Source organism: Bactrocera tryoni, chromosome 1 (assembly GCF_016617805.1).
Source record: "Bactrocera tryoni isolate S06 chromosome 1, CSIRO_BtryS06_freeze2, whole genome shotgun sequence".
NCBI classification, from domain to species: Eukaryota; Metazoa; Arthropoda; class Insecta; order Diptera; family Tephritidae; genus Bactrocera; species Bactrocera tryoni.
This window is the reverse complement of record NC_052499.1, coordinates 55,356,705-55,420,647: the sequence shown is the minus strand read 5'-3', so window position 1 is coordinate 55,420,647 and position 63,943 is coordinate 55,356,705. Positions and strand designations below refer to the sequence as shown.

At 33.6% G+C, this 63,943-nt stretch overlaps 2 protein-coding genes across 5 annotated transcripts; one reads left to right on the top strand and one right to left on the bottom strand.

The window, feature by feature from the left end:
- Window positions 1-3,601: 3,601 nt before the first annotated feature.
- Window positions 3,602-34,423, bottom strand: LOC120782879 (carbonic anhydrase 2). 2 transcript variants are annotated; one of them, XM_040115425.1, is made up of 5 exons: window positions 34,085-34,423; window positions 10,055-10,129; window positions 4,804-4,962; window positions 4,245-4,702; window positions 3,602-4,178 (listed from the first exon to the last, which is right to left on the bottom strand). In XM_040115425.1, the coding sequence occupies exons 1-5, from the start codon at window positions 34,110-34,112 to the stop codon at window positions 3,984-3,986; spliced, it is 915 nt and encodes a 304-aa protein (XP_039971359.1). In that variant the 5' UTR covers window positions 34,113-34,423; the 3' UTR covers window positions 3,602-3,983. The 2 variants fall into 2 exon arrangements, with proteins under 2 accessions (XP_039971359.1, XP_039971360.1); XM_040115426.1 differs by lacking the exon at window positions 34,085-34,423 and adding an exon at window positions 10,284-10,545.
- Window positions 34,424-45,850: 11,427 nt separating this feature from the next.
- Window positions 45,851-56,448, top strand: LOC120775088 (synaptic functional regulator FMR1). Of its 3 annotated transcripts, none has more exons than XM_040105099.1 (13): window positions 45,851-45,949; window positions 46,847-47,270; window positions 49,457-49,506; window positions 50,775-51,092; window positions 51,200-51,365; window positions 51,441-51,508; window positions 52,510-52,807; window positions 52,872-53,021; window positions 53,097-53,316; window positions 53,379-53,504; window positions 53,602-53,703; window positions 53,770-53,844; window positions 55,430-56,448. In XM_040105099.1, exons 2-13 carry the CDS (start codon window positions 47,220-47,222, stop codon window positions 55,861-55,863), a joined length of 2,058 nt encoding a protein of 685 aa, XP_039961033.1. In that variant the 5' UTR covers window positions 45,851-45,949; window positions 46,847-47,219; the 3' UTR covers window positions 55,864-56,448. The 3 variants fall into 3 exon arrangements, with proteins under 3 accessions (XP_039961033.1, XP_039961024.1, XP_039961042.1); XM_040105090.1 differs by lacking the exon at window positions 45,851-45,949 and adding an exon at window positions 46,130-46,275; XM_040105108.1 differs by lacking the exon at window positions 45,851-45,949 and adding an exon at window positions 46,130-46,275 and having other exon boundaries at window positions 52,890-53,021; window positions 55,430-55,863.
- The last annotated feature ends 7,495 nt before the right edge of the window (window positions 56,449-63,943 follow it).

Sequence of the window (63,943 nt, the reverse complement as noted above, 5' to 3'; positions counted from 1 at the left end):
CTTGTACAAAAAATTCTTTCTTTCACACAACTTAGTGTAAACTTACCTTCTTATGTCCCTGGAAAGTCTACCAAATGAAGAAATATTTCCGCACTGTACTTTGTTAGAATTTAATATACTACTGTGGGCAAGAAATAGTAAGACTTTTTTATTTTAAATTTGTCCCGAACATCCATCCGTCAAAATATATATTTTTTTTTAGTTGAAAGGACTGTGACATCTGTGCCAAATGTCACAACAAAACAACCATTATAGCAGAATCAGCGAATTCCGCTCCTCCCTTCCTCAGTTGCCGCCCGTAGCGAGCAAAATGTGTTAAAAGTTGAGCCCGTAGAAATCAGCCATCTATTTTTGTTTTCATTTGAACAATGTTGCCATTGCTCAATACGAATATATAGTTTTGTACACAGATGTAAGTTTTCACCTTATCCTACAGACAAGTGAAACCACGACTGTTTCCAAAATCACTAAGTTTTTTCGAAAAACTCTGTCGTGTTTACATCTGTGAAACAATGCTTTCTGATATAGGATATCGTGAAACGCATTATTAATGGCGATTAGTCTTGGATCTACACTTACGATCCGGAAAAAGATCATCAATCAAGCGAATATCGTGGCAAAGGTGAGCCGAAGGCGAAAAAACCACGTCAAAACAGGTCAGAACTCATGGTTATGTTGACAGTTTTCTTCGATTATCGAGGTGTGGTGTACTCCGAATTCCTTCCGACAGGCCAAACTGTCATCAAGGAATACTATTTAAGTATTATGTGTCGTTTGCCCGAAGGTATTCGAAAAAATCAGCCGCAATTATGAGCCAAATACTCCTGGTTTTTGCACCACGATATGGCACCGACGCTCTTTCATGGTAAAAATAAAATTACGTTTTTTCTGAATTTATTTCTTAAATTTGGATTGAGTAATTTTATTCGGACCTTTTGTGCATTATTGAGCTCACTTTTCACACTATAGGGTAATTTTTTCATGCAGAAATATTGAAGCATAAGCCGGTGCTCCGTTTTTATTTTCGCAAAAATAAATCTCAGCCTCCACGGGTACTTTCCCCTTACCTACACTCTTCACAAAATCAAACTGTTGTATTCTAACATCGAGCCCACTAAGTTTTATATTGTCATTTTACCCAAATTATTATTATTGAATTATTTATTTATAATAAAAAAATAATTAATCATAATATTAACTCAAAAATAAATAAATTTGTATAATTGTTTTTTTGCTTAAAAAAATTAAAACTAATCCACTAAGCTTCAAATATTCAAATGCTTCATGAACATATCATATGACGTGGCTTGAAGTGACATCACATCGCAAGCTCAGACGATATCACATCATCTTGTGTCAAACAATTCGATTTTAGGTGATCGCTTTGCATTTATTAACAATGAAACTTCTTAGTGAGACGCCAAATTTGTATTATGCTTTTAGGCGGCGGAATTATAGAGCATATCGCCTAAACGTACACGGGCAAATAGCGTTAAAGCACCAACATTTTGTGGAAATACAAGCATAAGCAAGAGTTGCAACATCAATGATGCATTTGAGGCAAATGTGTATGGGAAATGTCTTTTTAAGGTGATTATAAAGAAACATTTTACATATTATTTCTTTAACTTTCATTCCCTTTTTAGTAGATAAAAATAGCATTTCCACAGCTTTAGCTTCGACTCTTATCCCACCTTTTCTATGATACATTTGTACCTAAGCTTTCCGGTGTCTAAGATATAATGTGTGTTACTTATTTTAGTGGTTGTTTACTCTTATGTTTATCCCAATGATCGGCATGGTGAGACGCATCCCTTTCGCTATTTCCAATTGTATTTTTCTGGATAGCTTGAATATGTATGAATGAAATTAGGTAAGAATACTAGAATTATATGATCGTCGAAACGCTACTAAAATTCGATTTTTGGGATAGCCCTAGGCTCTTTCAGCGATTTTAATCCATGTTGTAAAACGTCGTCCCTTTAAGGTTCTCTTATTTTTGGAAATAACAACAAGTCACACGAACCCTTGCCTGGCGAATATGGGGGCTTCGGCATCGTTGCAGTATTCCTTATGTAGATTGGTCATCATATGTTACTTACGATTTTTTCGAACAACAGTGTCGCATTAACGTCTGTGAAACAATGCTTTCCGACAACCAGGATGTTATGAATTTATTATTACTGGCGATGACTTTTGGATCTTTGCTTACGAAAACAAACGATCAATCGGCCGCATATCGCGGCAAAGGTGAGAGAATCACGTCAAATCAAGTCAAAAATCAAGATTATGTTGAAAGTTCGATTATTCAGGAGTGGTGCTCTCCAAATTTCTTCCGAGGGGCCAGACTGTCAACAAGGAATACTATTTGAGTGTTAAGCGTCGTTTGCGCGAAGCTATTCGTAAAAATAGGCCGTTTTTATGAGCCGAAAACTCTTGCACAAATGTATTGTCGCCAATGGGGTTTACTCTGAGGGGACGATTAGCTACTATGTTTTACTCATAGTATCTCAAAAACTTATTTGTCGATATTTGATTATGAATAATGCATAATATCGATAATACTGATGAGTCGACGTTGCAAGTTTTCGAGAGAAAAGTTCTGCGAAAGATTTATGGTCCGCGCGTTGGCCACGACGAATATCGCATTCGATGCTCGATAGTTCAGCGAATTAAAAGACAGCGGCTACGCTGGCTAGGTCATGTTGTCCGAATAGACGAAAACACTCTAGCTCTGAAAGTATTCGACGCAGTATCCGCCGGGGGGAGCAGAGGAAGAAAAAGACCTCCACTCCGTTGGAAGGACCAGGTGGCGCCACGTAGCGAAAAGAAGAAAGACTGACGCGCTGTTATTAACTCGGCTATGATCGCGTAAGCGGTGTCTACGCCAATTAAGAAGAAGAAGAATGCATAATATCGGTTCTTACATTCCACCAAGTCTTAACCCTTATAGTGCCGGCGAAATAGAGGTACCTATGCGAAAAAACCGCCCGAATTTCACAGTTTTACAAGGGTTCGGAAAAAGCCTTGCAAAAAACCAAACGAGAAACAATATTTAGATGCACTAAAGGGGTTAAGTACCCAATCGGGGCATCTTGATATTATTGAGTAACTTTAAAGTTAATATCTGGATTATCTCCTAAGCTTGGCTAACGCTGAGCTCTTCTCCCTCAGCAACTGTCAATATCTTTGAAGTACACGGGGTGATGTAAAAAAATGTTATCAGAAGTGAGTGCTAGACATTTTTTGGAATACTACGTGATAGATCCGCTCATATACTCATCTCAACACTTCCTTTTTTACTCTGGGAGATCAAGTCCGAAATAGTAATAAAATAGCAATGCAGATTTATAATGGAACTTGAACTCAAACCAAGTTCTATCATATCTCGTGAATCAGCCATTGAACCTAACCTAATATTTTTATGACGTCGATGAGTTCAGTTAAGTATCGACATAAGATATCTGAAAACTAAGCTTAAATCAAAACCAAAAAAAATTAATTTCCGACTTAAATTAAAAAAAAAAATAATAATTGTAAATATTTACTTAACACTTTCATAATGATATATAATTTTTTGAGAATTTTTTAAAACAACACCTTCCATCAACATCAACATTGCTTTAGTTTTTATTTGACTAGGACAACGATTTTACACACATAATTAACATATAGACATATACATACATAAATACATAGTAGTTGTATGTAACAATGAGATGCCACCCGAACTTAAACATAATAACGCGTAAACATACAGATATCAACATTTAAAAGCTAAGTTAGTGAGTTTTGACACAGTTTTGAAATTGGAAAATTTCTAAGCAATTAATATTAAATTAAACAAAAATATTTTGTTCATTGTCACTTTGTTGCAGTTTCAATTATGGCCAATCATAAAAAATATAGCACAAATTTCTGTACATTTGTACACAAATCTCAATTCCATCGTTTACCAACACTGGACTAAACGAGATGGCGCTTTACAGTAATTTCGCTGCGATCAGCATTAAGAACAGGGTGCCCAATGAGAGCTGTAGGGGACTAGCCGCATCTGATACGCTCTTATCCACCGGCAACACCACTATCACAGGGCGATTATTGGCCTTTTGCAAATCACGATAGTTATTCTTCAACGTTATTTTTTCCTCATTTTGGATCTGCTTGAAATTGTCAACCTGAGTCCAAACAAATAAATACAAAAATTATAAAAATATAACACCATTCAACACAAAAGAACGCACCTGCTCCAAAGTGACTGGGAATGTTTCGCTGAGCACGATCCAGGTCACCGCCTCGGCGCAGGTGGGAGTAGTCAGAGAACCCGCATAAGTCATATAACCGTTGAGTTTCGGGAAGAGTTGACGCACAACAAAAGGATTCTTCATGCGCACGGGTTCGTTGATTTTGTCGAAATCCTTCACATCATCCAAGTATTCGACGATTTGGTCGATAGCTTCGTTACGCTCGTTCGAGACATGATAGAGTACAGCTATAACGGCTAGACCGTCCTTGAAATTCGACGCCATGGTCACATTGGCATAACGCTTGTTGCGACTCACTATATGCGCCTCGAGTGGGTAACGCACGTTGTTGATGGTGTGCTCGGACCACCAATGCAAGTGCACTTGCTCGACAACATATTCGTCAATTAATGGACCGCCTTCCACCTCCATTTCATTGTTAAAGTTCGCCAGTTGAACTGTGTATCAGAAATATTAGATTCGAGGCATTTATAAAATTGATTATTATAATCGAAAATTATTCTAATTAATGATTAATTAAAGCAAATTTTCTACTCACTGGAATGTCCGTTATTCACGACTGTCACACCGCTCTGTTTATCTTCGAAGTTGTCAAGTTTGAGTTCGTCAAACACACCCTTCAATGATTTCGTTATGCTCAGATCGATTGGACTTTGAAGAGTGCCGGTATCACAAATGCCACCCCAGCTTGGAAAAGCTGATTTAATAAATTCGGAAAAGAAAACAGAAAAATATGCAAATAATTATTTTTGTAGAGATTAGAATATAATCGTTTCAAAAATTAACAGCGCAAATACATAAGAAGTGTAATACTTTTAGAGAAACGTTTGAGTTTGTCATTTTTAAAGCTTAGGGAAGCTTAAAGAATCTTAATGAATTTTTATTGAAGAGGCATTTTACTAAATAAATAAAAAAAATTATGTAAATGTACAGAATTCAATGTATTTTATTAATTCTCGATTTCTTAAAAAAAAAATTGATTTCCCTTATCCGGTAGGTGATCACCTGAAAGACCTCCGCAAAAGGTGTCAGGCGCTGATAAAAATTTTTCTGCTTAATATTATCTCAAACTCAAAAACCAAACAAAACAGTATTATTACAATAAATGAGTATAGAGCTTACCGGACATAGTCGTAGGACCACCCAAAAAATTTAATGTTTAATCAAATGGCATCTTCCCAAGAAGATCTTTTGTAAAAAAAAATTATGTACACTTTAGATTGAACCTCTCTCTCTGTCTGACCTCTTTGATCATTATCTGACAAATATCTGTAGGAAGTTCGTGTGAAAGTTTCATGTCTGGCAGTCTAGCCGTTTCGAAAAATTTTTCATACAGACTTAAAAATGGCATTTCGAGGAAAAGGCTAAGTTATAAAATCTTAAAAATTCGGCCATAACTCCAAAACTATTTGCCGGATAAACTTTGAATTTTTGAAGATTTTTTTCAAATATATTCGATGTATAGTACATACATACATATTGCAGAAAAATTCGATTTTTTTAAATTCATTTGAGATTATATTATCTATTATTGATTATGCTTGTTGTTTGTTCGATTCGCCACTCGTCAAGTTTAGGGAACTAATTACAATCTAATCTACAATGCAATCGTAATGATGAATATGTCCAATTGTCAACATTTTTGAGTTTTCAGCTGTCACAAAGCCTGGCTACAATTAGGGATTGTTGTTTAGTTATTGTAAGTAATTAAGAAGTAATTACAGATAAGGCTACAAAAACTCCCAATGAAAATTTAGTATCTATCGGAAATTACGGAAGATAAAATAACAATTAGTTAATTTTCTGAAGTGAATAACAATTTTACATTTTTTGGTAATTTTTTTTAAGTTTATTTTTATACTATTCCAACATGTTGCCAAAGAGTATAATAGTTTTGTTCACCTAACATTTGTAAGCATTACCTAAAACTAAGCGAGATAGATATAACACACATATATAAATAATTATGTTGACTAGTTATGGTCCGGGTGACTGTATGGCTGTCCATTCGACCGTCCATGCAAGCTGTAACTTGAGTGAAAATTGAGATATCTTGATGAAACTTGGTGCATTCTATTCATGTGCATTCTATTCATATAGTAAAAAAATAGTACGAGTTCGAAGTTGAACATAGTCGAACCACTGCCACGCCCACAAATTACCATTAACCGAAAACACGTAAAGTGACATAACTAAGCACCAAATTAAGATATAAAGCTGTAATTTGGCACAGAGAAACGCGGTTGCAAAGGTCACTTGTGGGCAAAAAATGTTTGAAAAAGTGGGCGTGACCACGCTCTTTAATAAGTTTAATGTACATATCTCTTAAATCACTAAAGCCACAACAACCAAATTTGTTAAGCCCAAATATTAAGATAATTATAAGAACTTCTACCGACAGTGTGAACATTGATTAAATCGGTTGATAACCCCGTATAACGGTAATTTTAAAAACCTAAACAAGAAAAAACGTTAACTAACCGAAGCTGATATACCCTTCACAAGTGCATTTCTTTTAGTAACTATGTGTTCAGTTTATATGGAAGCTATATGCTATAGTAATCCGATCTCAACAATTTATTCGGAGATCACATAGTTGCTTTAGAAAATAATCCATACCAAATTTCGTGAATATATCTTGTCAAATGCAAAAGTTTTCCATACAAGAACTTTTTTCCGATCGTTCAGGTTGTATGGCAGCTATATGTTATAGTTAACCGATCTGAACAATATCTTCGGAGATTACATTATTGCCCTAAAAAATAACTTGTGCCAACTTTTGTGAAGATACATTGTCAAATGTGAAAGCTTTCCATACAAGAACTTGAAAGTTCTTAGTTAAAAGTTCCACTTTTAAGTGATAATATTTTGGATTCATGATTTCTTTAAAGTTTGCCATCTTATGACCAAACAAGTAAGTATTTTAGTTGCGATTCGAGCTATTGCTTGCGATATAATAGTCAGCCACATTCTTCACTCGACTACCCTCGTAAGTGCATACAGTGGATTTTTAGATTGGCAGAAGCATATATGTATTAAGAAAGAAAAGCTCTCAAATATAAGTATGGGCTAATTAATATTAATATACTACAAAGCTATGTATGCCGTAGCATGTGTAGTGTGTCCACTACGCTTAACTAATTCTTCAATTACCCACAATTCATGTGAAATAGCGCACACATTTAGACTCAGTCTAGCTTTTTTACGCTCAGATTAGCATTTTAAATTGCATGAATTGCGCCAAAAATTTAGCTAACCACTAAGGCACTTTATGCGCTGGAAGACAGGTGATGGACTGAGCGTCTCCTACGGGTGTCATTGCCCGACATTCGGCCACAACAACAATAGCGATGAATAAAAAATAATAAAAACACTTTCTCAAATTGCGCGAATTAAGCAAAGAAACGAAGACACAAGTGGAAGCGCAAGGGCACTTTATTTTCATTTGCATATACATATACATACATACGAATACAAATGTTTATACATACATATTTACATATGTGGAAATTAATATATATGCGCTAATTTTGCAATTATACGCTTGACAATAGCTGCCCAGTCTATATAATAACAGTAAAAATTTAGAATGACCATTTCGCTGCCACTAGTCTCCCGGAGTATCCCATACAAATATACTTCAGTATGTAGTTACATATGTATGTATGTCTCTGGTATAATGAGGGGTGGAGCAATTTAGCAATTTACGCGCCAAACCCCAGAATGCCACAAATTATAGGAATTTAAAGTGGCTAAAGCATGCATTGCACGGTGACAATGGAATTAGCGATCAAATGTGGGCTAATGCTAGCATACAAACAGACATGAAAATATATTAGGGTTTTCCTTAATAATTTTAAAAAATATATCGAATTTTAATATTGTTTTTAGAAAACATTTGAAAGAACAGCTTGTTCTATAAATATTCAAATAATTAATTTTTTTACTTTCGTCCAATACCAGAAACTATCAAGTTTTTTGTAATTGTTGTGCTAAGAGCATTATTTTCTGAGTTTTATCAAATAATATTAAGCATTTCTGAAAAATTAAATTTTTGCTTTGAATTATAAAAAAATTGTATGAATGCTATATCTTTAATGGATGGTAACATGAGGGTTAGCTTAATGTTTCGGGATTAGAGAATAAAAACAAATATTAATTATTATATATATCACATGGCGATATTGTTTCATCAGTTTGTTTATAATTTGTAGTTTCGGAAACAACATTTGGACGACATTCACGAAATTGGTCTAGAAGTCTTCGAGCTCGATTGAATTCAGCATACCAATCGATAAGCATTGGTCCTTAATGGGGCTTCATCGCCAAAAATTGTATTAAGTTCATCGATGCTTTGTTGTCGAGTTAATTTATATCGAAAATAGTAAAAAATAAACGCGCGAAAATGTTGCCAATTTGAATCCTCTTTTCGGTCGAGATGAATATTTTAAGTTCCGACAAATGAAAAAAAATACCGTTTGCAAATTTCAAAACGATATCTTAAAAACTGAGGGACTGGATTCAACATATATACAGACCAGACAGACGGACAGACGGATTTCATTATTAAATACTCTTCGACGACCAAAATTAATTATAGGAAAACGCTGCTAATCACTAGGAAAATAATGTAATGATTTTTTCAGGAGAGGTGTATGAAGATTCAAGCTAGCATAATATAACGGGTGATCCAAGTAGAGGTACTTTTCAAAATAGCTTTTTTTTGACAGATCAAGCTTGAGTCGTGTCAAGCTGTCATGTTATTTTTGTTAAGTACTGAAAAGATTGAAGAGCTATATTTCATCTAGAAAAAAACAAGGGCTTGGTGTGCTTTGCTGTTGGAATCATTGATCGATATTTCTTAAAAAATGATGCCGGTGAGAACGTAACCGTCAATGGTGACCTTTATCGCGAGGTGATAACCGACTATTTGATGCCTGAAATTGAAGCTTGTGATCGTGGCGACATTTGGTTTGAACAAGACGGCGCCACTTCCCACACATCGCATCAACAAATAGATTTATCGAGAGAATACTTCGGTGAGCAGCTACTTTTCCCGTTTTGGGCCAGTCGATTAGTCATCAAGATCTTAGATTTTTCCAGTGGCGACATAAAAAGTCTAAAGTCTATGCGGACAATCCCGCTTCGATTCAGGACTTGGAGCAAATCATCACTCGTGTCGTTCGCCAGTTACCACTCGAAATACTCGAACGAGTCATCGAAAATTGGACTCAACGGATGGACTATATGAAACGTAGCTGCGGTCAATATTTGAAAAAGATAATCTTCAAAAAATAAATATCAATATTCAATTCTTTCAAATGATAATAAATATTTCCCATTAAATTTGAAGTTTCTATGTTTCGGTGTTTTTTCTTTGAAAAAATAGGCGACTTCGAAATGGATCACCCTTTATGTATATTTCATACAAGTTTTGAAGTATTCAAAGGCGAAATTGGAATTACGTCACTGTGTGACATACTGCCACCTAGTTTCGACTTCAGCTGCAGAAAATTTCAGTAAAAAAACTCATTTCTTTACTTAAGGGTCACCCTAATACATAAAGATACTCTAAATTGACATACTTGGTGCGATTGCAACTCAAAAAGCTTTTGTATTATTTATATTATTACACAAAGACCAATCACACATTCTATTCAAATTAATATAATTTTCGGTACAAAAATAATTTTCGGTACACTTGACTACAACTCAACAAGTGCGTCAAATTTTGTGGACACTTACGTGAATTAAGCTATTTATATAAATTGAATTTATGCCACAATTACCTTCGTCTAAATCCCGGTTGGGATAGCTCCAATGTGAGGCGTCTGTGCGCTGCAGACCCAAGAGTAGAAGAAGCGCTGCAAATAGAGAATTAAATAATTTAAAAATATTATCAAAATATTCAACTAATTTTTTTGCACGGAAATGCCATTGTGCTTCCTAAAGCACACAAAAAATGCGAAAAAAAAATTATGGAGACATCATGAAATGCACTGGCATTGCAGAAATTACCTAAAAATATACGAAGCATTCAGCGATTTTTCACCTTTCATAATTCGCCCGAAAATTCGTTTTAATTGCCGGTAATAAAAACTTTGCCAAATTCTCAAAATAAAAACATAAACAAGTATGTATGTAAGTATGTCTGTGCACGTCGCCGCCCTTTCGAGTTTCATAAGCGTTTTCGTGTTGATTTGAAGCGCGCCGATGTTTGAAAGCGTGTGCCACTTCCGCGTCACGACGACACGCTAACAACGTCAGTCAGCTATGTAGCTAGCTGAGCAGCGAGCAAGTGAATGATCAACTCTTGCCAAAATGAACAGCGTGCAACAAGTGATACACATTTGTGCGACGAAAGTCGCGTTCCAGGGTGAACGGCGTGGTTTAAAAGAAATACTTAACAAATCAAAGCTTTTCTTGATATTTTTGATATTTTTGAGCCTTAGCTTGCGTTATTACAAAAACAGAAACCATCAATATGAAGGGGCCAGAAAACATTTTCAAACAAGTTTTTACAGCATACGCCTTTTTTCAATTCATGTTAATCCGATAGTAGTACTGTTAATAATAAATGTGAACATTTCTGAAATTTTTGGCTTGTTGAACTACTTGTATAAAGCAGTTTAATCAACACATGATCAAATTTGACCCGGACTGTACGAAATTTTTCATTACCATTTTTACGAACGACCATTGAAATCAAAAAATTTCAGAAATTTTTGCCTTGTGGAAATTAATTATAAGATGATCAAATTTGACCCGGACTGGCTTAAATTTTTTTTTACAAATTGAACATTGAAATCAAAAAATTTCAGAAATTTTTGCCTTGTGAAACTCTAATAGTAGTTTAATTATCACATGATCAATTATCATGATCATGGTTTAAATTTTTTTACCATTTTTACGAAAGAAGAAACATTTAACAACGAGTTTGCTTGAAGTTTTTTGATTCCAATGGAATCACGCCTACAGAATAGTTGAAAATGTTGAGGAAGTGTTTTGAGGAGTATACTTGTGTGGTGTACTTGTGTGGTGTATTTGTGTGGATAACATCGAAAAAGTTAAAGAAACAAGGCTTGAAATCGTCGTGTTGGCATCTGAGAAAGGTCAGATAATCAAAAACATCTCTTATGGAACGACTAAGCCATTTTGGTTAATATTTAGAATATGACGCGTGTCATTTCTAGGCGTCTATCAAATGACTTCAATCCTTTGCTAAAATGACGTCGAGTAGAGGTCGCAAAATAGATGCTTTTTAAAGTAGTTAAGGATCCATCATTACTGATCAGGAGACTTGGTTTTATGAATATAGCGCCGAAACTGTCCAAACGAAAGCCATCAAAACCAAGATCTTTAACAAGATTATCGAAGTATTTGAGTTATCGAATCGAAATCATGCACATATCGGCACTATAGGTGAATTTTTTTATACTTCCATACATATTTTTTATTTGTGATGTTTATTATAGATTTTGTGTAACGGAAGTTACAAGTTTTGATCAGTTTGAGTCAAATTTGATCGATGATGTTACGAAACTGTTTGATTGACGATAGACTTCGGATTGACTGGTTAAAAAAACGAAAAAAAAACTTATAAAATACCCATAGCCTGGGTCCTAAGAGCTGAATTGTGTGGACGTACTGTCGGTTTCTACGAAACGCCTAATAGAAAGTATTTATAAAGTTCGCGCTTCATTCATCGCTTCTACACATATGAATCATTCTCTCGAAAACTTGGTGTCGTAACAGAAACGGATTTACGTTCGAAGTATTAAAAGTTTTCCGTTTCTTGAGATAAACGTTTACCTGTTTCAAACAAAGTCAGAAATATATCCTGAGGTCATACAGATGTATGTATGTTGCTCCTGCTGTCTTACATCTCGACAAAACGCTAAATTGTTTATCCGGAAATATGACAGATCAACCACATCTCGACGAATTAAGCCACAGCCAACCTATTTGCTAAAGCACTTGAAAGGAAATGGAGAATACGAAGGTAGACTTAGCTCCATTTACTTCTTTTTGAAATTCACCTCACCAAAAAGCTAGTCGGTCTTCGGAAGTTCATTTAGATTGCTTAAAATTTTACAGCGTCAACTGAGCACAGAAATAATTTTCAATACAAAGATAATCTTCAATTTCTGTGGAATTCCCCTTGAAAAGTGGCAGCGAATTCACTACAGTAGATCATTGATAATTCTACCAACAATAAGAAAAATAAATTTTATACACTTTTTTAATTTTTTACCCTCTATTAGTAGTACCTTCTCAAAATGAAATCATCCAAACATTTAATGAATGCAAGAATAATTTTATTATGCAACTTATTTTCATGTTAGCGAAGCCTTATCGTGATTTTACTGTACATACATATAATGTGTACGTGTGCATGCTGGTGCCAATTTGCCACCGGTCTTCACTAAAATTAGACGCCTGCTAGCGCGCAACCTTGCACTTGATAGTCCCGATTCAGACACGAATCCAAGTGGCGCGCCGATGTCTACCATTTAGATTTATTAATTTGCTATTGTTGTTGCATGCAACAGCTGCCACTTGGCGCGTACGTGCAATTTGTTGCTGTTGCTTTTGTCTACGTGCCACACACCGCTTGGCGGGATATTTTGCATCACAAGCGTCCGCTAACTCAATGGAATGAGCAATATAAAATTACAAAAAAAAAGTAATTAAAATTATTTATTATTGTTATTAGCAAAAGCAAAATGTAGACGTTGTAATGATTTAAATGTTCCAAAATGCACTTGAGTGTTGGAGTCTTGGTGGCGCGGAATTTGTGCTTACTTTGCCAAGGAAAATTTTCGTGCGCAAAATTTGTTTGATCTTTCGAACATAAACCTTTTACGTGGAAAAATTTAGCACAACACTAATTCAAATACTTGAAAATTACTGAAATTTTAAAATATTTTTAAAAATCTGTAAAAATTTATTTCAAAGAAGAAACTTACAGTCAAGTAGTGAGAGCGGCAGACTTTTTCTTTAGCGATGGCTATAAATACGACATTATATACCTGGCTGTTGGCTTCGCTAGAAAGCAATCGGTGTTAACACCACCACAAAGCCAAACTGATCCCAAGACCACGGAAAACTGTACGATCGTTTGGCCGGAATTTGAAACACCAGAAAGCCGAACTTGAAGACACTGCTGGGTGTTTTTTGCATTGTCCCAAGACCACGGAAAACTTTACGATCATCTGGCCGGAATTTGAAATTTAAAAAATATAAACGCAAACTTAATCCTGCTGTAAGATGAGGCATTGTATCGAGTGATTCAAGTAGGGGTACTTTTTTCAATAAAGGCTTGTGCAAGGACTGAAACCGCTCGACTTTCCCAAGCAACATCGCTTCGCTCTATGAGCTCTTGAAAAATTCCAAGAAGATCCGACGTTTTCAAGCCAAATTAAGTTCAGCGATGAGGCCCATTTCTGGCTCAATGTGTATGTAAACAGCAAAATTGCCGCATTTGAGACGAAGAGCAACCAAAAGAGATTCAAGAGCGACGATTTCATCCAGCAAAAACAACGCTTTGGTGTGTTTGGTGACCGGTGGATTCATCGGTTCATATTTCTTCAAAAATTACGCCGGTGAAAACTTAACCGTCGTGACAACGGACTATTTTATGACTGAAGCTCGTGATCGTGGCGACATTTGTATTTATTGAGAGAACACGATTGACCACGAAGATCATGTGATATCACACCGTTTGACATTTTCCTGTGAGGATATGTAAAGTCTAAAGTCTATGGGGACGTAACGGTTCGACCATCTGAGACATAGCTGCGGCCAACATTTGAAAGAGATAATCTTCAAAAAATAAATTCCAAAGAATATTTTTTTCCTATTGATAATAAGCACTCCCCATTAAATTTTAAGTCTCTGTGTTCTTTCTTTAAAAACGTAGGGAACCTCGAAATGGATCACTCTTTATATATCGATCATATTAATGTCAAGAATTATTCGATATGATCTCGGTCGGTGAACACGGTCGGTTTCGTCGGTCAGCTGGTCTTCTTCTGACAACTTGAAGAAAAATTAGGCTCAATAAAAGGCGGCTTCATTGGCTTGCGGTCAACTGCCATTAAAGTATCCATTTTACAGATGAAAAAATTTTGCCGTTGAAGAAGTTTTTAATCACCATAAAAACTACACAAAAAACTTTCAAAGATGCATTAAATGTTATTCCAAGGGTTACCTTACCACCATTCAGCTGCTGCAATATTCTGTTACAACACGCAATGCAAAAAACACCCAGCAGTGTCTTCAAATCATTGTTCCTGATTTCAAAGCTTCAGACGGCTTGACTGTCTGGAAGTCCAAAGTTAAATCCATTGGACTACAATTTGTGCTCAAGGCTGGAAAATATGGGCTGTCGAATGACAGAGTGATATACTTAAGAAGAGTTAAAAAAATCTTGCCTTAGTTAATACCAATAACACAGTGTGATTTTTGTCTTGGCCTAATCTTGTAACAGAACTTATGGCAGAACTAAGTACATACGAGTACTACACGAACATAGAATAATAATAACTCACATTTTCATTCAAATTTACCCATACACATTCATTTTCCCTATTTCAAGTAAATATACTATAGCTAAAACTATTAAAATAAAAAAAATTTTAGCAATTCTAATTTCCCCAGCAATTTTCTCAATGACATTGCACTTGCAGTGACAAAAATTCACTTGATAAGTAAATAAAATGACTTTGGGTATTTCGCTTGTCATCATGCTGTCAAAATCTAAAAACGTGACAGCTTAATTGAGCGGCTAACACATTGCCACTGGCAGCAGACAAATGGGTAGGCTAAAACTAAACGATGCGTTGATCTTGAAATTTGTGAAAATTCTCAAATATATACATATGTATGTGCTATATATGTATTATGTAAATGTAGGGTTATTAGATAGTGTACAAATTATGACCGCAAGAATGAACGTAGAAAAAGAAAATAAAATAAAAAATACCGCGATTTTGGTAAAAATTAGATATGTATATATAAATGATATATTCGAAAAAGTAAGCTCTATGAGGCAGACACTGTTAAAGTTCTATACAAAGTTTCAAAATTTATATAAACTATTTCTCAATTTTCTTTTTAATAATTTTTCTAACTTTTAAGAACGAATTTCAAACAATTAAGAGAAATTTCGAAGGTTAAGTGTAGAAAGTTATTACCAAATTGACACGCAAGTCGAAAATTTTGTTGCAAACCCCAAATCCACAACGCGAATCTCAAAAAGTGGCATTTTTCAAAAGTCTTATTGTTAAATTATAATTTTGTAAAAAGTCACATATTTTTGGAAGAGAACTACTTTGGGTACTTAAATAAAATCAATCTAACGGAACATAACGGAATGCCGTCACACTCACACTGCTAAAAATACTAACATACTGAAACTAAACTTATTTTTGCGCATTTTATGATTATGTATACAGGTTGTGTAATATGTATGTATATAAGAAAAAGTTAGAAAGTGGCCACCTGTTTAAAGATTTCAAAAGAAAATATTTGATACCATATAATAAAGACTCAATATGTTTATAAAACTAAATATGTTTAGGAAAGTTTAAAGTTGAAAATATTTTTGAAGAGAGTTGCCACCTATTTAAAAATTAATTTGTAAGATTGGTATATTACAGTAATAAGGGTTCAAAACTAAAAGAGATTTAAAAAAAATAAATATGTTGAAAATATTTGTGAGGAGAGTTGCCACCTATTTAAAAAATAAATTTGTAAGATTAGCACATTATTGTAATATTTTTGTTATAGAATTGAAGTGTATCACATTTTGTGAATATTTAGAGGTTTAAAATATAAAGAAAAGTGAGAAAGTAGCCACCTGTTCGAAGATTTCCAAAGAAATGAAATGAAAATGAATGAATTTGAAAATATTTCTGAGGAGAGTTGCCGCCTTTTTAAATTTAATAATGATAAGTTTTTTATAACATTTTTTGTTTATATCGAGGTTTACATGTATGAAACAGTTAGAAAGTGGCCACCTGTTTCTAAATTTCAAAAGAATCAAATTATAAAATACAACTAAACACTACAAAACACTTATGAAACACAATACATATGTTTTGGAAAATTTAAAGTTACAAATATTTGCCTGAAGAGTTGCCACCTATTTAAATATAAAGTTGATAAGTTGAGCATATTATTATAATATGTGTATGAAATTTAATTTTTTTTACATATGTATGTATGTTTATTATTTCAAGATTTAAATGTATGAAGCAGTTAGAAAGTTGCCACCTGTTTCTAAATTTCATAGGGAAAAAAATTATAACTTGTAAATAAACGCTACAACACACTTATGAAACAAAATGCATATGTTTTGGAAAATTTAAATTTGAAAATATTTCCGAGGAGAGTTGCCACCTATTTCAAAACGAAATTGATAAGTTTATCAAATTATTATAATATGGGTATCAAGCATTTTTTTTGATTATTTAGAGGTTTAAATGTGCGAAACAGTTAGAAAGTTGCCACCTGTTTCTAAATTTCATAGGAATATAAATTACAACATATGTATAAATAAACGCTACACCCCACTTGTGAAACAAAATAAATATGTATGTATGTTTTAGAAATTTTAAAGCTGAAAATATTTCTGATGAGAGTTGCCACCTCGTTAAAATTACATTATAAGCTGAGCTTTCTGCGATAATAGCGGTTTAAAACTAAAGGAGATTTTGGAAAAAAAGCTTTTGAAAATATTTTTAAATGACAACACTGCTTAGAAATTATTCAAAAAAACATAATTATGCAATATTGCTATCAAATGCTCTGATTAGCAAAGCAATTGCATCAGCAGTTTGTGCATAGATCTACAGTTATCACAAAGCAATTATATTATTTTTAGAATTTGATAATCAAAATAATTTCATATTTTAAATATGTTTTATTATATATTAACGACGCATGCGAAGAAGCTTCATTGCTATCGCTCATAGTTCCACGCCCACAGATTTTTGTTGTTGTTCTTTTTTAAAATTAGCTATCAATGTGTGTGGCTTTCGCCAGAACTGATTTATTTCTTTCTTTATTTGTTTCGGTCAAATTCGAAATTTTAGTGCTTTTTGCCATTAGCGACCAAAATATTGAACATAAATGATAGAGCTTTTTGCTGACGATCGCTGGCGTCCATTTCTAATGAAACTATTTATGTTTTATGTGCCCAGACGTCAGACGACTGATACTAAATATAATATATTTATATTTTCAAAAATACCTTGCATTTTTTAGCACTCATACATGCACGTACATATGTATGTATGTATATAAATACATGCAAACATATTTTGATGAGCCCACAAACGTCACCTTGCTCGATTGGCCAACTGCCCAACAGCTTGTGGTTTGACAATACCGAAAGAAAAGAACGAAAAAGATCAGCGCAACCCTAAAGTAATGCAAAGTGGAATTAATAATTGTGGGGAGCAACCTACACAACCGCAAATAAGTGGAATAATAATGCCTTTTTAAATGCCACAAGTAGCAGCAGAGATCTTCATTACACATATGTATGTACATAGATGTGTTTGTAGTATTTCCACATAAGCTGCATGTCATATAAATTTGAATAACTGTAAATATGTGTGCACATAAATTAAGTATGTATGGCTGTGTATGTGTGTTTACATATTTGCAAACTGGCGTCTGGTTATCGCTCGTGGCGGCCAACAATTCGACATGGATTGGAACCATATGAATTTGAGGCATCAGCGCCTTTGACTTTTTTTGTGACTTTACGACATTGAAAGAAGTGCTGCAAGTCGTTAAATGTTTTTTCTTCGCATTATAGACGTGCTTACATAAATTCCTTGAATCCGCATTATTTAATACTTGATTATGTTTGTGTGTAAGTGTGCGTGTTGTGTGCACTTATGCTTTCGGCATTTAGCGACTTATCGGAATTCTCGAAAATAAACAAAGGCGTCAAAAACAAGAAGAAGTTTTGCTATAAGCAGCAACACATGCTGATGTTGATGGACAAATTGGATTTCGAAAGGGATTTGTTTATTTTGCGTCAGCAATTTGCAAATATGTTACAGAAGTTAATTATCCACGCAAAGTTCATAGTTTTTTCATTGAATTGATTTTTCATCAAATGCAGATGTTCATCATAAACAAAATTGTCTGATGTTGCGAGATGATATCTGCAACTATTTAGAGTGAAAAGTAAATTTTTGAATTTAAATTTGATGGCCTCTAATAAATAACATCAAAATTGAACACGCTCAAACCGAATATACGGATAAGGGTATAACTTCTATATGTACATATGTTTATGAAGCGAAATGTTTGTCTGATAATTTTTAAATTAAATAACGGTTCCGGATGCGGAATCTCGGAAATATTTTAGAGGAAGAAGAGGGAGTCCACTTTAAAACGAACACAAGTTTTGAATTTGACAAAACGTTCAGTGAAAGTCGTGAAATCGAAAACATGCTTAATGAGAGTCGTGAAATTTAGAATGTTCCCATAGTTTATTGCTTTAAAAATGACATACTCAAATTTCAAATCAATATCTCAAATGGTTTTTGAGTTACAGTCATTTCAAGATTGGCCGCCCTGTTCAATCAGCTCCATTAGTTAATCTTTGAGTGCGTCTTTCTGCTGCCCGAGATAGCATACATATGTATATATCATCAGATCATTATTCAATGACCTATTGGTTTTTTGATCTTTGGAAGATCCAGTGGAAGACATGTAAAAATATTCCCTGAAAACTTCAAAACAATCGAAACAGGAGTGTTTTTTTTTAATTTTGATGGTAAAATCGACGGTTTTTTAGGCTGTAACACTAGATGTGCTCCTTACTGACGATAACACCGAAATAGTTAAAGAAACAGTGATCAACGGACAAACGTCGTGCTGGCAGCAGAGAGATAGCAGAGGAACTTAATAACTATCTCCTGCGGATCTACTTAACACATTTTGGTTAATGTTTAAGTTATGAAGCGTGTCTTTACTAAACTCGTACCGAAAGGCTTGAAATTTTTGCAAAAACGATCTCGAGTAAAACGCATCAATACTGGTGACGGGATTTATAGTAGGTTTACGAATAAATCGAAGACACGACAATTCGCAGAAGCCACTGAAGGCCATCCCAGCCGAGGCCTATTACAATTGTACGAAAAATTGTATTAAACGTGCCAGCTTGTATTGGCTTAGTAGTCTATTTTGAAGGCTTCGATTTGATCGATAATAAATATTCGTATTAAATACTTATTTTTGTCTTTTATCAGTCCCTGTCCTATTTGACTAGATAGCAAGTCTGTAAAATGAAAGTAAACTGAAAATTCATGCTGAGAGGTTGCAATTACAAGACTAAACTTAATGCATCTTTCACCATCATAAAATCGTGTGAAACCTGAGTTATTGCTGAAAGAGATGAAACTTCTGTCAAACTAATCATGATAAGCGCGAAAAAACTATGACCATAACTCTTGGAGAACCCACCGAGATGATCTAGTGACTAATGCCCAGAGCATACTGAAATTATGATGGGAACACTTCTCCAGGCAGTTGAATGGCAATGAAAGCATGACACCTGGAGATGAAAAACTCGATTTCTCAAACTACAACAATGGAGCAGACATTTCATTGCCCGACCATGAAGAAGTTCGAATAGCCATAACCCGTCTGAAGAACAACAAAGCGGCGGGGGCCGATGGATTGCCGGACGAGCTATTCAAATACGGCGGCGAAGAACTGATAAGCAGCATCCATCACCACCTTTGTAGAATATGGTCGGACGACACCATGCCCGACGATTGGAATTTAAGTGTATTCTGACCAATTCACAAAAAAGTGACCCCACAATTTGCGTCAACTACCGTGGAATAAGCCTCCTCAACTTCGCATATAAGGTTCTATCGAGCGTACTGTGTGAAAGCAAAAAGCCCACCATCAACAAACTGACTAGTCCTTATCAGTGTGGCTTCATGCCTGGAAAATCAACAACAGACCAGATATTCACCATGAGCCAAATCTTGGAAAAGATCCGCGAAAAGAGAATCGACACACACCACCTCTTCGTCGATTTCGAAGCTGCTCTTGACAGCACGAAAAGGAGCTGCCTTTATGCCGCTATGTATGAATTTGGTATCCTCGCAAAACTAACACGGCTGTGTAAACTGAGGTTGAGCAATACCAGGATCGGGAAGAACCTCTCCAAGCCGTTCGATACCAAACAATCTTTCAGACAAGGTGACTACTCCTTATCATGGGACTTCTTCAAACTACTCCTGGAGAAAATAATTCGAGCTGCAGATCTGAATAGGGAAGGTGCAATTCTACAAGAGTGCTCGCCTTATTAGACTTTAACACAACAACAACTTCTCTCTTGACTCTCCAAAAAGCTCAAGAGAAAAATCTTTAAGGCTCTTTAAACGTGACCTTAGCCAAAGTAGCATACAAATTATGTATGTCACTCATCTCTTTCGATTATAACCTTGAAAATTTATTTATATTCCTAAGAATAAAAAATATTTATAAATGCATACGCATATAAATAAGCAAGCGATTATTATATTATGGTGAGTTACTGAGAAAATTGCGGCAAAAATGACTTATCGGTCTATAAATGTATGAATATATGTTTTACTTATTTTATTTTATACTCATATATGTAGTTGTTTTTAACTTGCACTTTCCATACATTTTTAGAAATGTTAAGCTTTTGATGACATAATCAAAAAATGTAGCGGTTTCAGATTAATACTTTTATGTTGTGTGGATCAGCGGCATTTTTAGGAATTTGCTATGACCAAATGTTTTTTCCAGCTATTTGAATTAGAATATAAATTTACAAGTAATACTTAAATGAACTTTCGAATTATTATTAGCATTTTTGGAGGTCAGACTATGGGATTACACTGGCGAAGTGAGGAAAATTTTTTCGAAACAGCTGGATCGTTGGATTTGAATTTTTCAGATGGCGTTCTCATATAATTTATTAAGGGAATACAGGTTTTTGATAATAATTGTAATTTTTTAAGCAACTTTGTCCTGGAAAATTTTTCACAAAAACCGACTTTTTGTTGCGAAATTGCCATTTTGTAAAAATAACAGTTTTAACCAATTGTTCGATCATTATCTGTATTCATCTACAACTACATATATATTATTTAGGTTTTTCGATTTCATATTATTTTTAGTAGAAACATTTTTCTCATTGCTGGACAATGTTTTTTCGGTGATCCTCCAGTAGATTGGCTGCGAGAACAAGGAAATCCAAATTTTGAAAAATGAAGTGGCGATTGCTAAGGCACTTGAAATGCTATAAAAGCATAATGGTTTTACATATTTATTTATTAAATTAAAGATCTCTTAAAATATACACAAACGCGTTTTTTCGAAATTGGAAATGACTATAATGCTTAATAGAAACATATTTTGATTGTTTCGAAGTTCACGACAAAACGTCGACTCTTAACGATTTTTCGAAAGATGTGGGAAAATATTAGACTTTTTGGTTAGATATTCTTGTGAGCATAAATTCTTGTTAAAATTTTGTAGATATAGTAGATTTCTCGAAATATTACTTTTATTCCAAATTTCAGTACATCTCAATCGTGAAGAAAAAAATTATCATTTAAAGGGTAAAAGCTTAATGAACCAGTGTTATTACAAAATATGAAAAAAATTCTCTCTTCTTGCAATGCTTCGTAGATTAATAAACTCTCGTGTGACACCTTAACTTTCATGCGCTTAACTATGTTATATACGATATGATTTTCGGGGTTTTTCGATCAATGCTGAACTATTCATAAGCAATGATTCAGCCACATTTTTTTTTCAAATTAGTCATTTACTACAGGGGATGCACACATTTTACGCGAAGGTGAAGGTAACACTCTCAAACTTTTCTTTTTTGTCATATCAATATTTTTCTGTTATTGTAGCCTCAAATAGCACAGCATAAAGTGATGTGGTGTTGGCGAGAAAATGACGGGTGCGAAATTTCAGATGGATATCTCAGACCCTGAGGGACTAACATAGTTCCCGTATATACAGACAGACAAACGGACAAGGTTAAGCCGCTAAAATTATACATATATACTCATAATTTAACAGGGTCTCCGACGTTTCTGGCTGTTACAAACATAGTGGTAAACTTAAAATACCCTGTTCAGTGTACAAAAATATGTGATTAAGTCTGTTACAATCTAAAAATATATGAAAAGTACATATATATGGGTGATCCAAGCAGAGTTACTTCTTTCAATGGCCTTTTTTTTGACAGATCACGCGGAAGTCGTGTTAAGATGTCATGTTATTTTTGTTCACTATTATTTGGCATTTCATCATGATAAGACTTTCGCCTGAACAACGTTTACAAATCGATTAACTTTATTACGAAAATTCACCTTCTGTAAAGAATGTGTTTCGCGCAATTCGCTCAACTTATGATCAATATAATCGGGCCACTAAGTGTACTATTCGCAACACCTTCATCTATCTTGAGACCCAGTATTCATTATTTGATAATATTCGATCTAATAGAAGAATTGAAGAAAATATAGCAGCCGTAGCATAGGGTGTACACAAAGACCGTGGAGAATCGATTCGCAGCAATTCAGACTTACGTATGAAACGATTTGGTGCATTTTATGTCGAGATCTAAAATTGAAGGCATACAAAATACAGTTTGTCCAACCACTGAAGCCGCTCGACCTTCCCAAGCGACATCGTTTTGCTCTATGAGCTCTTGAAAAGTTTCACGAAGATCCGACGTTTTCGGGCCAAATTTTATTCAGCGATGACGCCCATTTCTGACTCAATGGATATGTAAGCAACTAAAATTGCCGCTTTTGGTACAAAGAGCAACCTGAAAAGGTTCAAGAGCTATGATTTCATCCAGCGAAACAACGTCTGATGTGGTTTGTAGGCCGGTGGAATCATCGGGATATGTAAAACCTAAAATCTTTGCGGAGAATCTCGCTTCGATTCTCGCTTTAGAGCAAAACATCACGGGTGTCATTCGCCAGTTATCAGTCGAAATATTGGAACGAGTAATCGAAAATTGGACTCAGCGAATGAACCATCTAAGACGTAGCCGCGACCAATATTTGAAAGAGATAATCTTCAAAACATAAATGCCAAAGAATGTTCTTTCGAATAATAATAAACATTTCTCATTTAGTTTGAAGTTTCTGTGTTTTTTCTTTAAAAAAGTAGGCAACCTCGAAATGGATCACCCTTCATAAAGCATGACAAATGATATTTCTTAAACTAAATTATATTTTTAATATATTTAAGCATGCCTGTTAATTTCTATGTTCGTATGATACAATTAGATACGCTTATCTTATGCATACCATTTCATACCATCAATATCGACTAGACTTATCATCCACTTGGTAGACGGGAAACTCCCTGATAAGTGCCTATAACATATTTTAGATATCTTAACATAACATACACACTTTTATGTGTAATGTTCTTTATGCTATGCTCTATTATTTGATTTATTTGAGTTAAACATTTCACTTTCTGTTCGAAATCAAGCACTTGAACTAATTAATCATTCAACGGCTTTCTACGCCAGCTCGCTTATCAACATACGCTAAAATTTACATATGTAGACACATACATATATTAACATGTGTCTGTACATATGTATAAGCAAATTTTACAGTAGTGATAACATATTTATAGAAACAAAACAATGTGATCAATCAAAATTTACTACCTCTTTTCAGCCATAATTCAATTCAGATTGGCAAGCGATAAATATTGCCAAAGAGCCATGTTATATAGCCACGATTTCACACTCAATTGCCCGCGCATAAATCACTTGATTTATGGTGTGAAAATCAGGTATTAGTGGTAGATAATCGTTAAGGCACATGAATTAAATTTTAGTTGTTGTTCCACCAACAACTCGCCAGTGTATATAAATTAACGGTGTCAAATTAATTAATTGACGGCAAATTTTACAAATTAACAATGACAATTAGTGTGCCACTGTGGAAAAATATTTATGGAAAATGTTTTGTAATACAACGCGGGTGATAACAAGCTGTCAGCTGGCACATACTTATCCACTGACAAAAGAGGTTTTACTTTACTTTCGACCATTATTATGCAGCGTCATATATCGTAGTAAAATTTTGTAGATTAGCGCTTAGGTGCTGTTGTTGTCATAGCGAATCCACTCATTATTGGCTAATTAACATTACAGGCATAGTGATGAATTCTTAGCGTTAATTAAATTATAGAAATTTCCATTCGATTGTAATAACGCTGGGATGACAAGCGATAGGTGTAGTCTCATATATGGATATATGTATGTGTGCGTAAACATAACTTCCGCATGGCTTCTGCAAGTATTTTGAACTTTGCCTAAGCGAAAAGCGATAGACGACAGTCGAGTTCACACGAATATCGCACGATCTAAATTTATCTTTACATCAAATATTAAAAATATTAACATTTCAGCGAGCCATTGGCTATTTTTATTACCCATCGATTAATAGTATTTATAGACTTCTTTTGCAGATAGTATTTATAGACCCTTCTTACATGCCGAATACTTTTTTGCAGACATTAAACATACAAAGTAATTATGCTTTAAAAATATGTTTCATACTATTTTAGATAAAAAATGTTGAGGAACTTTGGAAATACTAGCACCAGATCATTTTAGGTACTCTTTGTCCCCAAACCAAACCAAATGTTTCGCAAAATATCGTTTCTGACACAACACTGCGTCACTTGCATGTGCGCAAATATTTCAAAATTATTTTTATTGGTGTTTTATTGATTCTTGAGAGATATGTGTGTATTATAGCAAAGCTTCTGGTGGAATAATTTTGACATAGTATATTATAAGCCATTCCCATAATTTCTTATCTTTTTATCATTGTAAAATAATATTTTATGGTTAAGCGAAATAAATCGATTATAAATATTTTTCAATATTACTTTAATATGTAAACAGTTAGGTTAGGTTGGAATTTCATTAGGGAGTACAAAAGGAGTATTCTTCCAGTACCTCATACCGTAAGGCACCCAAATGACTGATGCCTTGCCTTGCCAATGCGTTCACAAGAGTGAACACGAGGTGCTTAATTGTTTACCTGTTGCCTTACTCTTGACATTTCCAGCATCTTTTCGATCTGTCAACCGCATTCTGCAGACGTGTGCCACCACAAGAATATGATCAGTGAGTATACCAAACATTTTTCTACAGTGCCTTCTAATGGGTGTCAGTAGGAACATTATACATTGCCGATCTTACCACTTTCACTTGACCTTTGTACGGAGTTCAACCTTCGTAGTTGTGTACTCAGATCGTTCCATTGTATTTTTATTTTCCTTACCATGCTTCTGTCGAGACCTTCGTATAGACAATGCATTCAAAGGCTGTCTTATGCCTAACTCTGGGCAGTATCTCCCTCCATTAACTTCGTCTTCCATTTTCGCGCCATTCGCGTAAATATTTAGAGAGTTGCTCGTAGTAAATATACCTTTACGCCAACCAACTTTTCCCCATGTTTACTCTGAACCTTCTTTCCCAATTGTGAAGTGGAATCATGGTACTTGCCAAACCCCCATTACCCACCGATCTATGCCCGAGGGTTTGATGAGTAAAATCTCCCGCAGCCAGTAGTCGTCCCGCCGATTTTGCCGGGCAGTTTCCAGCGAAATGATCTATAAGTGGCAGGTCTAGTACTAACTCTTGAGCCAATGTTGTGGTGGTTCTTAAAGCTCCCGTTATGTATAGCGGAGCGAGCCGTTGAACCCTTACCATTGGCCTCCGGTAAGTAGATTTCCGTCAGCCTGTCCATCACACTACAACAACGTTAAGCTTACAATGGCTGTGTAGCATCAGTGCAGGACATACATTGTGGCAGAAAATCACCCAGAATTTGTAATTAAATTCCCAGGATAAATGATATTTCAAGGAATGCATTTTGCTATGATGGTACGACTGTCCTTAATTACTATGCCAAATATGAGCGCGATCTGTCAACTATTTTGTTTGCAGCAGTCGCTAAAGTCGGTACACCTCGGTAGATGGGATTCTTTTTTACAATGGATAAAAATATCGAACAAAGAATTTGTCTCAAATTTTGTATTTCTAACTAAATTTCTTATATGGAATCGCTACGAATATTGGAAAAGGCTTACGGTGATTCAGTTTTATCAAAAACACAAGCCTACGAGTGGTACAAAGCCTTCAAAGATGGTCGAGAGATCGTTGAAGACATGTCTCGTTCTGGACGCCCTCCAACCGATGAAAAGATTAAAAAGTGACGAATATGTTGCTTGACAATCATCAGGTAAGTGTTAGAGTGATGCAAGGAGAGCACGATAACCCTCTCGAGTCCGTTCGAATGATTTTGATGGATATGATCTTTGGACATGATAGATGGTGTAAATTCCGATCCCACATTCATGGAGAACATTATAACTGCCGATGAGACATGGTCATGTCTATGAGTTTGACATGCGAAGAAGTCAAAAATTATCGGAATGGAGAAGAAAAAAACGAGCCGAGGCAAAACAAACCACCCCAAAGCCGTTCAAAAATCAAGGTAATGCTCATTGGTGTTTTTAAATTCGTGACTTTGAACATAAGTCGAAAACGGCCGGAAGTGTGGAGTTTTTGAAATATTAGACATTGCTTGTGTTATTAAAAACCCGTTATTAACCGTTATACGTAAGACAGAAAGTGCTGTGAAATGCCGGACACCGACACCAATTCCACTTGAAATCGGTTAGTTTTATTATTCATTTTGTTGTCTACAAAATAATGTAAGCAGGTGCTTTTTAAAATACAGTTACAAAATACTTTTAATCTATGTATAGCATTAATGCCATTACTCTTATATTGAGTGCACTTCAGTATTAAGCTTTTATTATAGGTTATTAATGTCGGTTATTCAATATAATACTCAATTATTATATTAAGTGTATGTACAAGATGATATATGTATATATTGTGTATAAATAAATATAGAGTTGTTCGACCAGAAAATAAAATACTTTGTATGACATCGCTTATATAAAACTTTATTAAGAATTTAATTCAATTTCGAAGAAAAAATATTGTACTCGTATGTCTAACTAAATCAGTGAATAAAATAAAAATTGTCTATGGTAATATGCCAAAGATACCTTTGCATATCTATAATATACAAAACCATTTGAGACATGTATGTACGGAGATTTGCATATGAGATATGGAAATAATAAATTGTAATTCAAGTCAGAGGTTATTAAAGAAATAATGTAATGAAATTGCTTTTGAGTTTGTACAATATTGTCCAATATATGATTGTTCTGTTTAAAATCAAAGATCTTTTAAAGTTTCCACTAAATAATATTTTTGAAAAGGTTATAAATCATACAAGAAATGCATTAATTAGACGTTGTGAAAGACAAATTTTTTTATTAAATTGAAAGTAACAGTTCATAGAAACAAATTTTTTTTCTATATAAAGATATGATGATCAAACATTGTTGAGTTTATTATTATAGACAACAATCAAGTTTGACGGTTGTTGTCCTGCTTGAATTTAATTCACTACGAAACAAAATGTAGATAAAACAAGAAAAAACGTTAACTTCGGCTGCACCGAAGCTAACATACCCTTCACAGGTGCATTTCTTTTAGTAACTATGTGTTCAGTTTGTATGGAAGCTATATGCTATAATAATCCGATCTGAACAATTTTTTCGGAGATTACATTGTTGCCTTAGAAAACAATCTATACCAAATTTGGTGAAGATACATTGTCAAATGTGAAAGTTTTCCATACAAGAACTTGATTCCGATCGTTCAGTTTATATGGCAGCTATATGTTATAGTGGTCCGATATCGGCCGTTCCGACAAATGAGCAACTTCTAGAAGAGAAAATGACGTTTGAAAAATTTCAAAAGGATATCTTAAAAACTGAGTTCGTATATATACAGACGGACGGACGGACGGACAGACAGACAGACGGACATGGTTAAATCGACTCAGCTCAAAATACTGATCATTTATATATACTTTATAGGGTCTCCGACGCTTCTTTCTGGGTGTTACAAACATCGTGACAAACTTAATATACCCTGTTCAGGGTATAATTAGAACGTTATACTTGTAATAGGTTAGGCCATTATGTTGGATGGTGAATGAGTGGATAGTCCAGTCATTATAGTAAGTACACCTCGGAATTGTATACAAGTATTTACAGAATATAAATGGGTATATCGAATTCCGAGATTCTTCCCTAATTTAAGCTTAAATGACTGGACTAGGATGGTCACTTCTCTAAAGAAAGCTGCACTCTAGAGCAGTAAATCTACTGCTACCTTAATGGCTGCAACCTCGGTTTGAAAGACGCTGCAATAGTCAGGAAGTCTGACGAAGCGTGGTTAACCCAAAAAGCCATTACAGGTTTTTTTCTAACCTTTCGTAGTAGTATTGACCAACTTAGTTCCATTGTTGTTTCCCGCCACAGCCTATATAAATTCAATGGCTACCCTCTAAACGAGTTTTTTTTTAGAAGAAATAAAGACGTTATTTTACCTTACTATCGGCGCATCTTCTCAAAATATCTAGTCAGTTAATGCGCTTCGGGAAGGAGTGGAGTGTAAGTCTCGTATACAAAGGCAGATATACTCATATAAACAACAGAAATTTTGGTGATCGATCTCTGTCAAGTTTTTAAAATTAGATTGACTCTTAACAGTTTCAATAATAATTGATGTTTAAACACTAAGAATATAGCGCTTGTTGTTAACATGAGCCATTCAAATTACTGTCAAACATTGCATTCGTTTTCGAGCTGATTTCACATGCTCACAGCAACAGCGATCGATTTAGGAGTGATACGGATGATATACCACAGGAAACAAACACTCTGCAACAAAGCCAACTTTGTTACTGTTTGATTGATGACTTTGGCACCAAATTCCCATAATTCTTAATAATCACTTACCTATGTATTATTTTTTACCTATTCTAATTTTAGTCAAATATATATTCTATTAACCGATTTGGAAAACCATATTTGATAAGTAGTATATATGGAGTGATGATTCGAATATTATAAAATTTAATACAAAAAGAATTTTATTTAATTTGTTTTCACATTTAGCCTATGATCGTTCGAAAATTCCATATATGTATGTATGTATCAATAAAAAGCTAGCTAACGATGCTTAAGTTACAGATTCTAAGACTTCATTACGACATAATCTTTTATCGCAATTATGATTTCTTACCGATTTGGTATTGACTATAGAATGATAGAGCAGTTTTCTGCTATGAAAACGGAAGCTTTGAGGCTTAGTAACTGCATTTACTTTTCTATTTCTATGGACCCAAAACGCAATCGTTTCAAAAGAAGGCGCAGACTCTGCGACTCTCGCTTGTAGTTAAGCCTCTTAGATAAACATATTTCGAAGTTATCACAGAACATTTAATTCAAAAATTATAGCTCAATTTGTGAGAGCAAATTTATAATTTTTACCTTGAGCCAGCTCTTAATTGACTAAATAATTTTACAATTGCAGCTGTCAGACTATATTTTCCCATAAAAATTACAACTCTAAGTGAAAATCGTATAGTTCACTGATTTTTTGTTTGTTTTTGTTTTTGTGATTTATGCAACCAGTTGCATTATCGAAAATAGTAAAACAAACTTAAGTTGAAAATGCCATATGTAATTATATTTTCCTCATTTCATTTTCATTAGTGTATGATGAAACTATTAGGAAGCCTCACTTCGCTGCAAACAAGTTGCCAAACTAAAACCAGTTTGAGTTCATGAAAATTGTAATTTGTTTTGCCATTGTTTTGTTTGGCTTTGTGCAAATATTTCTTAAACGTTTTCCTCAAAATTTTCATTACTTTCATTAAGTACGCTCGCAGACATAAAAGTGAGCTTGATTTCTGCTGAAATGAGTGTTGTGCCTGCAAGACAATTAAAACAAGAAAAAGCGTTCGGCGAACCGAAGCTATGATACCCTTCATAGGTGCGTTTTTATACAATAAGGGAACACTTTTCAAAGAACTCGATTTTGATTAGACAGATTGTATGGCAGCTAAGTATATGCTGTTGATGTCCGATTTCATTGGTCTGACAAATGAGCCGCTTCTTTGGGAGTAGTCAAGTTTCAAATCGATATCTCAAAAACTAAATGACGAGTTCGCATATATATAGACGGATGGTCAGACAGATATAGCTGAATCGGCATTTCATACCCTCTAATCTATTTATACCCTCTTCAGTGTATAAATATCTTTGAGTAATAATAGTTTAACGAAAAACTTCCAAGGTCAAAATTTGATAAGCACAAACGTACATGATAATTTGCATTTTCGGAAAATGTTTGCGCCAATTATGATAACGAAGATAAAATTCAAAAATTTATTGAGAAATTTATGTATCAGCAATATAACTGATGTTTGTATAGAAGAATGCAAATATGGTAGATATGATATTTTATTTGGAGCAATGCGCTCAAAGTTGAGTGTCTAAGTTGAGCCTCTGTATTAAATGTCTTCGATTGGTCTCTTCTCTGCTCGCTATGTTTGAGCTCTGCTTTTTTGTCCAAAAATATATATGTGAAAGCTTCAAACAAATTATCTTATATAAGATATTATGTAAATCCCTTAATAATTATACCAGTTTATTCAATTTATACCAGTTGTATGTTCGTTTCATCACACTCTAAAGTTTAGCAAATCGAAGGCAGCTATATTGAATCACTTTCTTTATTAATGAATCGCACTGAATCAAATAATATTTTATGAATTAAAATTATGAATTAACATTTCTGTAATCATTATGGGTTCATAAAAATGTAAGCCGACAATTTATTGCCAAAAAAGTGTGACACTCTGACTTAAGTGGCATAATTAGTGATTAAAGAGATTAACACGTCCGCTTTTCAGCATTCTTATCGTGACTTCAAAATGCGTATCTCCCCAAAGATCGAAAGAAGAAAAACGTTTATACGTCGAGACTAATTTATAGCCAAAAAATATCCAGCGATAAGATTATTCTTGGTTTGTAATTTATTGTGGGTCTTTTTGAAATAATAGACCTTTTTTAGAAAAAGTTCGATGGCTACACAAACAATTATCATGAAAGCTGACGCTGCAGCCGTCGATTGTACCTGTACGTGCTCTTTTCCAAATCAAAATCGGAATCAGTCACTGCTTCACAACACAACTTGACTACTGCGATGGTATTTTTTTTAGATTTTTTTCTTTTAAGGGACATTTTATTTAATAAATATATAGATATATTTACAGATTTTAAAGAACTTTAAAAATTGTTTATCCATTCTAAAAAAATTTATTTCCCTTGCTCCCATAGGCGATCTCCAGGAAGATCTCCGACAAAAAGTGTCTGGTGGTGAACCTTTTTACGGAGCTTCCCGTGGAGATCGCTAATGGAAGATTTTTCTGCTTAAAAGTATCTTAAGTCCAAGAGCTACTGATATCATTATAGATAAGTACAGGTAATGATCGCTGGTCTTGTCATAATTTAGATTTTTAAGACAATTACAGCTTCTCTAAAAAAGTAGACTTTCATAGAAAAAACTTCACATTTCAGAGTGGTTTAAAAATCGATTCTTCCTTAGAAATCGTATACCTTTGATCATTTTCTGACAGATATACTTGTAGTATATCTAAGAAAATTGGTTGATAATTTTATGCTAAATTTTAAAACAAATTTCGGTGAAGCCGTTGCGGAGAAATTTTTCTCACTGATTCTAACAACAGCGTTTCGAGCGAAAAGCGTCTAAAGTTTTGGGCGCTGATTACAGTAAGTTAAAAAATTCTAACAAATACGCTCATATCTCCGAAAGTATTTACCGAATCAACCTAAAATTTTCGGACAATACTCTTAAATTTACGAAAATTCGAAATACATATGTATATGCAAAAAACAATAGATTTTTGGAAATTCATATGTGAAGTATAAATGTGAACAGAGTTGCCACACTTATAAAACTTTTAAGTGGGTTGAAAAAGTCAAAAGTAATTGAACACAATTAAGCTAACGATTTTTTAGACAGGTTTTAAGAAATGTATTGCCACCTGATTCAAAATATAAAAAAATAATAATTTTGAAAATTTTGAAAAATATTTAATAATGTGTTGTCACCTGATTTAAAAAAAAATGTGAATTTCGAAAAATATTTAATGGAAAAGGGAGCAATTTTCTGAATGATTTAGTGTTTCCACACATTCTTCATTAAAAAATGTTGAAAAAAATTAAAAAAATATGTTGCCACCTGATTTAAAATTAAAAAAAAAATAGTTCTTTGAGAATTTCGAATAATATTTAAAAATATTTAAGATTTCGTTGCCACCCGATTTGAAATTAAAAAAAGAAACAAATTTTGCGAACTTCGAAAAATATTTAAAAAAAGAAACTGGTTTTCTTACAGCGTTAATATTTCAACATATTCTTCAACAAATAATTTTTAAGAAACTATTTTAAAAATGTGTTGCCACCTGATTTGTAATAAAAAATAAATATTGCGAGCTTCGAAAAATATTTAATGGAAAAGGGACCGGTTCTCAATGCTTTAGTGTTTCCACATATTCCTAAATAAAGAAGAAGAAAATGCTAAAAAATAGGTTGCCACCTGATTTAAAATAAAAGAAAATAATTCTTTGAGCATTTCAAAAAATATTTAATGGACAAGAGACCAGTTTTCTTAACACATATTCTTAAACAAATAATTTGTAAGCAAATTTAAACTAAAATTTTTAATTAATTTAAAATTAAAAAATAAGAATTTTTTTGAAAATTACGAAACAAGGAAAAGACACCTGTTTTCCTAATGCTTTAGTGTTTCAACATATTCTTAAGCAAAGAATAAGAAAATAATTTTGAAAGGCGTTGCCACCTAATTTCAAATATAAAAACAATTAATTGTTTCAGAATTTCAAAAAATATTTAATAGAAAAGAAACCTTTTCAAAATATTATTGGACAAATAATTTTTACGAAAATATTTTAAAAATGCCTACCACCTAATTTCAAATATAGCAAATAATATAATGAGAATTTCGAAACATATTTAAAGGAAAAGACATGAGTTTTCCTAATGCTTTATTGTTTCAACATATTCTTAAACAAAGAATTTTTATTTATTATTTAATCAATGCGTTGCCAACTAATTTAAAATCTAAAGAATTAAATTTTGAGAATTTCGAATATTTAATGCAAAAGAAATCTCTTAAAGCATTAGTGTTTCAACATATTCCTAAACGAAAATGTAATCTCTGCAGGCGGGTCCAATATCTGCTTGATTACCACTTGATAAATCGTAGGTTCTAATACCCTTGAAGACAGAATTTAAAATTACGGAGAACATTTTTCGAATAGCGGCACTTAAGTTCAATCTTTGAACTTCGATTTTCTGGATCTTAATCAAGTTTTTGTTTCTCATGTGGAATAGGCGTGGCTGTGAACTTCTATATCTGATCATTTTAAACATTTTTGGACGCAGTTTATATAAAAATGCGAGGCCGTGCGGCGTTGGGTTAACTAAAACGGTGAATAATCTCAACTTTTGGTTATCTCACTTCGTCATTCGCGCCAAAAACAAACTACAATATTAAGTAAAGCTACTAGATCGGTGTGGATGCCGCTTTTTGCACTAATTAATTAATTAATTTAATTTAAATTTGCAACAATTCTTCGCATGTGCACTGCTAAGTTGCACAAATGCAACACACACACACACACATGCATATTTACATAGAAATGAAAAAAGGTTTGGTGAGACGAAAACAATTTAAAGTTTCTATTTACCAAAGGTGCAGGACACTTTCGCGTGCATTTTGCGTGTTATCCTGTTGGCGCTCCGCAGAAATTCCCCACCGAAATCAAAAACCGAGCACTTAAGCAAAATTTTTTTTTTTGTGTTTATTTTTGCCAAAAGACAACGTGTGTTAGACAAAATTCTGGCACTGACCACCGGTGGACACTTGTCTCAAAAGCCAACAACAGCAATAAACAAACAGAACAACGAATTCAACGTCACGCGGATTAGGATGGGAGGACCAGCAGACCACCGTAGCGGTCAAAATCTCAACGATTACTGAACGAAAATTTTAAAATTGACAAACCCATGTGCTAGCAATTTTTTTCATACTGTTGTTGTTGTTGTTGTTATAGTAGCGCTTATGCACATGTATGAATGTGTGCGAGGCGCGAAAGAACTGAAAACCCGGCGAAGAACACTAACTACACGGTACCTACGCGAATAAGTACTATATTTGAGTAGTGGCAAGCCACGACCAGACTACTCAATGAATAACAACAAACACACAAGTACAAAACAATAACAATAATAATAATAACAACAAATATAAAATTAGTAACCAAAAAAAAAATTCAAAATAATGAAAATCAAATTGACAACAACACAATAACGGTGAATTTGTAATAGTAGCACATTGCTACTGTCATGCATGCATATGTGTTTGTGTGGTTTTTGTATATGCGAGTGGTGTTGTTTGTGTGTATGTACATCGTGGCATGGCATTATCAACAATAACAGAGAAATTGCAATTTGCCGACGACGCTCACGCGCCAATCTGTCAAAAGTGAAAATTCACAAGCGACTCTCATGTGCTTACATGCATGCATGTGTGCCTGTGTGTGCGTTTGCTTTGACGCGCATAGCATTTTCATAGTGGTTGCTTGTGTTGATTAGAGCGATTGCGAGCGAGGTTCGGTGGCGGTGCGACAACAACAGTAATTTGCGAATATTAAACGATTAGTTAGTGATAAGAACAAAGAGCACTTGTGTGCGCTCAATGTACACTTGTTTGAGTGCATCTGTATGTATAGCGAGTGCTCTCATGGAAATGTGGAGGTAAATGCGAGGTGCTGCGTAGGTGTGTCTTTGCGCGGAGATTTCATGCAGATGTCGAAGAGTGTGTGAGTATGAGTATTGATGCTCGGTGGACATGTCCTCATATATCCTTGTGAGCCTATACGTATACATACATATGTATATTCATACCTGTATATGTAAACTGTTGGTGACAGTGTGAATTTCGTGCCGTTTTCCTCAGCGAGAAGAAAAATTAGTAGATATGCGTGTGAACTATGGAAACTAATAAGAATAATTTTAATTATGTGAAACATTCAGAAATTATGGTATTTATGGTGTAATAAAAACATATCTTCGTCGTAAAAATTACTTCAGACAAGAGGCAAGTTGGTGTTTATCCAATCTGAGCACTCTGGAATCCTCGCACGCTTTGATTTCATTCCAAAATATTTGGATTGTCAGGTCGCCGAACATAGCTGTGGCTGTCGTTTCTCTGCTCACTAACCTTCGAGGGAGGAGGTAACTGCAAGGCTGATGAGCTTGCTGAGACAGGTACTTCAGTCTTCATAACTCCGAAATGGGAATAGTTAGGAGCTCCATTTTCTTCTTGCGGTTCACTTCTGCACTGTTTTGCCTCAGACCAGCTCAGCTAGCTTTGGTCAACTACCAGCTGCTGTACAGTCGCAAAGTCCTACTGGCCCAGGGTAAAACTTAAGAGGACTGGAGTACTTTTCGCTCTCAGTAAGGTGCACCTTTCAAGCTTAGGAGCTTAATTGGCATGGCCCGTACGGCATTCAAACAGTAATATTGAACACCTTAATGAATGCCAGTTGCATCAGCTACTTGGAAGAAGATGCGATGAAACCATTTCAACATTTTCGCCTCGAATGTCCTAACTTATCAGTTCAAGGATCTCATACTTTTAGACAACCAGGTATACTAAGTTTGCAACGAAGTTTATAACACCCAGGAGAAAATATCGCACATCTTATAAAGTACCAATATTATAGATTTAACGGGTGATCCATGTAGAGGTACTTTTTTTAAAAGCCTTTTTTGACCGGTCCCGCGTGAGTCGTGTCAAGCTGTCCTGTGTCAAGCTGTCCTGTTATTCAAGTTCAGTATTGTTTGGCATTTCATCATGGAAAGACTTACGTCTGAACAACGTTTACAAATCGTTCAACTGGAATCATCGGTTCATTTTTCTTCAAAAATGATGCCGGTGGGAATGTCACCGTCAATTACGACCGTTATGGCAACATGATAACCGACTATTTGACGCATGAAAATGAAGCTCGTGATCTCGGCGGCATTTGGTTTCAACAAGACGGCGCCACTTCCCATATTTGGCATCAATTAATGGATTTATTGCGAAAACACTTCAGTGGGCAGAGAATTTCACGTTTCGGGGCGGTCGATTGGACACTAAGCTCGTGTGACATTACACTGTTAGACTTTTTCCTGTCAAGATATGTAAAGTTTAAAGTCTATGCGGTCAATCCTGCTTCGATTCAGTCCTTGAAGTAAAATATCTCGCGTATCATTCGCGAGTTTTATCAGTTGAAATGCTCCAACGAGTAATCGAAAATTAGACTCAACGGATGTACCATCTGAGACGTAGCCGTGGGCAATGTTTGAAAGAGATAATCTTCAAAAAATAAATGCCCGAGAATGTTCTTTCGAATGATAATAAACATACACCATTAAATTTTAAGTTTCTGTGTTTTTTCTTAAAAAAAGTAGTGGACCCAGAAGGGGATCTCCCTATACATAAATAATCAGCGAATCACTTTTTAAGATTTCGATCTAAAATTTTGCGCACATTTTTTTCTCTTCAAGAAGCTGCTCATTAGTCGGAATTGCCGATATCGGACCACATAAAAATCATGTACTTGGATGGATTCTGTTTTTTAATTGTGAAAGGTCTTAAAAATTCCAAGTTAAGGTTTTATCCTATTTATGATATATATTTTGGAGCCAAATCACACAAGGAAACATACTTCTTAAATTTCATGATGATATATGTACGTATCTCAGACATCGATCGTTTGATTCGATAAAAGGTCAAGAGGAAATGGGGAGATTATCGTATGTGGTCCACTTTTTAATGAGAGTTGCTTCATGTCTGGGACACAATTTGTATTATATTTCATATCTTCTTTCTTTATCGACACTGATGCATAAATTAACCAATTTAATAATAAATTAATAATAATCCTAAGATATTTAAATTCGCGTGACACGGAGAGCATCCGTTTTGTCATTTTGTGAAAGATTTTCAAAAACTGTTAACTATATATTAACTACCTCACCATTCACCTTTACTACTGCGATTTTGGATTAAAAGAGATTTCGCTTACATGGATGAGATCCGAGGATGACAATTAACTCGTCTAGAAACGCGATAAACTAATATCACTTCACTTATATGCTCTTTTATTCCTAATATTTTGGAAAATTCGATTTACTACTTCCAAAGAAGTGGTAGTAAAAACATTTTATGATATACAAAATACATACAATGTACTTATAACAGTATATCAATCAAAACTTAATTATTTTATGGGTACAATTATAGGCAGTCAACACTTATCTCTGTTCGAAAAAAAATGTAATAATAAATACTCGGTGATTTTTAGCAAAGGAAAAGTGCCATCAGCAATTTCCAGACCATCCATTACTCATTGATACGAGTATTTTATGACACACAAATATAAACTGGTTTACGATATAACAAAGTGAGAATGTCTGTCCTCAGAACTGTCTGAAGTGCTTTCTGATTCATTCATAAAGTTAGTTAAAGCAATAAAATATACATTCCAAATTGACAGAAATTGATTTTCCTTGACAGAAAAATGGGAGCCAACTCAAAAATAGCTTTCTAATTTATTACTAGAGAATTTTGTAATATTAAAAGAAGTAAGGAAGGGCTAAGTTTGAGTGCAACCGAACATTTTATTATCTTGCAACTTGCAGACATCAGAGTCAGGGAAATACCTTAAGGTGTAAGATGTCAATCAGAAGTTCGGAACACAAACAATTTTATATATACTCATACACTGACCGACATATTCGACATAAGATTTGTTAGAAAAACGAAACTCATTATACGTATGTCCGACTGGATTAGGTAGAGGGCGTTCATAGCTAACGAACGAGCGGTTGGTCAGTTGTCTCCGACCCGCTTTTGATATGACAAGAAGTGGTGTGTTTCGGTGGTACCAGGCCTTTTTGGAGGGCCGGGAAGAGGTCGCTGAATCTTCCAAGTTTTTTGAGACGACAGAGGGGATTCAAGCAGCATGCACCTCGGCTCTTAAGGCTATTCCAGAGAACGCCTTCCCTGACGCCTTCAATGCTTGGAAATCGCACTTACAGCGCTGCATTGACGCAGATGGAGCCTATTTCGAATGTTTTTAAAGAATTGTAACGATTGATTCAATAAATTTTTTTAAATTGACTCAGTCCTATTACTCTCCAGACAAACTCTGTAGTTATATGGGAGTTGGGGGTACATAGTATCGACCAGATTTTATCTACATACCATGAATATGCCGCATATAAAAAAAATGTTACCAGGGTTTCATAAAGCTCCTCACATACAATCACCAATCAAATTGAGTAAAGTTAGCCGGATGTTCGAAAATCATGATATTAGTTATATGAGGGGTAGGTCCAGTTTTCGCCCAATTTTATTTATTATAGGCACAAAGATACACAGTTATGAGTAATCTACACTCTCTCATTTTCATTGAAATAACTCACAGTTTGCCCCATATACGCGGTATATACAGAGTCAACCGGAAGTTCTAAAATCTTTATATAATATTAGGTATGTACATATATGGAGGCTCTGGCAACCATTTACCCGATTCAACCGATTTTGATGCACAGGAAAATATTCTCTCTCCTATCCCGCAGCAGAGTGCAAGAGTGGTCTCAACGTTTTCAAAGTGGTCGTGAGGACATAAATGACGATCAACATGTGGGCCAATCAAAATCCGTGATCACCGGAAATTCCATCGAAACTGTGCGTGAATTCATCAAAAATCAGCTGAAATTATCATTGAAATTCATGGAAATGGAATTGAACATCTCCAAAACATCGATTTATCGCATTTTGATCGAACATTTGGGCTTACAAAAGGTGTGTGCACGGTACGTTCCGCACAAATTGACTGATGACCAAAAATTTATCAGAATTCAACATTCGATTCGACGCTTGTGACCGATTATTTGACCAAAAATCACATTTTAACCATTAACCACTCCCAGTATTCACCTGATATGGCACCGTGCGAATTCTTCCTTTTCGGAAAAATGCATTTGCGTATGAAAGGAAATCGTTATGCAGACGTAGAGGCCATTCAAAAGGCTTGCACCGGCATACTGGCGGCCATACCGACCAATGAGCTAAAACACTCGTTCGACATGCTTTTGAACCGTGCAAAAAGCTGTATTGAAGCAGCAGGAGACTGTTTTGAATAAAATAAATTGATTGTGCCGAAAAAACCATTTATTTTTTTTACCTTGTAAAACTTTTCAAAGCTGTCATATTTTTGATGAATTCGGTGTTTTTCATTACCATTCCTACCAAACTTCGGAAATTGCCTACAAATGTAATTAAAACAACATCCTTCCACATCCAACACTTTAACAAATTGTTTTATCATTCCTAACTTCATCACAAATTTCATCACCGTGTTCATGTTACGAAAATAACTTTGGCGTATGTAGTTGTCATTCACTTCTACCGGTGGACTATACCGATTTTAGGGATTTGCGAGACACTTTTTTTCTGAGAGACATCATGTCAATGACTTTTAAAATCCAAAGACGAAACTCGTTCAATAAGAAAGAATAATTTGTAGATTGTGAATATAGATATCCCTAAATTTGATTTTTCGTAAAACCTTCCGCATAATTTTTCGCCAATTTTCAGTAATGAGCCTGAGATGGGGATCATATGACGTTTATAGGGGCGAAGAATGTGAGCAGAACACGAATCATGACTGGAAAAATAAATTTTATTACTAAATATTTGATAATCGATTAAAATTAGAAGATATGCAATATCATAAAAACAAGAGCACATTTAACATTTTCATGAATAAAGTCAGAATCTGGACACTTGAAGTATCAAACTTTCTTGAGATGTTCAGAGCAATAATTTTTTTTTCGTAGAACTGTGTTATTGTCAGCTAATTTAATGAATTTTTTTTTCTTAATTTTCGAAAATATTTTCTTATGCTCAACATGCTTTAATTTGACTTAGCAGCTTCTTACCACGAAACACTGCTTAAATGCCATATGAGCAGTTATTTAGTAAATGGCTAGTTAAGTCAATAAAAGCCATGCGTTTGCTCAATGTTAACATTTTAATGGTGTATTTAAAGTGGTGACAGCCAGAGCCGCCAACGAAATGGTTCACAATTTTACAAAAACAAATAACAATAAAGGTTTTCAAAAGTATAATTTTAATGCGAATGCATGCGTGTGAAGCCACTTACAATACGTACATACATATGTGTGTGCTGTTAATCAGGTGTGTATTTTTTATTGTTGTTTACACATTTTCCATGACATTTGAAAATGTAGCAAATAAATTGCTTTATAGCCGTATGACATTGTCATGACGCTTGCAATTGACATTAATGGATAATCATCGCGCCAACCGTCCGCCAACCGTCCGCCGGCCTGATTGCCCACTGTCCCATATGCAAACACCCCACAGTCAGCAAAATGACGTCGAACAACTGCTCTGTACATTTCCACACATACAGATATAGTACGTGTGTTTGTGTTCAATATAAATAGAGAAAAGGGGCGCTTGCTCAATTGAACGCTCCGCCATTCATTAATGAACTTCTGCATTTCCGACACATTAATTTGTTGCTTTTGTTGTTACCTATGACCATTCAAATGCTTTTGTTTTTTGTTGTTTCGCACCAATTAAAGTTGTGCCGTGTTATCACACGAGTTTTGGGGAATTTTTCATTTATGCATTTATGCACACTCACGATTTTTGATCTGCCATAAATTGTATTAAATCAATGGAATGTGATCTTAATTTCAAACATTTTAAATTATCTGGAGTTTTTATAAATTATTTTGATTTTTAAGATACTTAAAGGAACTTCAGATGTAGCAAACAATGTGTGAGCGTATTTACCAAATCAAATTATCGCCCGATATTTTATTTATAACGGTGAACGATTATTACAAAAAAAATAAAGGGTGATCTATTTCGAGGTTCCCTACTTTTTGAAAGAAAAACCACAGTAACTTCAAATTTCATGGGGAATATTTATCATCATTCGAAAGAATATTCTTTGGCATTTATTTTTTGAAGATTATCTCTTTCAAATTTTGATCGCGACTACGTCTCTGATTCGATCATTTCGACTAATAACTGACGAATGACACCTGTGAACTTTTGTTTCAAGGCCTAAATCGGAGCAAGATTGTCCGCATAGACTTTCCTTATTCCCACAAGAAAAAGTCTAACGGCGTTCGCACTATATTGGTGGCCAATCGACCGGTCCGAAACGTGAAATTATCTGCTCACCGAAGAGATCTCTCAATAAATCCACTAACTGATGCGATGTGTGGGAAGTTGCGCCATCTTGTTGAAACCAAATGTCGCCGAGATCACGAGCTTCAATTTCAGTCGTCAAATAGTCGGTAATCATGGTGCGATAATGGCCGCCATTGACAGTTGCGTTTTCACCGGCATCATTTTTGAACAAATATGGTTCGATGATATCACAGGCACACAAATCATACCCAATCGTTTTTTTTATGGCTCAAATGGCAACTCTTGATTTTTTTCAGGTTTCTCTTCGTCTCAAAGACAGCAGAAATGGGTATTATCGCTGAACAAAATTTAGCTCGCAAACGTCGGATCTTCTTGAAACTTTTCAAGAGCTTAGAGCGAAGCGGTTTCAGTTCTTGCACAAATTGTATTTTGTACGCTTTCAATTTAAGAACTCGAGTCAGTCCGAGTTGCTGCGAACGGCTCAACTGCGGCTGATATATTTTCTTCACTGCGTGCTGGACGTGCTCTATTCGGTCGAATATTATCCAAGAATGAATACTGGGTCTCAAGATCGGTGATCGTGTTGCGAATAATAGTATGCTCAGTAGACCGATTATGTTGACTATAAGTTTTGCGAAACACGGGAAACATATTATTTACAGATCATGAATTTTCGTAATAAAGTTGAACGATTGATAAACGTTGTTCAGGCGTAAGCATATATTACGTAAAAATGACATGACAGCTTGACACGACTGAAGCGTGATCTGTCAAAAAATGTTATTGAAAAAGTACCTCCACTTGTATCACCCGTTTCAATTGTAATTCAGAGAGAATCCTTTCCTAATAATATTAAAGGTATCACTGTGTACCGAAACTAGGTTGAATCGGGTGAATAATTACCTTAGCCCCCAGCCCCCACCTATTATAAAGATTTTCGAACTTCCTGCTAACTTTCTACCGCATATATCGGCCAATTTGTGAGTTAGCTCAATGAAAATGCGAGTAGTGTTTTATCCATAACAGTGTCTTGTGCGTAAAATATGTAGATAAAATGACCTAGCCTCCATATATGCAACTAATATCATGATTTTCGAACATGTGAATCCGATCGGTCAGGATCAGTCCATACCTTCCTACAACAATGATTATTTGGAAGTGTTTGTTCTTATTTATATATTATATAAAATATGTAAATATTAGGGTATCCGTTATTTCCCCAAGTTCAATTTTTTTTTGCAAGCGCCCTCTGAAGTTTCCTCAAAATATCCAAACAACTTTATTAGAGAAGAATGTGTCTACTGATTACGATGGTGATGGATGTTGGTCCCAATCAAACGAAATAGATCGTTATCGGCCAAGTTAGACTGCACGATCTGAAAGGTTTTTCTATCTATTTGAAGGAATTGCCAGGAAATCATTTACAACAAGCTCCCCTACGGCCAAGCGTTTGATTCGGTGCTGTACTATCAACAATTGGACCTTTTTAAGAAAGCATTGCTCAGAAGCGGCCCTTTTTTCCAGTAAGAAAAGGAATTATACTTTTTACGTCTGTCTGTGGCTGCTGCTGGCTAAAAAATGCGCCTCAATAAAAGCTTGTGAAAACCAACTGTCCCTGTCTTTTGCAAAAAGGTATGAGGGTTTTTATGACAGATCCTTTAAAAAATTATCTTTAATTTCCGAGCAAAACAATGTACATATATTTAGCCTAAATCGTATGACACTAACTGTATTAAACATTTCCTTCAATTTAATACAAAAATAAAGTATTTCTTTTAACTGGACTTATTAATAACGATATACATATGTACAACAAAATTTACGAAGGAGATGGAATGCCTGTACTTAAATGCAAGATCGCGCTTTGGAAAACTCGCTTGCTTCTTACTCACACGGTCTCGAAGGGACTGCCGGATGGCTGTTGGCCTCTTGACACGTCACAACCTACAGGCATCACATGCGAGCCGAATGGGCTTAAGTGGTAACGGTACATGCAGAAAGTGCAGAGAAGTTAACATGAGAGAGACGCTGTAACACTTCCTATGCTTTTGTCCAGCACTATCTAGAACTCGACTCAAATATGTAGAAGCTTCGGAGTTCAAAGGACTGGACGAAGTATCAAACGTAGACATCTAGTCGCTTTTTAAATTCGCAAAAAACCTTGACGTCCTGTGTGACGAATTCTTCACCTCAAATTAAACTGAACCTCTGACATTACAAAGGACCAGTAGGATTATGTAAGACGTGATACCCGCCAGTATAACCAAACCTTACCTATTAAATAATGAGTTTTAAATAGCAGGTGTTTTAGAAATCTATTAAAGAACAATTATATCAGAGTTGCCACCTTTTTTAAAAGCAAAAGTAATAATTTACATTTAATACTACAAAGAATGGTGCCAAACAGAAGTCACTTGACATTTTTTTAAGCAGAATTGGTTTAAAAGTCTGTTTAAAAAAGTTTCAATATTTTCAACTAGTGTTGCCATTCTTCTAAATTCATCAAACTAAAAGTTTGGCGGGTTCAATAATTTGAATATTGTCGAACATTCGAACTAAAACAAAAAAAAAAAAAACAATATATGTATTTACTATATAATATTTATAATATAATTAAGGGATGATTTTATATGTACATAAATGTATGTAAGAATACCAATAACTTTTTAGCGTGCCACACATACATACATATGTACTTATGTATAAGCTATTTGAATGACATGTTTATTCTAAAAAACAATTTACATGCTCTTCATTTACATACATATGTATAGTATATACCCTCATATGAATGTAAACTGCATTTGGATGCACCTTTTTGCAAGGGCGCGCTTGAACAGCAGACATACACATGCACTTATGTACATACATATGTATGTGTGGGCAAATGCGAAGAGGTAAATCAAAAATTTAAATTAAGACAGCCACAACAGACAAATTGCGACAAATTCATATTCAATCTGTGTACGGGTACGTGGGACACGTGTCCGCCACTCTTCCATTTTTTATTTATTTATCTTTTTTTTTTAATTTAGATTAATGGTATTTTTTTATACAGGTTAATAGAATTTCCAATTCATTTGCAGAATTTGCATTTCCGAGTAGTTATTAGTTGATTGGGTGGCTACACAAACATACGTACGTGCATACATACTTACAAGTAATTGTAAAGTTGCAATTCTTTTTACAAAGAAAATAAAGTTGCATATGAAAACATACAAACATATGCACACATGTTATTTTTATATTTTCTGTGCTGTCAAAAGTAAGAAATGTTAGTCATTAGAGGAAATAGCGTGAGTAAATAACAACGGTTGCAAGTAGAAAGTGTATTATTGTAAGAAATATAGTGCAGGGGGCTTGAGATCGATCGATTTACATTCTGACATTACCATATCAAATATCAACATATATGTATGTATATAAATTATTAGTACGCCAAACTTCTGCGTTTCGTTGCTCTCCGGGGATATGTACTTGTATAATCGGCTTCGGTATTTCAACTAAATCTTGTAATGACCTTCAGTGCGGTCCATTCTCATGTTCACATATTTCCTTATGCACTAGCCAGGCGGTCGCCGTTCTCAACCACAATTTTCAGTTCCGATTCCTCGTTTATAACGTAGTAAAATGACAAAGCGGAAATCCGGTGCTGTATTTCCTGGGAACACACACAATATGAAATAATACCAAGGTCAATAATTGTTGATTGATAACTCGAAATAAATCCTGTCAACATGTGCATAGCAAGCGCTAAGGAAAAATATGCTGTGAGATATACATACATAAGTTGTAAATTATTATACATATTCAATACCAAAACAAACAACTTAAAGATGAAGTACTCGACTCAATACTTCACTATAACGTGATTAAAATATACTTGTATAGGCATATTACTAATGTTGTATTAATAAATTCGTAGAACTTCGTCATGGCTTGAGCATAATAGAGCAAATCTTATTTGAGACAATTATTTTCATATTTCTACATACCCAATAATATTTACTAATCATTTCGAACGTCACTATTGTGAACTACAAGCAACCATTCGCAATAAAATGACTGAACTGTCAAATATTTGTTTAGCGACATCTATCCTAAGTGCAAAAGAGATGGCTGTTTCTTTGACACAATATAGTGTTCCGTTCGAATACTTTGTACACAGTGATGCAATAGCAAAAATATGAAAAAATTTAGAAAAATGCTAAAGAATTGTAAAAATAGCTTATCTGACGTATTCGGTGTTTAAAATGTATAACTTAATGAGATTGTATGCTTTTATTAAACCAAGTTTTATGTGAGTACGAATCGCGGTTGTGACAAAATTAAACAACGTTAGCGAATAGCATACAAAACAGACAAACAAAATTCATTAAATCGCCTACTGCTTTCAGTATATCCCTAAATTTCAGGGTTATGTGGTGATTTTATACGTAAAGCGGATTAAAAAGGCACATTTTTTTGCCGTTCCCGTTTTGTCTGTTCATTCGCCGTTGGTCGTCGCTCGACGTACAGAAAAAATCTAATGAAAATTTGTGAACTTGCAGTAAAATTCAGTAAATTAAAAACAAAAAATAGTAAGAATAGAACAAGCTAATTAATTGACGTCTGTAAACGGTAAAGGTGCGTTGAATTTATAGTAAAAGTGTGTAGATTCTTTGGGCGAAAAAATTTGCACAGCGGCTTGGAAGTGTGCGTGAAAGAATAAGAAACGAACGGAAGAATAAAAGCAAAGGCTCGGCGTGAAAAATTTTCAAGAAAATTCGGGTGAAAATTTGTACAGGTTTTTGTAAAATGTTTAGATAACTCAATGCGACATTATTTTTTAAATTTAAATGTGCTCGCTATTATTCGGAAATGTGGAATAATTTGCGATTTTTCTTGATGCGAAAACGATTACTGGGGCTCCGCTGTTCTATTGTCAGCGGTGACTGCGACGGTGACGTTTGTGACTGCGGTAGTTAGTGTTGGCAGCGACGCGAACTGCGCCGCCCCTTTTGTAGGCGTAAAATATTTCTGTCTACTGTGGGAAAAGAAAAAAAAGCATGTTTTTGCTGTCAACGTGAATGCTTAAAAATATGATAATTAAATTGCAGGAAAAGACATTTTTGCTAAAAATCTATGTACTGTCTATAGCCGAGATTATAAATATTTTGATTTCTAATATTATTTTGTGTGATAATTTTTTCTGCAGGAGCGGCAGCAACGACTAGACTAAAACAACTTATTTACAGGAAGAAGTATAAAAGAATACGGTTATAAGGATCGTAATACGGATATAAGATTAAGTGGTTTAGAAGCGCATAAAGCAGAAAATCGAAAGACTGAAGTAAATTGATTTAAGCCAGAAGCCGGGAGAAGTTGCGTTAATAATTAGTATTGCGCCGGAATTGTAGGTGGACAGAATCAGGGAATATCCTACGTTTAGAGCTATTTATTTGCCTAATTTGGACTGTTTATATTTGCATCAAACATAAAGCGTATTTGGATTTTCATTCATCAAATTTACTTAGGGTCGCAAATTACAAAATTATATTGTATTAAAGCGGAAAGTCTCTATAAACAAAATGGACGATTTGATGGTCGAAGTAAGGCTCGACAATGGCGCCTACTACAAGGTAAGATTATTTTACATTTTTATTATTGATACATATGTACATATACATTTACGTAGTCTAATTCGCTTATAAAACAATTACATATATCCTGAATTTAAACGCATTAAAAGCCAATCAAAACACAGACAAAATAAAAATAAAGTAGATATTTGGAGTGCGTGGTCATGTCAGTCGAAGCAAATGTCTAATTTTAATTGTTTTATTAATAAATCTCTGTTGATTGTGTCAGCGTTATTAGCGGTGTTTTGAGCATGGCTAAGCGTATAAGTAAATGTGAGCGGAGTGTCTCGCGTCGCTGTTGCCGTCGAAGCAAGCATTGGATGTCATCATCTTTGGCGACATTGTTGTACTGTTAAATCTTTATGGTTTTATTGTTTTTTTTTTATAGATATATTAATGATTTTTTATGCTTAGTTTTCTTAACAACAAAACGAAAAATTCAAATTTGAATAGTAAAACTTCTGTTGCAACGCGATAACTTTTTATATTATCAACACCACCCTCAAGGCAAAAATTGCTCACCCTTTAGATTTGTTTAGAAAGGAAATATATTTTACTATCCGCCTCGTTGTCTGCTGTCGGACGGCTTCCTCAGCCCACTGAGGCGTTGGAAGGACAATATACATATACCTACATATGTATGTATGTATGTGCTTTCGTTATATTCGCTTTCATGAAAATTAATGCGGGCTTGATCCCTATGTGTGGCTCCTTAGTGTGATATGCACGCACGGATTTTCACTTTCAATTTTGCTTATTTCGAACATCCTTACAAATAAATTGATGTACGTACATTCATATTCCTTCCTCGATTCATCTGTTCGCCGTAGTAAATTGGCATTTCTGTCATTATACGACACTTCGTTGCCATACTCTTTCTTGCAGATTCGTTTTGTGTATCTACTTCGCCTGCTTGCGGTACGACTGGGGCTAGTTACACTAATAGCGGTGTCGGTGGCAGTGGCGCTGACGCTAACGTCGACTTTATAGAACTTATTTGCTCTCTATTGGCATTATTGTTGTCTGCTAAAGCTTTACGTGCCTTCTTTCATCAAATGCTTCTCCAATCTTTGCTTTTTTCTTCGTACATCTTCCCTGATTTTATCATTCTATCTGTTTTCGTGTGTGAATAAAAAAATGTGCCGGCCGCGAATACCACTGCCGCCACGATTTTGACTACGTTAATACCTCTGCTGCTGCGGCGGGTTATTCGTTTCTTCTTCTTTTTGTTGTTGTTTCTTTTCCCTTGCTTGTTTCTCATTCCAGTGTTTTTGTTCGTTTGTACGATTGTTTATAGATTTGCGTGCAAATCCACTGAGCTACTGTTAGAAGAGCAGCGCCTTGTTTTGTTATTCGTTTAAAACGAAGCGCCAAAGCATACAAAACTAACTAGTTTGCTTTGTGTCGCTTTTTATCGTTTATTACTCTCTCTCCTTGTTAATTGGGGTTTCACCAAGTTTAAAGTAAAATTTATAATTTAGTTTTCTTATCGCTAAGAAACATTCGTATAAACTATTGTAATATAATATATGTATAAAGAAAACGAGTTATGCACCGCAGCGAAACGTCATGACATGTTTATGTTTACATTTACAATTTTCATATATTAGCCGGCTTGTCTGTCGAAAATAGTGCTGACATGTTTTTTTTTTGTTATGTGGGTGGATACATTTGAAATTTGAAGATTTATGAATATTATCAAATAATTATGTGTTATAGCATACGTTGACTGCAGATTTAGAGTAAAAATTTGAATTGTCGCATAAGATTAATAACATCTTTACAGTGTGTGTAGCACTTTTTTTAAATTGTACTATATAGATATATCGACGTCAGAAACATCTGTAATCCCTGAGTAACTTTGTTGTTACTTACATATGTGGTCTCATTGCATGCCCTCCGATCCTCATCTGGCACCTATTTTCCTATGAAGCAACCTTTTGTAATTTCCTCTTCGGCGAACTCGCTATAAAATTAAGAATAACAACACCGACTTGGAAATCGGTTATTTGGGAATTGATGAAAAGAGGCCATGAATAATTCAAAAAAGGAATTATAGAACTAAATTCTAATTAATTTAATCCGAGACAGAAGTGTCAAAATTTTATGTTTTTCTATATTTTTGCAATATAATTGCGCATATTATTATTTTTCATATAATAATCTATTTTCGTTTGATAAATTAGGGAAGAGCAACTGCAGTGTGTGATGACGGCGTATTTGTGGAAGTTGACGGGTAAGTTTTACATAATCTTGGAGCATCTACCAATGTTTATTTGCTTTTAATTAAACAATATTGTTGTTTTTTTTTTTTACTTAAATGTGGTTTAAACAAGGCAAATGTAGTCTTTTTGTAAATATTCAGTCTTGCATTAATTTTATATGCACACACATATTTATAGATAGTATGCGTCGAAACGTGTCAGAACGTGGCATATGCATAAGAATAGAAGATTTATTTTTAGTTGCGAATAGGAGCATGCCGTCTGTGCCTTATATTTTTGTGATTAGTGTAGTTTTTGGAAACTTTTAAGTTTTCTTTGCGCAGCCTAAAAAATGTGTGATATGTCGAATCAGTGGTCATAGAACTGTGTTTAAAAATACATCACATCTGAGTCTTATTTTGGTCTATGTGCCGTGCAACACAGAAGTAAGTGACGCGTTCGAGCTATTACGACTTGACCTATTTAGACAATTCCACATATTTTTGTGTTGAGTTTTTATTTCAACAAAGAAAAATGTTGAAATTACCTCCTCAGCGGCAAAGAGTGGTGCGTTCAATATATGAAAAAGAATATTTCCGGATAAAATTTAATGTCATTGGCTGTTACGTCGCAAAACCCGCACGTTTGCCACCTCCTTGCAGTAATCAGTAGCGTGTATATGGTTGCTTGCGCATTCGGTAATGCTTGCCATCGAGCAGCATAGTCGCATGCGATCATTTGGTTGGCATTGGGCCAAAAGTCGCCTAGAGACATATCTTCGCCTCTTATGCTCTACTTTTCTTCTTTCTAATTTCTCTGTTTGCAATGTTATACATCTTTGCGTGTTGGTAGCACTTGTTGGTCGCCACATTCTTCGAAACCAACGACGTTTGTGCGTCCCTATTTAAGTACAGGCTTTTGTGATTGTTGCGCTGCCATCGAAAAGCGCCAAATATCAATGTATATTAATTTCGGAAAGATGCAAACACCTGTCCAAAACTTATAACTCATTTGGACGTAAAATTTGAATTATTTTGAAGACTCTTACAAATTTGTTGTTGCATGTAAAAATGGCAACAGATCAACTATTGGTGCTTTTCGCTGGCAGGCCCACACGCTGTTTCTTCGAAATTAATTTTTCATTTATTATATTTAAAAATCAGCCCACTAATTGCCTCTGGCTGTCAATTAACGCCTTAAGTATGCATATTTTTTACCATTGCTTTATTTTACTAATACATTTGTATTTCTTTTTACTCATTCTTGGTGTTCGTTCATCCTTTTGGAATGCATAATACAGCTGTCCCGATGTACAAAAATATCCCTTCTCAAATGTGCGCTTCCCGCCAGAAGAAAATGAGAATCCGCCCGCCTTTGAGGAAGGCATGGAAGTGGAAGTGTTCACCCGTTCGACGGAACGAGAGTCCTGTGGTTGGTGGATTGCTTCCATTAAAATGATTAAGGCTGAAATCTGCGCCGTTGCGTACATAGGCTTTGAGACACCGTATACTGAAATTTGCGAACTGAAGCGTTTACGTATCAAAAATCAAAATCCGCCATTGACATCCAAGTCATTCTATCAGTTCTCGATACCCGTACCCGAGGAATTGCGACAGGAGTGAGTTTTTATTGCTGTTGTTATCGTTATCATTATCATTATAATTTCGCTAATAATCGAACATAATTTGTTTTTGTGGATATTGTTTTCTTATCGGCATTTTACAGAGCGCAAAAAGATGGTATTCACAAGGAATTTCAGCGTACAATAGGTGCCGGCGTGTGTGTATACAATCGCGATTTGGACAGTCTTATTGTGATTTCGAAATGGGAACACACTCAGAAACGTGCCAGCATGCTGAAAGATATGCATTTTCGTAATTTGGCACAGAAGGTGCGTTACCTGTTTTAGATACGCTTTAATGAATTTGGAGAAACAAGAAGTCTTAAATTTTTTTTTAATTCGCAGGTTATGCTGTTGAAAAGAACTGAGGAGGCTGCGCGTCAGCTAGAATCGACTAAACTGCTTAATCGTGGGTGAGTTTATTTGAGTGGTGTTGCTACTTAGGGGGAAGGATTCCTATTATTTTGCGGCCTTAAATTTACCCTATAAAGCCATCAGGTGACATAGAATTAAACCATACATTTTTTTATAGATCATTTTAGTTATTCGTCGAAAATATGAAAACAGTTTGTTTATAATATTTTAGTATTTTATTCGCTAAGCTTTGTAAATCGTACTTAGGAGAAGAAATTTCCTTCATGCGTAAGGTACTTTTATTACCTCCTTGTCTTCGATCAGTGTTTACGCTTTACCTCTTTAAAAAGTTAGCTTTTCATACAGGCTTTCAGTTATCAAACTCAAAAAATAAATATTTGCTTTCAATACAAAAATATGATTTGTTATTTCTGACATCTATTTCACGTTTAAGTCATTCACAATAGTAAAACTTTTGTTAACTAAATTTAAAATTTGGATAAATAAAAGGCTACAAAGTTAATATAAAATAATACTCTTTTTTATATCCTAACAGAAATAAATATAATTTTCATTAACTGATAAGGGTGGTAGCTCTGCTTAATCTTCTAACTTTGAAATTTTTGAAAACCTGCAGTTTAGTTTTGTCCGAGTTTTCGGCTATAACCGCATAAAGAAGATAAAGCAGTTTTGTCCGACACATTTTTTAATGTCAGGTGGTAAATTCATAATATGTGACCTGGTCTACGGAAAGGGGGCTTAGGTGTCAAAAAATCAATCCCAGAAAACTAGTTTTTGCACGTTAGCTCCCTTTTCGTAGACCAGGTCACATATGATATTTTTTATTTTTATAAACTCCCTTCAGCTTTAAATATTTTTAATATACATATTCAATTAAGTTGATTGCTTACATTATTAAAATTTGTTGACAAGTTAGATTAAAAAAAATACCGATTAATCATTAATTTTGCATATGATTATTATTATTACCACTTTTGATTTACATATATTATTTATAAACAATTGACTAAATTTCTACTTTTTTTTACCACGCACACAGCTATACCGATGAATTCCAAGTGCGCGAAGATCTGATGGGCTTGGCCATAGGTTCACATGGTGCCAATATTCAAGCGGCTCGTCTGTTGGAAGGTGTTACAAATATTGAATTGGAGGAGAAGTCGTGCACTTTCAAAATCACCGGCGAATCGGAGGATGCAGTGCAGCGAGCACGCGCGATGCTCGAATATGCCGAGGAATTCTTTCAGGTTCCTAGAGAGTTGGTGGGCAAGGTGATCGGCAAGAATGGGCGAATCATACAGGAAATTGTTGACAAAAGTGGTGTCTTTCGAATTAAGGTATGCGTTATAATTTATAAAATGTCCAATTTTCGTTTAATTGTTCGATATTTGAAAATTGCATGCGTTGGGATTCGCACAGATCGCAGGCGATGATGAGCAGGATCAGAATATACCACGTGAGCATGGTCATGTACCGTTTGTGTTCATTGGCACCGTTGAAAGTATTTCAAACGCCAAAGTGTTGCTGGAATATCACTTGGGCCATTTGAAGGTTTGTTTCTACACTACAAACTATTATTTTTCGATTTTTCCCCCTTTCGAATAATAAATACAATATTTCATGTAGGAAGTGGAACTGCTGCGTCAGGAAAAACTGGAGATCGATCAACAACTGCGCGCAATACAAGAATCCACAATGGGTTCGATGCAGAATTTCCCCGTCACACGACGATCGGAGAGAGGGTATAGCAGTGACATTGAGTCGGTGCGTTCGGGACGTGGCGGACCGCGCGGGCGTGGTAGAGGTCGAGGCGGTGGCAATGGCGGCAACCAGCGCTATCATCAAGGTACATAACTTGCTTAAATTTTCCAAAAAAAATGTTATTTCAAGGCGCCTTTTGTGTTGTAGGCCGTCGGGACGATGATGATTACAATTCCCGCGGTGACCATCGTTACAACGATCGCAGCGGCGGCGGCGGTGGTGGCGGCTATCGTGGTGGAAATGATCGACGCGGCGGCGGTGGTAAGCAAAATGGTAACATATCAAGTGTTATAAGCGCAAACACGAGTGTTTGAATTTACTTTTTGGTTCTTCCATTCTTGCATTTTGTTGTATGTGTTGAAAAATAAAGGACGCAGAGAGCAGAACGGCAGGGATCTCGGCAGAGACCATTACCACAATCATAATGATGATATGCGTGAGGATACGCGTGAATTGAGCAGCGTCGAAAGAGGTGCGTACGCCGTATATTAATTATTCAGCATTTGCATATTTACTGTTATTTTTGATTTCACTTTAGCTGAAAGCAACTCATCGTACGAGGGTAGCTCAAGAAGACGTAGGCGGCAAAAGAATAACAGCGCTGCTCATAACAGTGAGTATGATGTCGCCAAATTAAATTTCCAAAAGTGACACGTTAATTTTTAATGGCAAACTGTTTTCATAATTACGAAAAATGGTGCGTTTCATAAATATTCGTTTGGGGTGGCAAAATTTATTAAAACAAAAGAAAATGCCAACTTCGGCTGCACTGGAGCTATAATACCATTCAAAAGTGCATTTCGATTTTGATCAGTTTGTGTGACAGCTCTATGATCAATTTTTTTTAAACAATTTCTTCGGAAATTGTACCGTTGTTTTGAGTGATAATTCATGCCAAATTTCGTAAAGATATCTTGTCAAATACCAAGTTTTCCATACAAATACTGGTTTTTGCTCGGTCGGTTTGCATGACAGCTAATCCCATAGTGATCAGATATCGGCGGTTCCAATATATGAACTGCTCCTTGGGTGGAAAAGGACGTCTGCCAAATTTCATATCGATATCTCGCAAACTGCGAGACTGGTTCGCGTATATAAAGGCATATAGACGGACATTGCTAATAGTAGATCATCACTTTGATCATTCATATATGTATTTTATAGGACTTCCGACATTTCCTTCAGGGTTAAAAATTTCGAGGCAAACTTAAACAGCTTTATCGTGAACTGCACGCAAACGCCACTCCACATGGAAAAATTCACAAATTTGTGTTTTTCTTATCGTGGACTTCACAAACAAAAATCTCCCGATTTTTCAATCCATGAAAGTTGTTAGTTGGGAACAACTATCAAAAAATGACGTTTTTGGTCAGCAGTAAGGCTGACAATCCTGATAAGGAAAGGTTTTTTAAAAAATAAACTTCAAGGAAGTACATGTATTTTGAATGAAGTTACATAATTCTTCCATTAGCAAGAGAAATCGAAATCGATTTCATATTGAAAAAATATTGACTTTCAAATTATTACACAGTGTAATACCGATTCGTTCAAAAATATATATATACATATATACGATATATAATTAAAAATAAAAACACACGTTAAGTTAAATCCGTCGCATAACTGGCTTTATAAGTTTTTGTCAATAGCACTAATTAAAACACATATGGTATGTGACAGCCTGCCATAGTTCACAATAGCACAATCGATATTCGAACATTTCACATGAAATTCGTGTTAAGAATTTTTCCATCGCGTGAAAATAAAAATACATGGGAATGATTTATTCACGCGAAGTTTACTATAAGTCTGAATATATGTGTACTGTGCAGGTAATAAATATGGAGTTAGCAGATATTTTCTCACCTTCACAATTCTTTTAATACTTTCTGGGTTTCTGGGGTCTAAATCTCTTCAAAAGTAATAAAAGATTGCTAAATTCTTTAATTTTGTTCTCCTACTTTATCTTTACGATTAGAAAAGTGTCAAGCTTGAGTTAGAGATCGGCGAAATATTTATTTCTGATGTTATGCTTCCGTATGATAACGAGTAAAGGAACAAAGCCTTGATCATTAGTGCCCATCGCCGGTTTGCCATTACTATAATGTGTCGCTTTTTGATTTTGATAATTATTAACGATCGATTATTAGCTTCTCGGAGAGATTTTCATACACTAATCACGTTTGTTTTTGTTGCAGCGAATGGTGGGGTTACCAATAACAAATCCCAGCCAAGCAAGCAACCACAAAACGCAGATAACAATAAAAACAACAATGGTGGTGGTGGTGGCGGCGGTGCCGGCAGCTCGTCGGAGCGATCGAAACAACAGAGCGTGAACAGCAAAGATGGCAGTAATGTGGCAATCAAGGGCAACATTGAGAAACCACAGCCGCCACAACAACAACCACAACAACAGCCACAGCAACAGCAATTACCACCGCAGCAACAGCAACAACAACAACAGCCACAGCAGTCGCAGCAGCAGCAGCAACAGCATCATCAACAACAACAGCAACAGCAGTCGCAGCAGTCAAAACAACAACGACGCACCAAAAACAGAAACAATCACGCAGACTCGATACAACCACAGGAGAACAATAAGCGGGAGACACTTGTCAACGGAACATCCTAATGAGTCGACAACAACAAAAATAAAAATATATATAAAATAAAAAAATGCGTACGCATGCAATAGCCTCAAAAGCAACTGCGACAACAACGGTGACAGCAGAATATGTAGTAAAACAGAAAAAAAACAAAAACAACAAAACGATGAGGAATTAGGATGCAATACCTAACATCTTCGAAGCATTAATTGAATTGAATGAGCTAAACAATAAAACTAAAAAAAAATAATTAAACAAAAAAATATTAAATAATGAAAATAATTAAAAAACACACACATTTAAACAACATAAATGGAAACACTACAAAAAGAATACAGCAAGAGAGGATTTTTATTAAAGAATAATAAAAAAAAAATCATAAGAAAAAATAATGACAAAAAGGAAAATTGAAAATTAAAAATATATAGAAAATAGTTTACTAACTCGATACAAACGAATTATACACACACACACACACAACACGCTAACATAAATCATCAAACAGTTAAACACTTAACGAACATTTCATGATGCATTAAATTTAAATTCGAAGAGGTAAATAAAAAGCAAACTTAGTTTATAAACAGCAGTGCGTTGTCAAGTCCATTAAATATTGTCTAATTTTTAGTAACGATGAACTAAATGGGATTATATTTATGTACTGTGTGAATGGAATTTAATTTTTGTTAGCACTAAATAACAAAGGCAAACTACGCGAAAAAACTAAATGCAATAGACCGCATATGGCGTACGATATATTTTTTTTATAAAAAAAATTAAATTAAAAATTTTTAAAATTAAAAAAAAAATAAGTAAAATGAGTGAATTTCTTTTGCTTAATTCTTTAATTTTATTTTCCATTTAAATTTTCTGAAATTAATTATTTTTATTAAAATATTATTATAATTTTTTTATTGGAAAAATTTTTGTATTGTTAATAATTTGTTAAAAAATTGTTCATAATTTTTTTTATTAAAAAAATTGCTTTAAATTTTTATTAATTACAAAATTGTTTACAAGTTTTTTAATTAAATTTTTTTATTTAAATTTTTTTTCGCTAAATTCGCCGGTGCAATGATTTCCTCGCTGGAGCAATATGTCTCTAATTATCGCGTTGCCTGATATAATTTAACCACTTCTCCTCACTGCTGTTCGCATCAACTTCGAATTCGAATATAACTTTAAAACTTCATGCGCTCTCTTCTCTCCGCTCTCGCCAATCATCACACTACACTTTTCATAGCCAGCGCCATGCCACGCCCCTTTCGCTTCCTTCGCCATCCGCCTGCATTCGTACGTGTATAATTCGTTGTATAATTTAAATCAGAAAACAAAAACAAAAGCAATGTAATTGCATATATTTTCTTTATTTCTTTGAGATTAGTATTTTTTAATTTTTTTTTTCGAAATTCGACTATAAATTTTGTAATTCTCGTACTTTCATATATCTGTACTTGCGAACTGTAGTTGCCAGGTTGCAAGTTACACTAACAAAAAAAAAAAAACAACAACAATAAAATAGTATGTAGCTGGAAGATTCAAGCGCAATTCCGCGTTGTTGAAACACACACACCTCTACACTGGCGCTCCACACACACTCTCACGCGCCAAATCATGCCCACCATGCCGCCATTTCTTCAACATAAATCCATTTGTGTGCAAAAATGTTTGAAAGTAAAGATGAGCAAAGATCATTAGCAACAAATTACAAATGCAAAAACAAAAACAAAAAAGCAAAACAGAAATGCATACGTCCATTTGTTTATTGCCCACATGAATGAGTATAAGAGCGAAAACCGCAAATGCAACAACAACAGCAACTGCAACTGTAACAACAGCAAAGCTAACGACAAACAACAATAAAGCAGCAACAACATATGTGAATTTTATTTAATACTTTTGTAATAATAACATTTATTATTTCTACTTTCTCACAACCAGTGCGTCGTATACTAACTTAATATTTAATTAAATACTCTTAAATTATTTAAAAAGAAATAAAAGAAAAAATGATCAAAAGTCAAGGCATATATTACTACCTATACACTATAATAACAACCACAACAACTACATCTACTGCTATCAAATGTTTATATGTAAATGTATGTGTTAAATGAGTGCCGCATGCAATATACAGCGCTAGCAAGTAGCCAATCTGCGCGCTATAAAACGATCCCACACACACAAACACATATGCAGGTGCACACTCAGTGAGCGAGCTCACCCTAGTGTGTCAAAAAGTATATATTTATATATACATAAATAACAATAATTGGAAGCAAAGCATAGTTACATACATATGTATATATCCCTCTTGCATTAAAGTAACAACAAAAACAAAAATAAGCAAAAAAAATGTGTGCGGATTGTTAGGCGCAGCCGCATGGTGGGAGGCAATGCAATTGAAATGCAAAAACTAGAAATTTATGTTGCGAAATTTTCAGTAAATGCTTGTAATATACTTGTAAGCAACAACAAAAAAGTGTAATACGAACGAAAAAAAAGCAAAAACATTAAGAAAAATATATATAAAAAATGAAAAACAGTAAAATCGAGTAAAAAAAAACAAATAAAATTTGAAGAAAAAGTGGAAATACTAAAATAAATATATTTGTCAATTTACGTTTTACAAAACCGTGAATAACTGGACCTTTCTTAATTAGCTGACAGAACAAGTAGAAGAAGTAGTAGCAGTAAAAACACAAGATTTGTATGCAAAATTTGTTTGTTGTATGCTTAGGTGCTGGCGTTGGTGGCGGCTGCAAAGAGCTGGTGCTTTGCTATGTTCTAAAATGTATGTATGTGTTAGTTAGTACATGCATTTGTTATATTGAAATATTCGTTAAAAGCAACAATTAAAAGATGTCTGTTCATTTAGTAGCGTTTAAGTTGGAATCTCATTCAGTGGTTTGGGTAAGGCGTCTGCTCACACCACCCTAATGTGTAGACATAGCAAGTGTGCAGACAGTTGCGTACTTCAAAGCCAGCAATTGTTGCAGCAGCATACACCAATCTTTTTTCGAACGGTGCTGACTTGACAGTGCTTGGTTTGATATAAATAAATGCCGGCCTGTTTAGAATAGTAAGATTTCAGGAGTTCTATTATTATTCAGCACTTGCTGCTATATATTACATATTATGTATGTATATATATTTTTTTAATAAATATAACATACATATGTATGTTTCAATCAGTTTTTATAATTTTTAATGCAGGTTTATATTTATATTATTTTTAATATTCTGCTGTTTTTTATTTTACTTTTTTTTGGTTATTTTTTTTAATTGTTTTCTTGAAATTTTTTTTTTATTTTTGAAGATTTTTTTTAAATATTTTTTATATGTTTTTGAATATTTTTTCAAGCATTTTTTTTGTAATATTTTTATTTCCTTTTTTTGTAATATTTATTAAACATTTTTTGTTAATTTCTTTTAAAATTTCTTTATTCCATTTTTTTTATTTAATACTTTTTTAAATTTTTGGTTAATTGTTTTTTTAATTTTTCTTTTTTTGTTTAATATATTTTTTGGTTTTGTTTAATATGCTTTCTTTATTTCTTTAAAAAAATTTATTTCAATTTTCTAAATTCATATTTTTTTTTTAATTTTTTTTATTTTGTTTAAATATTTATTTTTTTTTTTTAATTTTTGCTTGAATATTTTTTTCTTTAACTTTTTGCTTAAATATCTTTTAACTTTTTTGTTTAAATATCGTTTAAAATTTTTTTTTAATATCATTTTTAATAATTGTTTTTTGTATTTTTTATATATTTTTTAAAATTTTTGTTTGATATAAAATTTTTTATATGTGTTTTTTTATTTGTTTTTTTATGTGTTTTTTTTATTTGTTTTTTTTTAATTTGTTTTTTTTTTTAATTTGTTTTTTTTCTTACTTGTTTTTATTTTTTTATTGTATTTGTTTGCTTAATATATTAGAGGCATAAAACACCGTTCAAGATTTGTTAACAAAACAACAACTTCAATAGTGGCTGTTGTTGTTCTCACGACAATCGATGTTTAACCGAAACGGACCCCGACTGTTTAACCGGCCTATAACTGTGAAAATTATTAAGCTACAACAACATACAAATTTATGAAAAACATTTAATTGTGTTTTTGAAGTAATTTGTTTTTATCGAACACTAAAGGGTTGCGCCACAACACCTGCGTAACATAGGAAATGCAATTGAAAACCGTTATAATCTTCCAATTGCCAATAATAAAGTTGAATACTAAGCGATATCGCAAACACGAGCATTGACGACACGTTTCCATTGTGATAATCGTCAGAAGGCATACATATTTACGGGCTTTAGGACCTTGGAGGTATGGAAATAGGTAGTGCGCCTAAAAGCATGCAACAGTTCTACAGCTGTTTTTGAATTTATTATTTGGCAGAACTTTGGATAGGTATGTGGATCTTAGGCATTTCGGCTTAAAGGTTCTCGAGGCCCATTTTCAAATAAACATTTGGTTCAGAATGCATTTTTTTTATTCACTTACACTCTAGTTCTCCAATCTGATGCTTTTCTATATCCTTGGATTTCGTTGATTCAAAAAAGACTCTCAATTCAAAATGTGTACGCAATTTTCAATAAACACATTTTTTAATCTTATTTTTTTTACTAAAACTTTCATCATCTTTACTAATTTTTAATCAATTTCTAAATAAATTTTAGTGTCAAATTCATCTTTCTCTTGCATTGTCTATATATGAGCCATATATTTATGGAGGGACCAACTTTGTTTCCAGGTTATAGTTGGGCATATAAAAATAGCTTCTGATTTTCTTTACATAACAATTTTTTTATTTCAATTTTTATATTCTTTGAAGAAAACTAACTGTCTACATAGCTTGCTGTTGTTGCTGCATATTTTCAGGCGCCCAAGCATCCTTCAGTTAGAGTTCATGCTTTCGCGCCTTTTTTATCCTTTTAGTAGTTGTTCAAACCATTTTCGAAAAAAAAACATTTTTGATAATGTTTTTCGACAATTTAATTTATTAACATATCGAATCATATTTTTTCTATATAGTTGATTCTCATACAAAATAATTTTTTTTTAACTATTTTATACTTAATTGTTGACATAAAATCTAATCTTTATGACAATTTGGATCTGAAAAATATCATAATTGTATTATATAAAATTAAATGGTTTAATTGTTCTGATGTTTCACAAATATTCGCAACCACTGCCTGAGCCGAATGCTGCTGCTCCTAAATGTAGGCAATACATGTGAAAAATATTTATGTAAGCACGTATAAGTTTTCGGCTGTGAGTCAAAAAACGCACCAAAAGGCAGGTGATACAACTTAAAGTCATGTAGTATCTTTTAGGCGCCTTTAAAACATTTATGTCCTTAAATCATTTTAACGAATAACCGAACTTATGTATTTTGGATTTTGGCATTCTCCGGGTTCGGTTGCCATGATTTACTTTTATGAATGATGAAAATTTGAACTTTGCTACTGTTTTTGCACATTCTTAGGCGCAAGGTTTGAAGAAAAAGTACACTTTACTGTTGTCGTTGCATAGCCACAGGCGCTATGCTTGAAAAAATTGCAGTTTGCTGTTGTCGTTGCATAGCCACAGGCGCAATGTGTAATTTTTGTATCCTACAAATAAATTTCCTACCTGATTAATTCATTGATGCACATTCGACTGAAATTTACAAGAAGTTACAATTGAGGTTTGAAAAAATATATCTGCTGCACTGGCAAATTTGTGTTTTTATTTATTTTAATTTTATTTAAAAATATTTGTACATATACATACATATATATAATATATTTTATATAGTATAAATATATTTTGGTTATGGATTTTTTCTTTTTAAATTTTATACATTTTTTTTTTTTTTGATTTTCAATCGATTTCTGTGAAATTATTTACTTTTAAATAAATATTTACATACGACTTTTGCTGCACAGATGCTAATTTGCGTAATTCTGCAATTATTTTACAACTAGCCTCATGGTTTTATGCAAGTTTTCGCAGAAATTTGACAAAACGACTTAACTCGACTTATTACTTTTGTCAATAACATTTGCAGAAAATCAATTTAAAAATATTTTTAATATTATAATATACAATTTTAACCCTTTAAATAATTTTTTTTTGCGTGATTGACACATAAAAATTATTGTGAGAAATACTTTAATAATATTTAAACAATCAATTTTTTTTATAAAATTATAAATTATTAAAATTTCTTATACAAAATGTTTATTTAAATTTTGATAATTATTTTTAATAATTTTAAATAATTATTAACTGTTTTTATATCAAATTATTAATTTAATTTAAATAATTATTTTAATAATTTTAAAAATTAGTCAGAAATATTTTATTAATATTATATAATAAATTGTTTGTTTTCTTATACAAATTTATAATTATTAATATTTCTTACATAAAATATTTGATTTAATGTTGCTATCAAACTTTTAATTTAATTAAAATATTTTTTTATAATAAAATTTTTTGAAAATCAATTTAAATATATTTTGATTTCGTTTTTTGTTTAAATATTTTTCTTTTTTGAGTGATTGACAAAAAAATGATAGTAGGTAATTTTTGATTAACATTTATACAATAAATTGCTTCTTTTTGTATAAAAAACTTAATAATTCTCGGATAAAATGTTAATTAATTTTGATAATTTTTAATTTTTTCTTATATCAAATTGTTAATTTAATTTAAATAATAATTTAAAAATATATATGATATATTTTAAATTCTTTTTTTTATTTTTAGCAAAATAAATTTTTTTATTTTTTGAGTCATTGACACATAAAAATTAGTAAGAAATATTTTATTAATATTATATTCTTATAAAAAATTATTAATTATAATATTTCTTATATAAAATATTTGATTTAATGTTGCTATCAAATTTTTAATTTAATTTTAAACAATTTTTTTTATAAAATATAATTTTTTGAAAATCAATTTAAGTATATTTTGATTTTGTTTTTGGTAAATTTTTTTTTTTCTTTTTGAGTGGTTGACAAAAAAATGATAACAAGAAGTATTTTATTAACATTTATACAATAAATTGTGTTTTTTTTATTAAAATTAATAATTATTAAAATTTCTTATACAAAATGTTTGTTTAAATTTTGATAATTATTTTTAATATGTTTAAATGATTATTACTTTTTTCTTATATTCAAGTTTTAATTTAAATTAAATATATTTTTAAAATAATTGAAATCTCATAATTATTAATTATTTCGCAAATAAAATTTAAAAAATTCTTTTTTTATAAATTATATTTTACTTTCGCTGCATTGAAACATTTTAAACGAGTTCCTCGCATTAAACATTCATCAATTCGCATTAAGAAGAAGAAGCAGCAGTGTGTTGAAGCACACCGAAATTCATGAAAAAATTTCTAAACAAAATTACATACACGAAACTCTCCGAAATATTAAAAAATATTGAAACTACAACAAAAACTAAAAAAAAACACTAACTGTAATGTGAAAAACTCAAACAAATAAACTTTGTAATGGTTGACTTACTTTCATTTTCTATTCAAAACAACAAAAACAAATTACAGTAAAAAAGGCATAAAAACAAGAGATATTCAACGTATTCCTGTTGTATGTAGTGTGTACTATGAGTAAAAAAAAAAAAATAAAATAAATATAAATTAACTAAAAATTAAAAAACAAAAGGAAAAAAATAAATATAGAAAGTAAAACCGATGATGCTATGAAAAGTAATTTCTAAGTATTAAAATTAACAGGTATGAGCTATGAATTTCTAAAAGGAATTTGAATACACAAATTTATTATACATAAACACTAATAAAAAAACAACAAAACAAAACAAAAAAGAAATGTAAAAACATTAATATGAAAACCATTTACTTATGAAACTTTTTTTAAACAAAGCAAGAAAAAATAAATAAAAAGAAAACACAAAAAAATAAACAATTAAAAGGTCAATAAATGATATGGAATTATATATAAAATATAGATTGATATAACAGAGACTTAAAAAGTGAACCGGCGAAGTGAAGTAAAGAGAATATAAGCTTTTATTTTAGTTATTAACAATAATAAATATTAATCAATAAAGTTAAATTGAAATTGA

Excerpts from the sequence above, each read along its gene's own strand:
- LOC120782879 (XM_040115425.1), bottom strand. The coding sequence starts at position 34,112 with ATGCACGCGAAAGTGTCCTGCACCTTTG. Across the intron at positions 4,703-4,803 it reads CGTGAATAACGGACATTCCA|TTCAACTGGCGAACTTTAAC; the intron begins GTGAGTAGAAAA and ends TCTGATACACAG. Across the intron at positions 4,179-4,244 it reads TCCCAGTCACTTTGGAGCAG|GTTGACAATTTCAAGCAGAT; the intron begins GTGCGTTCTTTT and ends GTTTGGACTCAG.
- LOC120775088 (XM_040105099.1), top strand. The coding sequence starts at position 47,220 with ATGGACGATTTGATGGTCGAAGTAAGGCTCGACAATGGCGCCTACTAC. Across the intron at positions 53,317-53,378 it reads CAACCAGCGCTATCATCAAG|GCCGTCGGGACGATGATGAT; the intron begins GTACATAACTTG and ends TTTGTGTTGTAG. Across the intron at positions 53,704-53,769 it reads ATTGAGCAGCGTCGAAAGAG|CTGAAAGCAACTCATCGTAC; the intron begins GTGCGTACGCCG and ends ATTTCACTTTAG.